We start from the raw sequence: 72,089 nt of genomic DNA on the forward strand, positions 1-72,089 counted from the left end.
TGGCCTAGCGGCACTGCGTAAGGAGGCGTGGTCTAGAAGCACCGCGTGGGGCGTGGCCTAGCGGCATAGTGCGGAGGCGTGGCCTAGCGGCATAGTGTGAGGGGCGTGGCCTAGCGGCATAGTGTGAGGGGGCGTGGCCTAGCGGTACCGCGTAAGGGGCGTAGCCTAGCGACACCACATGAGGGGGCATGGCCTAGCGGCACCGCGTGAGGGGCATGGCCTAGCAGCACAGCATGAGGGGGCGTGGCCTAGTGGCACCGCGTGCGGGGGCGTGGCCTGGCCAAACGGCCAATCCATGCGGGGGGCGGGGCCAGGCCGAGCCCAGCGGCCAATCCGTGTGGGGGGGCGGGGCCAGGTCGAGCCCAGCGGCCAGTCCAACGGTTGTCACTGTAAGGACACAATTTTGGAGCAAGACGGACAGACAGACAGACAGAATAAGGCAATTATATATATTAGACGGTGGCCCGATTCTACGCATCGGGTATTCTAGAATTTACGTATTGTGTAGATCATGTATGATTTTTGTTATATATATATATATATATATATATATATATATATATAGATGTTGTTGTGTGTAGTTACCAAGTGTTTGTGTAGGGAGCTGTACATGTTCTGGGTGTTGTCTGGGTGTGGCGGGGGGTGAGAGCGGTGTTGTATGTGTGTTGCGTGTGTTGTGTTGTTTGTGGAGCGCTGTGTGTCTGTAGCGTTGTGTGTGTGTGTTGCGCGGTTTGTGAGTGTGTGGTGTGTTTTGGGGGGAGGTATGTTTTGTGCAATGTGTGTGTTGTGCGGTATGTGCGTATATTTGTGTGTGCCGCGGTGTTTGTGTGTTGGGTGTTGTGTGTGTGCAGCGTTGTCTGTGTGTGTGGGTGTCTGTGTAGGGCAGTTGTTTATGGTTCCCAGTGTGTGTGTGTGGTGTGTTGTGCAGTGCGCGCGCGTGTGTGTGTGTTGGGGGGAGGTGTGCACTTCCCATCGTGCTCCATCCCCCATGCAGCGCACTCCCCATCGTGCTCCATCCCCTATGCTGCGCAGCCCCCATCGTGCTCCATCTCCTATGCTGCGCACTCCCAAACGTGCTCCATCCGCCATGCTGCGCACTCCCAAACGTGCTCCATCCACCATGCTGCGCACTCCCAAACGTGCTCCATCCGCCATACTCCGCACTCCCCATCGTGCTCCATCCCCCATGCAGCGCACTCCCCATCGTGCTCCATCCCCTATGCTGCGCACCCCCCATCGTGCTCCATCTCCCATGCTGCGCACTCCCAAACGTGCTCCATCCGCCATCCTGCGCACTCCCAAACGTGCTCCATCCGCCATACTGCGCACTCCCAAACGTGGTCCATCCGCCATGCTGCGCACTCCCAAACGTGCTCCATCCGCCATACTCCGCACTCCCCATCGTGCTGCATCCCCCATGCTGCGCACTCCCAAACGTGCTCCATCCGCCATGCTGCGCACTCCCAAACGTGCTCCATCCGCCATGCTGCGCACTCCCAAACGTGCTCCATCCGCCATGCTGCGCACTCCCAAACGTGCTCCATCCGCCATGCTGCGCACTCCCAAACGTGCTCCATCCGCCATGCTGCGCACTCCCAAACGTGGTCCATCCGCCATGCTGCGCACTCCCAAACGTGGTCCATCCGCCATGCTGCGCACTCCCAAACATGCTCCATCCGCTATGCTGCGCACTCCCAAACGTGCTCCATCCGCCATGCTGCACACTCCCAAACGTGCTCCATCCGCCATGCTGCGCACTCCCAAACGTGCTCCATCCGCCATGCTGCGCACTCCCAAACGTGCTCCATCCGCCATGCTGCGCACTCCCAAACGTGCTCCATCCCCCATGCTGCGCACTCCCAAACGTGGTCCATCTGCCATGCTGCGCACTCCCAAATGTGCTCCATCCACCATGCTGCGCACTCCCAAACGTGCTCCATCCCCCATGCTGCGCACTCCCAAACGTGCTTCATCCCCCATGCTGCGCACCCCCCATCGTGCTCCATCCCCCATGCTGCACCAGCATCAGCCTCTCTACCCACAGCATCAGCCTCTCTGCCCGCAGCATCAGCCTCTCTGCCCGCAGCATCAGCCTCTCTACCCGCAGCATCAGCCTCTCTGCCCGCAGCATCAGCCTCTCTCCTCCCAGCATCAGCCTCTCTACCCGCAGCATCAGCCTCTCTCCTCCCAGCATCAGCCTCTCTGTCCCCAGCATCAGCCTCTCTCCTCCCAGCATCAGCCTCTCTCCTCCCAGCATCAGCCTCTCTCCTCCCAGCCTACCCCAGCCTCAGCCTCCCCCAACATCAGCCTCTCTCCTCCCAGCATCAGCCTCTCTCCTCCCAGCATCAGCCTCTCTCCTCCCAGCATCAGCCTTTTCTGTCCCCAGCATCAGCCTCTCTCCTCCCAGCCTACCCCAGCCTCAGCCTCCCCCAGCATCAGCCTCCCCAGCATCAGCCTCTCTCCTCCCAGCATCAGCCTCTCTCCTCCCAGCATCAGCCTCTCTCTTCCCAGCATCAGCCTCTCTCCTCCCAGCCTACCCCAGCATCAGCCTCTCTCCTCCCAGCATCAGCCTCTCTCCTCCCAGCATCAGCCTCTCTCCTCCCAGCCTACCCCAGCCTCAGCCTCCCCCAGCATCAGCCTCTCTCCTCCCAGCATCAGCCTTTTCGGTCCCCAGCATCAGCCTCTCTCCTCCCAGCCTACCCCAGCCTCAGCCTCCCCCAGCATCAGCCTCTCTCCTCCCAGCATCAGCCTCTCTCCTCCCAGCATCAGCCTTTTCGGTCCCCAGCATCAGCCTCTCTCCTCCCAGCCTACCCCAGCCTCAGCCTCCCCCAGCATCAGCCTCTCTTCTCTCAGCCTCCCCATCCCAGCCTTCCCCAGAGTCAGCCTCTCTCCTCCCAGCCTCCTCCAGCACGCCGTGCTCCTCTGCCGACACTCACAGATCCGATCGCATACACTCACACACACACCCGATCGCATACACTTGTAAGGGGTGGACGGACCCCTTACACGGAGGTGCAGTTTTCCCCCTGAAGACACCCCACGTTGGGATAGCTAAAGATGTTAATATTAATGTTAATTGTGTTTTATGGTAGTAACGGGTTTTCTCTAGATGTCAGGGTGGGACGGCTGTCCCCATAGGAACAGTGCAGGAGAGAGGAGGAGCTGGACAGTCTAGGGGGAGGGTGATAGGTTAGTGTTCAGTTTCTGCTGGGACGGGGGAGAAGGAGCAACGGGGGCAGAGTGTGGGAGCTATGGTGGCAGATAACAAAAGAAAGAAAAAGGAAAGTGTCCTGATCGGGAACCAGCAGTGTACAGGTGGGACCCGAAGAGGCCTAGTCGGTGAAGCAAAATTGTGTGGGTCAAGTCTGCAGTAGCCGGAGTGGGAGCCTAGGTGAAGAAAACTAGAGTAGCCGGGCAAGGCCCCTGAAAAGAGAAGACAGGAACAGTTTTCCCCGGCAGGAATTGTGATTTGACGCTACAAGATTTGTGCATTGAGCCTGTTGTGAAGATACGTGTAATAAAATGCCTTTTGGTTCAACTGATGCCTGCCTGCGGAATTTTCCTGAGTATGTCAGCGTGCTCCCTTCATCCACACTCTGCCCCACAAAACATTCCCCTGTCCCAATAGTGACGGCTGTGCCGGGGGTTAGCCTGATACATGAAGCGGCCATCACAGCGACTCCAGAGGTGCCCCCGGCACCCCGTTACACACTCACACACACCCAATCGCATACACTCACACACACCCGATCGCATACACTCACGCACACACACATTGACGATATTGCACATACGCGCTCACACTCACAACATCCGGAGATACCACATGCTTCTGGCCATGTGATCCTCCGGCAGGTCCTGGAAGCTCACAGCACAGTATCGCCGCCGAGAAGCAAGCGATATCCCAGGATGTTGTGAGTGTGTGGATGCGATGTGATGTGTGTGTGAGGTGTGTGTGAGAGTGAGCGTGATCTGATGTGTGTGTGTGTATGTGTGTGTGTGTGTGTGTGCTGTTATGTGTGTGCATGTGTGTATGTTCCGCCGCTGCAGGACCTTGATGTGTGGATGCGATGTGATGTGTGTGTGAGGTGTGTGTGAGATTGAGTGTGATCTGATGTGTATGTATGTGTGTGTGTGTGTATGTGTGTGTGTGTGCTGTTATGTGTGTGCGTGTGTGTATGTTCCGCCGCTGCAGGACCTTGATGCGCTGGTAACTATGCTACCATGGTTACCAGCATATCTCGTCCCCCGCTCGCACGGGAGCCCACACCAGCATACGCCGGCCAGCCCCAGCAATGCGAGGGTATGTGTCGGCTGGTTTGGCGGCGTACGCTGATGTGGGCTCCCGGGGGTACAGTACTCACCTGGGAGTCGTGACCGTGTCGGTTCGGGGAATGCGTGGAAGGGGCGGGGCCAGAGCTAGCGTGCATTGCGTGAGGGGGCGGGGCGTGGCCGAGTTGCCAATGCCTGCAGGGTGCCGCGGTGAGAGGCCAATCTGTGGGGGGGCGGAGCCTGGGCGAGCGGCCGGCCAATCCGTGTGGGGGCGCAGCCTGGGCGAGCGGCCAATCCGTGCGGGGAGGCGGGGCAATGGCGAGCACAGCGGCCAATCAGCTTTGTGTCACCGTAAGGACACAATTTTGGAGCAAGACAGACAGACAGACAGACAGACAGAATACGGCAATTATATATATATATATATATATATATATATATGGGAAAGTATTATTTGACATACAGCAGGTGGATGAAGTATTAAACAGAACACCAATTTTCTAAGTAAATATGTGTCTAAAGGTGTTATTGACATGAATTTCTCACCAGATGTTGGTAACAATCCATCCGATCCACACATGCAAAAAAAAATCAAACCATAGATATAAATAAAATTACATACATAAAATTAGTGATATGTAGTGATGAGAAATGACACAAGGTAAAAAAGTAAAAGTATTGAACATACTTAACCCCTTCAGCCCCGGGGCACTTTCCGTTTTTGCGTTTTTTGTTTTTTGCTCCCCTTCTTCCGAGAGCCGTAACTTTTTTATTTTTCCATCAATCTTGCCATATGAGGGCTTGTTTTTTGCGGGACAAGTTGTACTTTTAAACAAAACCATAAGTTTTACCATATGGGGTACTGAAAAGCAGCAAAAAAATTCCAAGTGTGGAAAAATTGCAAAAAAAGTGTGATGGCACAATAGTTTTTGGGATGTTTTATTCACGGTGTTCACTATATAGTAAAACTGATGTGTAGGTATGATGCCTGAGGTTGGTGCGAGTTTGTAGACACCAAACATGTATAGATTTACTTGTATCTAAGGGGTTAAAAAAAATTCACAAGTTTGTCCAATAAAAGTGGCGCACGTTTTGCGCCATTTTCCGAAACACGTAGCGTTCTTATTTTTTGGGATCTATAGCTCAGTGATGGCTTATTTTTTGCGTCTCGAGCTGATGTTTCTAATGGTAGCATTTTTGCGCAGATGCTCCGTTTTGATCGCCTGTTATTGCATTTTGCGTAAAACTTGCGGCAACCAAAAAACGTAATTTTGGCGTTTGGAATTTTTTTGCCACTACGCCGTTTACCAATCAGATTAATTGATTTTATATTTTGATAGATCGGGCACTTCTGAACGCGGCGATACCAAATATGTGTATATTTATTTTTTTTAACCCTTTTATTTTCAATGGGGGGAAAGGGGGGTGATTTGAACTTTTAGGTTTTTTGTTTTTTTTTTAATTTTTTAAAACTTTTTTTTACTTTTTTTATTTTATTTTACTAGTCCTGAATTACAGCAAAGTTCTCTAAATTCATCAAGAGAAACCAGCAAACCCTGTGAAGTTGCAAACACACCTTAGTAACTATTGGTGTTGACAAACATACATTTAAGCAATCAACCAAGATGGACTGTTTTAACAACACAACTGCTTATTCGTACCCTGTTTATATCAACAGCAGCAGTGTTATACACCAAATGATAACCCCCAGTTATTAATAACAGGAGGTTCCTGAGAGACCTTAGTTAACAGCAAAATATTAGGTCATTTCACATCTGGTTGAAACTGAAAAACAATATCCAGGGATGCAATATTCACTTTGTTAACCTGATACTATTTGTCAGGGAACAATCTCACCCAAATCCTGGTGTCTTGTTTCCCAGAAGGTCAGTGTGTCCTCATATTCGGCGTAGTCCAGAAGACCCTCATCAAACAGGTCTAGGACCCCTTATGAATGGACCCACTTTCCTCTCCCAGATTCTCCTTCTCCCGACGCGTTTCCTGTATACCATTCATCAGGGGAGCATTGAGGAGTAAACCTATACTGGGTTAATCTATAAACACATGGGAAAAAAAAATAGGGTCTCAGTTTCAGCCCCCAAACATGAACCTCACTCCATATAGAGGAGACAGAAGAAATCAGAGCGACTTACCAGGCGGTGACAGCGTTAATCTCGTATGCTGTACACCGCCGTTCAGTGACAATACCTCTTTAAATGATCGCCACTCTGCCGCCGGCGTCTGACGTCACTTCCGTCACCGCGCCCACCACTTCCGCCCGGTGGAGCGCATCTGTGGAACGCATTCGCGTCCCACAGGAAGCGGTCATCAGAATACTTCCGGCGCGCTCCCTGTGCAACCATAGTTACACAGGACTTGGGCGTAAAAACGCCCAGCGGCCCGCCCCCTCATTTGGTCGGAAAAGCGCAGCCGATGCCTTACTACCGCGCATGCGCTAAGTCCGTAATCGGACTAATCCAACCCCAGGAGAAATATTATAATAAAACATCAACATATCACTATATATTGGTAAAAACCAACGATACTTGAAACAGGCACAACCGCTAAAGGATACCAGATGACATGGCCATGTTCTCACGATTAGGCAAATTAAACATTGAGATGGATATCAGGGCAGAGATAGAACAAAAAGGGAAAAACTCCAGACCAAAGAAAAAAGAAGAAAGAAGAAAAAACAGATATTAGGACATTAGACAATGTAACTATTAGGGTCCATTGTTGATTTATAGTAAATAGTTACATTGTCTAATGTCCTAATATCTGTTTTTTCTTCGGCTGCGCTTTTCCGACCAAATGAGGGGGCGGGCCGCTGGGCGTTTTTACTACTCCTATGGTTGCACAGGGAGCGCGCCGGAAGTATTCTGAGGACCGCTTCCTGTGGGACGCGAATGCGTTCCACAGATGCACTCCACCGGGCGGAAGTGGTGGGCGCGGTGACGGAAGTGACGTCAGACGCTGGCGGCAGAGTGGCGATCATTTAAAAAGGTATTGTCACTGAACGGCGGTGTACAGCATACGAGATTAACGCTGTCACCGCCTGGTAAGTCGCTCTGTTTTCTTATGTCTCCTCTATATGGAGTGAGGTTCATGTTTGGGGGCTGAAACTGAGACCCTATTTTTTTTCCCATGTGTTTATAGATTAACCCAGTATAGGTTTACTCCTCAATGCTCCCCTGATGAATGGTATACAGGAAACGCGTCGGGAGAAGGAGAATCTGGGAGAGGAAAGTGGGTCCATTCATAAGGGGTCCTAGACCTGTTTGATGAGGGTCTTCTGGACTACGCCGAATATGAGGACACACTGACCTTCTGGGAAACAAGACACCAGGATTTGGGTGAGATTGTTCCCTGACAGATAGTATCAGGTTAACAAAGTGAATATTGCATCCCTGGATATTGTTTTTCAGTTTCAACCAGATGTGAAATGACCTAATATTTTGCTGTTAACTAAGGTCTCTCAGGAACCTCCTGTTATTAATAACTGGGGGTTATCATTTGGTGTATAACACTGCTGCTGTTGATATAAACAGGGTACGAATAAGCAGTTGTGTTGTTAAAACAGTCCATCTTGGTTGATTGCTTAAATGTATGTTTGTCAACACCAATAGTTACTAAGGTGTGTTTGCAACTTCACAGGGTTTGCTGGTTTCTCTTGATGAATTTAGAGAACTTTAGCAGTTGATTTACTCCCTGAATTGATTTTTATGCATAGGCAAGGTGATCCTTCCCTATTTTTAGAGGAACTATTAAAAGTTATATTTTAGATATTTTTGCTATATTTCAGGTCTTATATTAATATACCATACCAGTGGCTGCATTATATATTTTACTAGTCCCCCTAGGGGGCTATAGCGATCAGCAATCCGATTGCTGATCGCTATCTGCTGATCACAGCTATACCGCTGTAAACAGCAGAAATAGTCACTTTCTTTTTTCCTCTGCTCCGTGCCGAGGAAGAATGAAAGTGAAACTTCATAGCAGCAGGCGTCATCACATGACCCTGTGCTACGATGGCAACCACCGAACGTCACGTGATGACTCACGTGATGTCCGGAGGGGGCGGCCGTAAGTAAAAAACATGGCCGCGCGCATATAGATCTCGCTGCCAGACTTTGGCAGCGAGATCTAAGGGGTTAATGTTCCGGGTGGAATGCGATTCGACTCGTAACATGTAGGCACACGTGTCAGCTGTTGAAAACAGCTGATATGTGTGCCGATCCACGCCGCCTGCCCGCGGCAGGGGGCGGGGCTTACCGGGACACGATCTATGATGGAAAGATCCGTCCATGGTCGTGAAGGGGTTAAAGGAAACCTGTTACCAGATATGGTGACTATAAGCTGTGGCCACCACCACTGGGCTCTTATATACAGCATTCTAACATGCTGTATATAAGAGCCCACGCCGCTGTGTAGAACATAAAAATGACTTTATAATACTTACCTAAACGGTTGGTGCAGTGCAGACCGTGCCGGCATTGAGATTCTGTGCAGGCGCACTTTGATCTGCCCTGGACAGGGCAGATCAAAGTATTGTAGTGCGCCTGCGCAGGACATCCATTCCGGCGCGTGTGCATGATGTAGGATGCGTCATACACTCATGTTTCAGAAGGAGGATAAAAATGGCCGAAAAGGGAGGCGTTGCACCCAGAGAATGGAGCCACCCATCTGACCCGTCTGCATTGTACTGACCATTTAGGTGAGTATTATAAAGTCATTTTTACGTTCTACACAGAGGCCTGGGCTCTTATATACAGCATGTTAGAATGCTGTATATAAGAGCCCACTGGTGGTGGCCGCAGCTTATAGTCACCAAATCTGGTGACAGGATTTTCCATCTAATCTGAGAGCAACATGATAAAGGAAAAGAGACCCTGGTCCCTGCAATGTGTCACTTACTGGGCTACGTAGTGTAGGTCTTATTAAACTTTATTACTGTTAAATTAGCAGGAGATTACCATTAGAAGACTAGTTGGTGTGCTGCCAGATAGTCCAGCAGCTGCTTGATCTTGTTATAACCCTGTTCTACATTCAAATAACTGCTAGATTTGGAGCAGGAAAAATATTGATTTGATCAAAATGACAGCAAACAGCTCAGTAAATGACACATTCTTGAAATCAGAGTCTCTGTCTCTACATTATGCTCCTCTCAGATGGGGTAGCAAAAAGCTGCTGACAGAGCCCCTTTTATGAAAGTTATTTCATCCTTTGTATAAAAGCTATAGTTGGTAATAAGAGCTTCAAGACACCTCCTGTATGGAAAAACTAATTGCACGCATTGCTCAAGTTTGATTTTGGTCCATTCTTCCACACAAACTCTTTACATCCTCAAAATTTGTTAGCTTCTTTGAACTCTGAGCTTTAGTTCCTTCCATAAATTTTCTATTGAATTCAGGTCAGGTGATTAGTTTGGACATTCTATCCAGCTTTATTTTCTTTCTCTGAAACCAATTGAGAGTTTCCTTGGCTGTGTGTTTTGGATCATTGTCTTACTGAATTGTCCACCCTTATTTCACCTTCATCATCCTGGTAGATGGCAGCAGAGTTTTATCAAGACTGCCTTGGTACATTTGTCCACTCATCCTTCCTTCATTAATGGGAAGTTTGCCAGTGCCACATGCTGAAAAATAGCCCCACAAGATGTTGTTTCAACCTCCAAATTTTACTGCTGGTATGGTGTTTTGGGGATGATATGCAGCGCCTTTCTGCCTCCAAACAGGGTGTGTATTATAGCATCCAAAGAGTTCAGTTTTATTCTCAATTTATCAGATTATGTGCTCCCAGTATGGTGGAAAAAGTGTTTGTTCCACTTTCAGATTATAGCCTAATAGTGTTCTCAGGCACCATTAGTAGTTTTAGAATTCTTCTGTAACCAATGCCATCAATATGTTTTGTAACAATAAAGTTGAAAAGGTCTTGAGACAGCTCAATGTTTTTACCCTTCATGAGATGTTTCTTGTGTGGCACCCAAGTAATGAGACACATTTATATAAGCCATCATTTGAATCAGTTGATATTATTTTCACTAAGTGGCTGGGTTGCTTTCTAATTACTGATACATTTCTTCTGGCGAATTACTTTCCATGGCTTTTTTCACCTCTATTTCTTCATTTGTTCATTACATTTTCCCTGTGTCATTTCCCATTATTACACATTGCTTAATTTATGAACATCTATGGTTTGATTTGTTTGCCTGTGTGGATTGGATGGGTTGTCACTAGTAATGAGCGAGCATGCTTGTAACTACTCGGTACTCGCACGAGTATCGCTGTACTCGGGCTGCTCGGCGGGGACCGAGTAATCTCGCGATACTCGTGCTGTACTCGTGGTCTTCATTTCTGCATGTTGGCGCTCTTTTGAGAGCCAGCCCTCATGCAGGGATTGGCTGGCAGACCACTGCAATGCCACAGCCCTGTTAGTTGTGGAATTGCAGTGATTGGCCGGCCTGCACAGCGTGACCGAGCCTTTATACCGGCCGGCGCGCTGTGCTCTGCTCACAGCTATCCAGACAGTGAGTGCAGGGAGAGTGTCGCTGATTCAGGGAAAGCTTTGCGGCCCTTTATAGCTTTTTCAGTTGCAGGGCTGCAAACAGTGTGACCAAAAGTCCTTCTCAGGACTATTCTAGTTGTATACAGGCAGGCAGGGTATAGCCAGGTCGGAGTACAGTAGCAGAGTCCTTCTCAGGACTATTGTTGCTATATACAGGCAGGGTATAGCCAGGTCGGAATACAGGCTAGTGACCAGAAGAGTCCTTGTCAGGACTATTGTAGCAGTATACAGGCAGGCAGGCAGGCAGGGTATATAGCCATTCCTAGTGGTGACCGTATACCAGCCTTCATCATATCTGGGGCTGGTGTACACAGTGTAAAACAGTCCAGATAGTGTCAGACTTCTCAGTAATTGTCGCTCCTAAAAACCAGTTAGGTTCTTATTGCGTCCGTGCTTGCATTTAAAAACAGCACGTGTGTGTCTGTCGGTGGCAGCGTACAGGTGCGCGTTTTGCACAAACAATTATATAACGCACAAGTCTAGTGTATAATACACGTCAGTCAGCAGTGTCTGATAGTGTCAGACTTCTCAGTAATTGTCGCTCCTAAAAACCAGTTAGGTTCTTATTGCGTCCGTGCTTGCATTTAAAAACAGCACGTGTGTGTCTGTCGGTGGCAGCGTACAGGTGCGCGTTTTGCACAAACTATTATATAACGCACAAGTCTAGTGTATAATACACGTCAGTCAGCAGTGTCTGATAGTGTCAGACTTCTCAGTAATTGTCGCTCCTAAAAATCAGTTAGGTTCTTATTGCGTCCGTGCTTGCATTTAAAAACAGCACGTGTGTGTCTGTCGGTGGCAGCGTACAGGTGCGCGTTTTGCACAAACTATTATATAACGCACAAGTCTAGTGTATAATACACGTCAGTCAGCAGTGTCTGATAGTGTCAGACTTCTCAGTAATTGTCGCTCCTAAAAACCAGTTAGGTTCTTATTGCGTCCGTGCTTGCATTTAAAAACAGCACGTGTGTGTCTGTCGGTGGCAGCGTACAGGTGCGCGTTTTGCACAAACAATTATATAACGCACAAGTCTAGTGTATAATACACGTCAGTCAGCAGTGTCTGATAGTGTCAGACTTCTCAGTAATTGTCGCTCCTAAAAACCAGTTAGGTTCTTATTGCGTCCGTGCTTGCATTTAAAAACAGCATGTGTGTGTCTGTCGGTGGCAGCGTACAGGTGCGCGTTTTGCACAAACAATTATATAACGCACAAGTCTAGTGTATAATACACGTCAGTCAGCAGTGTCTGATAGTGTCAGACTTCTCAGTAATTGTCGCTCCTAAAAACCAGTTAGGTTCTTATTGCGTCCGTGCTTGCATTTAAAAACAGCACGTGTGTGTCTGTCGGTGGCAGCGTACAGGTGCGCGTTTTGCACAAACTATTATATAACGCACAAGTCTAGTGTATAATACACGTCAGTCAGCAGTGTCTGATAGTGTCAGACTTCTCAGTAATTGTCGCTCCTAAAAACCAGTTAGGTTCTTATTGCGTCCGTGCTTGCATTTAAAAACAGCACGTGTGTGTCTGTCGGTGGCAGCGTACAGGTGCGCGTTTTGCACAAACTATTATATAACGCACAAGTCTAGTGTATAATACACGTCAGTCAGCAGTGTCTGATAGTGTCAGACTTCTCAGTAATTGTCGCTCCTAAAAACCAGTTAGGTTCTTATTGCGTCCGTGCTTGCATTTAAAAACAGCACGTGTGTGTCTTTCGGTGGCAGCGTACAGGTGCGCGTTTTGCACAAACAATTATATAACGCACAAGTCTAGTGTATAATACACGTCAGTCAGCAGTGTCTGATAGTGTCAGACTTCTCAGTAATTGTCGCTCCTAAAAACCAGTTAGGTTCTTATTGCGTCCGTGCTTGCATTTAAAAACAGCACGTGTGTGTCTGTCGGTGGCAGCGTACAGGTGCGCGTTTTGCACAAACTATTATATAACGCACAAGTCTAGTGTATAATACACGTCAGTCAGCAGTGTCTGATAGTGTCAGACTTCTCAGTAATTGTCGCTCCTAAAAACCAGTTAGGTTCTTATTGCGTCCGTGCTTGCATTTAAAAACAGCACGTGTGTGTCTGTCGGTGGCAGCGTACAGGTGCGCGTTTTGCACAAACAATTATATAACGCACAAGTCTAGTGTATAATACACGTCAGTCAGCAGTGTCTGATAGTGTCAGACTTCTCAGTAATTGTCGCTCCTAAAAACCAGTTAGGTTCTTATTGCGTCCGTGCTTGCATTTAAAAACAGCACGTGTGTGTCTGTCGGTGGCAGCGTACAGGTGCGCGTTTTGCACAAACAATTATATAACGCACAAGTCTAGTGTATAATACACGTCAGTCAGCAGTGTCTGATAGTGTCAGACTTCTCAGTAATTGTCGCTCCTAAAAACCAGTTAGGTTCTTATTGCGTCCGTGCTTGCATTTAAAAACAGCATGTGTGTGGCAGTCGGTGGCAGCGTCAGGCTCCATATTGTCCCTGGATAGAGACGTGCATGATGGCCTGTAAACATGAAGTGCCCATTGTAAGGAAGTGGGTCTATTGTAGTATAGCCCTTAGGCAGGGCAGCCAAAAATTGGGAGGCTCCACATTGTCCCTGGATAGAGATGTGCATGAGGGCCTCAAAACATTGTTCCCATTGCAAAGGAGCGGGTCTCCTGTCGTTGTAATGCCCATTCAGAAAGAATGGGCGAAAAAATTTACCACTGGGGGTATACCTGAAACAACGGCTTAACTATTGTAACGGTCACCATGATGGCGCATGAGGAGAAGGAGGAGCAGTCCAGCGATTAGCCAAAGTCCAGAAGTGTGTTACCATGGGTGAGTGGAGGTACATGGCAAATTCCCGTTACAAACTTTAAATTCCGCTGTAATTTGCTGTTGGTGTGTGTGGTGAAGTCTGGCCAAATCCAACCCTTGTTCATCTTGATCAGAGTCAGCCTGTCAGCATTTACAGTTGACAGGCGGGTGCGTTTATCTGTAATGATTCCACCTGCGGCACTAAAAACACGCTCTGACAAAACGCTAGCGGCAGGGCAGGCCAGGACGTCCAAGGCGTAGAGAGCCAATTCATGCCACGTGTCCAGCTTGGATACACATTAATTGTAAGGCACAGAGGAATGTCGGAGTACAGTTGTTTGATCTGCAAGGTACTCCTTGAGCATCTGGCCAAACGTAGGATTTCTTGTGTCACTACCCCTCACCTCAGGGGCTGTGGTATGTGAGGGGCTGAGAAAACTGTCCCACATCTTAAAGACTGTTCCCCTACCTCTGGCGGATTGGACTTGTGCCCCTCTCGGCTGTACGCCTTGGTTGTCCAGTGATTCCTGACCTATGCCGCTAGCGTTTTGTGAGGGGAATGCTTTGCCTACTTCCGTGACTATGGCCTTCTGGAACTGCTGCATTTTGCCTGACCTCTCCGCCTCGGGAATAAGAGACATAAAGTTCTCCTTTTAGCGTGGGTCTAACAGTGTTACCAACCAGTAATGATTGTCGGCCAAGATGTTCTTAACGCGAGGGTCACGAGACAGGCAGCTTACCATAAAGTCAGCCATGTGTGCCAGACTCTTAACAGCCATCACTTCAGTATCCTGACCAACACGATGACTGAACATGCTGTCCTCCTCCTCCTCCTCCTCATCATCTACCCTGTCCTCTGGCCAGCCACGCTGAACCGAGGATATGACTGCATGTCATATCCTCAATTTGGCCAGAGAGTTGCTCCATGTCTTCATCCTCCTCCTCGTCATAGTCCTCCACTGCACGTTGTGATGAGACGAGGCTGGGCTGTGTGTTATCATCACCCACACCCACTACTGTTTCTTGCTCAAACTCATCGCGCTCCGCCTGCAATGCATCATGGTTGTTTTTTGAGCAGAGACCATTTTAGAAGGCAGAGAAGCGGTATGGTGACGCTAATAATGTCGTCATCGCCGCTCACCATCTTGGTGGAGTCCTCAAAGTTTTGGCGGATGGTGCATAGGTCGGACATCCATCTCCACTCCTCAGGTGTTATGTGTGGAGTTTGACCCATTTCCCGACGGCTTAGGTGATGCAGGTACTCAACAACTGCCCTCTTCTGCTCACATATCCTGACCAACTTGTGCAGAGTTGAATTCCAACGCGTGGGGACATCACACACCAGTCTGTGTGCCGGAAGATGCAAACGGCGTCTTAAGCCGGCAAGGCCGGCTGAAGCAGTAGGTGACTTTCGAAAATGTGCAGACAGGCGGCGAACTTTTACCAGCAGATCAGACAGCTCTGAGTATGACTTTAGAAACCGCTGAACCACGAGGTTGAGCACATGGGCCACGCATGGAACATGTGTCAGCTGGCCTCGCCTCAAAGCCGCCACCAGGTTCCGGCCATTGTCACACACGACCTTTCCTGGCTTTAGGTTCAGAGTTGTGAGCCAGTGATCTGCCTGCTGTTTCAGAGCTGTCCACACCTCTTCTGCATTGTGGGGTTTGTCACCTATGCAGATTAGCTTCAGCACTGCCTGTTGCCGCTTCGCCGAGGCAGTGCTGCAGTGCTTCTGTGTCGCCCTGGACAAGCCAGGGGCCACAGAGCACAACTCTTAAACACCACACACTCCCTGCAGGCATATCATAGTCAAAACACAAAATCCTTGTTGCCTTCCCCAGGGGCTGTTGTCCACACCAGGGTGTGGAGCCAGGTGGTTGGTCTCCACCCACCGAGGAGGAGGGAAAACACAGGCAGTGAGAGTTAAGCTAAGGAAGTGGAAGGAGGAAAGTAGTAGAGAGGAGAAAAGTGACAGCAAAGAGCCTGAAGTTGGTCCGGGTGTGTGGCCCGGACAGGACAGCAAGGTTGGCAGGATGTGGTGACCGTCTGCAGTGGAGGCCGATTGGAGTCTGCCGTAAGGACCGTGGACGGGTGGTGACCCGGCCGTACCGGACCGGTATACAAAGAGAAGCCAGCACCATTGGCAGAGGACTTTCGGATCCCGGCAAGGCTTGGTGTCGCCGTGAATTTGCCAAATCCGTTAGTGAAGGGAACCTCAGGGTTTCCAAACAGCCAAGTCCAGATAGAAGGCAACCGTACAACCGTGAAGGGGAGACACCGCCACCGCTAAGGGCAACCGTCTCCCAGGGCCAGCGCCTGTGGGCAAAAGGGGCTCCTCCGGCCCATATCCAGGTCGGAGAGCGGGTTACCGTTGGGAAACCATCACTACCAACACTTAACTTAGGTGCAGGGAGAGACAGTCATCACTAACCTGCAGGGAGGAACAACCGCAGCCGTCCGAGTGACCCGTCCATCCAGCCACTTGTTTTACCGTGAACTGTGTCATCATCATTGGGCTGAGTGAGTACCTCCGTGCCGTGCGGCACAGCGCTGCCCCTGCGACCCTGCACCTCATCAGGCCCCGCAACCCGCCTGTCATCCATCTCTACCCCATCACCAGGCCCCGGGACAACCAACCCCCCTACCCACGGAGGGGAGAAATAACAACAAAGCTGCTCCCTGTCACAGGCTCCCGGGATCCCCGTCCAGAGCAGCGGTGGTGTCCACACAATCACCATAACCGTGGGTGGCGTCACGGACAATATCCCCAAAACCCAAACCACCCCTTTTCACTCACGGGCGAGTAGCGCCGCTCGAGTCCCCGGGATCCGGCCATCGCTCGAGCCAACGAGCAGCAGCAGCCGTAGAGCAGCGTCAGCCGGACCCGAGCAGTGGGAGAGCGCACCGTCCCCTCCTCCGCCCGCGACACTTCCAGCTTGGGACTGGTGTGGAGGGTAAAGTGGATCAGGATGCGCAGGAGGAGGAGGAGGCTGAGGAGCATGACATTCCGGAGCTGTAGAGTGTGTGTGAAACCCTGACTGAGGTAGGGCCTGCAAAACTTGGTGTGTGAAGGACGTGTTCCGTCCCTCGCTCAGACTGGGTCCCAGCTTGCACAATATTAACCCAGTGTGACGTCAACGAGATGTAGCGGCCTTGCCCGAATGCACTTGTCCACGTGTCTGTGGTTAGGTGGACTTTGGCTGAAACAGCGTTGTTCAGGGCACGTGTGATGTTTTGTGACACGTGGTTATGCAATGCGGGGACGGCACACCGGGAGAAATAGTGGCGACTGTGGACCGAGTAACGTGGGACAGCTGCCACCATCATGTCGCGGAATGCTTCTGTCTCAACCAGCCTAAAAGGCAACATTTCCAGCGCAAGCAGTCGCGAAATGTTAGCATTTAGAACTGTGGCATGTGGGGTGTTGGCAGTGTATTTGCGCCTGCGTTCAAAGGTTTGCTGAATGGATAACTGAACGCTGCGCTGGGACAAGGACGTGCTTGATGATGGTGTTCTTTCTGCGTAGGCAACGGCAGGTGCAGGAGTGGAGGAGGCTTGTTCGCAGGCAGCATGGACAGGGGATTGGCTCGCATGCACAACCAGCGAAGACGTAGCAGTGACATCAGCAAGCACTGCTCCTCGACTCTGTTGTACTTCCCACAAAGTCGGGTGCTTGGCTGACATGTGCCTGATCATGCTGGTGGTGGTCAGGCTGCTAGTTTTGGTACCCCTGCTGATGCTGGCATGGCAGGTGTTGCAAATGGCCTTTTTAGAATCATCTGGAGCCAACTTAAAAAACTGCCAGTGTCAGAGTTCCGGGTTTTCCAGTTTTCTTTTGAAAGAGCTTGCCCTTTGTTAACATGGAGTTTTCTGTTCTGTTGCCCTACTTCCTGTCCATCTGTTTAAAAGCCGCCCCTAAAGCTTAGTCCAGTGCCTGAGTATACTGCTTCCTGTGTGCTCCTGCCCTGCTGCTTTTGGTTCCTGATTGTTATTCGGATCCTCTTGGAAAACAACCGACACCGACTCTGGACTTCATCTGGTATCATCTAGCTGTGCCCGGACTCCGTTTGCCGTCTTTGGTCGGCACTTCTGCCCGGTTCCTTCCGTTTAATACCACTCTGGACTCACATCACGTACGGACATTTTTGGACTTACCTATTGCCCTTTTGTGTCCCGGCTGCTGCGCATTTAGGGCTTCTGGGGTGATTGCCAGACAGTCCCTGTATAGGGGTTCGCTCTTGGTGGTCTCCCTGGGGGAGTCCGGTGCGCGGTCCCGGGAATTCCCTTTCGCTCCGTCCCTGGAAGGTATTTCCTGTATTTATGTTCTACTGTGTTTTTGTTCCGTTTATACACATATTTGCTGGTTGCATATTATAAACGTCTTGCACCAAGAACTCGTCTCTGGTTGTCATTGCCCTAACGCAATCGAAATCCTCAATACATACAATAGTATTACAGCCAGACTCGGGAAGACCTAACATTTGTACAGGCACCTTGTGTCGTGTTGTTCCGGGGAACAGTTGCCTGACGTCTGCCTGGGGCCACCACTCTGCTTCTTACTGCCTGTTGGGATGCTACGCCTCCCTCCCCCTGTGCACTGCTGTCCTCGCTCTGCATATCCTCCTGCCAGGTTGGGTCAGTTACTGGATCATCCACCACGTCGTCTTCCTCTTCCGCACCCTGCTCCTCCTCCTGACTTCCTGACAATTGTGTCTCATCATCGTCCACCCCTTGTTGAGACACGTTGCCAACTTCGTGAGAACGTGGCTGCTCAAATATTTGGGCATCTGTACATACGATCTCGTCATGGCCCACTTCAACAGGAGCTGGCGAGAGGCCAGAATTTGTGAATGGAAACGTGAACGAACAGCTCTTCCGAGTGTCCAAGTGTGGGATCAGTAATGTCCGTGGACGTGTACTCGGCCTGGTGGTAGGAAGGAGGATCAGGTTCTGAAATGTGCGGTGCAGTATCACGGCTACTGACACTTGACCGTGTGGAAGACAGAGTGTTTGTGGTGGTGCCAATCTGACTGGAAGCATTATCCGCTATCCAACTAACAATCTGTTGACACTGGTCTTGGTTCAAGAGCGGTGTACTGCTGTGGTCCCCAAGAATTTGGGACAGGACGTGCGAGCGACTAGATGTGGCCCTTTGTTGTGGCGAAATTAGAGCTTGCACACAACCTCTGTCTCTGCCTGCACCACCATCACGTCCACTTCCTTGTTCGTTGACAACGCCCTTGCGCATTTTGGAATGCTGTGCTGATGTGTATTCACTAGACTTGTGCGTTATATCCAAGTTTTTGCAAAACTCACACAAATGCAGCGGAAAGCTGCCACCAACAGGCACACACGTGCGGTTTTTAAATGCAAGCACGGAGGCACTAAGAACCTAACAGGTCTCTATCCAGGGACAACGTGGAGACTCCCAATTTTTGGCTGCCCTGCCTAAGGGCTATACTACAATAGACCCACTTCCTTCCAATGAGCACTTCAGGTTTACAGGCCCTCATGCACGTCTCTATCCAGGGACAACGTGGAGCCTCCCAATTTTTGGCTGCCCTGCCTAAGGGCTATACTACAATAGACCCACTTCCTTCCAATGGGCACTTCAGGTTTACAGGCCCTCATGCACGTCTCTATCCAGGGACAACGTGGAGCCTCCCAATTTTTGGCTGCCCTGCCTAAGGGCTATACTACAATAGACCCACTTCCTTCCAATGGGAACTTCAGGTTTACAGGCCATCATGCACGTCTCTATCCAGGGACAACGTGGAGCCTCCCAATTTTTGGCTGCCCTGCCTAAGGGCTATACTACAATAGACCCACTTCCTTCCAATGGGCACTTCAGGTTTACAGGCCATCATGCACGTCTCTATCCAGGGACAACGTGGAGCCTCCCAATTTTTGGCTGCCCTGCCTAAGGGCTATACTACAATAGACCCACTTCCTTCCAATGGGCACTTCAGGTTTACAGGCCCTCATGCACGTCTCTATCCAGGGACAACGTGGAGCCTCCCAATTTTTGGCTGCCCTGCCTAAGGGCTATACTACAATAGACCCACTTCCTTCCAATGGGCACTTCAGGTTTACAGGCCATCATGCACGTCTCTATCCAGGGACAACGTGGAGCCTCCCAATTTTTGGCTGCCCTGCCTAAGGGCTATACTACAATAGACCCACTTCCTTCCAATGGGCACTTCAGGTTTACAGGCCATCATGCACGTCTCTATCCAGGGACAACGTGGAGCCTCCCAATTTTTGGCTGCCCTGCCTAAGGGCTATACTACAATAGACCCACTTCCTTCCAATGGGCACTTCAGGTTTACAGGCCCTCATGCACGTCTCTATCCAGGGACAATGTGGAGCCTCCCAATTTTTGGCTGCCCTGCCTAAGGGCTATACTATAATACACCCACTTCCTGACAATGGACACTTAATGTTTTGAAGCCCTCATGCACGTCTCTACCCAGGGACAACGTGGAGCCTCCCAATTTTTGGCTGCCCTGCCTAAGGGCTATACTACAATAGACCCACTTCCTTCCAATGGGCACTTCAGGTTTACAGGCCATCATGCACGTCTCTATCCAAGGACAACGTGGAGCCTCCCAATTTTTGGCTGCCCTGCCTAAGGGCTATACTACAATAGACCCACTTCCTTCCAATGGGCACTTCAGGTTTACAGGCCCTCATGCACGTCTCTATCCAGGGACAATGTGGAGCCTCCCAATTTTTGGCTGCCCTGCCTAAGGGCTATACTATAATACACCCACTTCCTGACAATGGACACTTAATGTTTTGAGGCCCTCATGCACGTCTCTACCCAGGGACAACGTGGAGCCTCCCAATTTTTGGCTGCCCTGCCTAAGGGCTATACTACAATAGACCCACTTCCTTCCAATGGGCACTTCAGGTTTACAGGCCCTCATGCACGTCTCTACCCAGGGACAACGTGGAGCCTCCCAATTTTTGGCTGCCCTGCCTAAGGGCTATACTATAATACACCCACTTCCTGACAATGGACACTTAATGTTTTGAGGCCCTCATGCACGTCTCTACCCAGGGACAACGTGGAGCCTCCCAATTTTTGGCTGCCCTGCCTAAGGGCTATACTACAATAGACCCACTTCCTTACAATGGGCACTTCAGGTTTACAGGCCATCATGCACGTCTGTATGCAGGGGCATTGGTGAACCTCACAATTTTGGACTGCCCTGGCAAAGGAAAATACTACAAAGACTCACTTCCTCAAAATGGGCACATTAGACTCAAGAGGCCTTCATGTACGTCTCTTCTCAGGGACATCGGAGTGCCACACAATGTTTTCACGTAAAATCTTTCATGTATTAATCTCAAAAAGTAACATACACCAGCTCTATCTCACTATTGGGTATGTGCCCTTAACATTTCCGCCATGAAAAATCATTTTGGGGTCATTTTGGAAGGTTTTCTGGTGAGTCCGTAAAAATGGCGTAAAACGCGGACAAAATTGTTCACAGCTGTGACTTTTCAGTGATAAATGCTTCAAGGGGTCTTCCCCATGCTGTTGCCATGTCATTTGAGCACTCTTCTGAGACTTTTGTGACATTTTTAGGGTTTCTCCATGCTGCCGGGGGGCCATTTCACAAAAATACTCGGGTCTCCCATAGGATAACATTGGGCTCGTTGCTCGGGCCGAGTACACGAGTATCTTGGGAGGCTCGGCCCGAGCTTCGAGCACCCGAGCTTTTTAGTACTCGCTCATCACTAGTTGTCACCAAAATCTGGTGAAAAATTTATATCAATCACACCATTAGACTTATATTTACCGTACTTAGAAAATTGGTGACATGTTCAATACTTATTTCAATCGTTGTACGTTGTCACAGAGGCGGATATACCATTGATGCATCATGTGCAGCTGCACAGAGGCTCAAGAGCTAAGGAAGCTTTTGTTAACATCAAAGTAGGTGAAACCATGCATTACGATTAACTATTGTCACAATGACTTTTTGGATAACAGGGAACTGGGGCTTCTTAGCTGTCTCTCAAGCTAGGGGGCCCTATGCTATCCCTATTCTCAGGGATACTCCTAATAGTGGAGAGGCCTGAGTCTCTTTCCTGGCACTGTTCCTGACCAGTCCTGATCTAATTCCCCTTCCTCCAGGGAGGGATGGGACAAGAGTGTGTAGAAACCACAGAAAAAGACAGACAAGAGAAAACCCAAAACTCGTTCACACAGCACGCACACACAAATTATAAGACAATAAGAGATTCAGGAGAAAAACCAGAGCAGGAAGGAAGAAGAAAACAACAGGAGTACACTCTACAATCAACCAAGCAACAAGCACCACTAAACACAACTTTCACCAGAGAGAGTCTGGGACAACACACCTCACAGACCAGAATAAATGCTGACATGCATATAAGGATTCCAACAGTATAAATAGGGAGGGGGGGGCAGATGTGATAGGTTTACCTATAGCATGTGATTAAAAGAGCAAGCGGATTTATCAGAGATTAACTTTTGCTAGCCTGCCAATGAATCAGCACGTGCCCGAGTCTGCCTGTGTTAATCCCGGACCAGAGAGACCACTGGGTGGAGTGTCAGAATCTGCAATATGAACATAGTCCAATGCCGCCATGACAAATGGCGAAGTTTGTGCAAAACTCTGTGTGACCGCTATTGGACTGTAAAGTTCACATCTATTGTTCTTGCACAAGGTCTCTCCAATCTTTGTGTCCACTCCTGTAATGTTATATTTTCTAAAATGCAATTGAAATAAAAATGAGAGAAGTGACATAGTCACAACCTTTGAAACTCCCTTTAAACACTTAGGGGTACTTTACACGCTGCAATATTGCTAAAGATTTATCGGGCCACGTCACGTGTTTGTGACGCACATCCGGCGTCGTTAGTGGCATCGCAGCGTGTAACTCGTACGAGCGACCTTAAATGATCGCAAAAGAGACAAAAATCGTTGGTTTTGGAGAGGTCATCCAAACACCAAAAATCGTTGTCTCGTACGTAGCGATGTTATTTGTCATTCCTGCGGCAGCACACATCGCTATGTGTGACACCGCGGGAGCGACGAACATCTCCTTACTTGTGTCCACCGGCAATGCGGAAGGTAGGAGGTGGGCGGGATGTTACATCCCGCTCATCTCCGCCCCTCCCCTTCTATTGGCCGGCCGCTTAGTGACGCCGCAGTGACGTTGCTATGACGCCGAACGCACCTCCCCTTGAGGGAGGGATTGTTCGGTGGTCACAGCAACGTCGCTGACAAGGTATGTGTGTGTGACGCTGCCGTAGTGATAATGTTGGCTACGGCAGCGATCACCACATATTGCTGGAACGACGGGGGCGGGTGCCATCGCGCTTGACATCGCTAGCAATCGCTAGCGATGTTGCAGCGTGTAAAGTACCCCTTAATGAATGCAAATTTGCCTTTTAAAGTGGTCTTTTAAGGGGTTGTTTTATCATGCTTAATGGGTATTACGAGCAGCTTGTAAAAACAAGTAATTTTGCAATTTTACTGCATTTTAAAAATCATTTCTATTCTCATGAATTGAGGGATTTTGAATTCCATAGTGTATAGCTCGTTGCCTGGGTTACCAGTCACCCTGCTGTCTCAGAGTGGCCAGTTTCCTAGGCAAAGAATTGTGCACTGCCTGAAGGCACTTTGTTTCAGAGACTGTAAGGGGTACTTTGCACGTTGCGACATCACTACTGCGATATCGTCCGGGTCAAATCGAAAGTGACGCACATCTGTAGTCGGTAACGACGTCGTAACGTGTAAAGCCTAGATGTGCCGATAAACAATCGTAAAAGCGTTGTAAATCAGCGATCTGTGTATCGTCGGTCATTTTCATAATGTCGCACCAATAGGAGATAGGATGTTGTTCCTCGTTCCTGCGGCAGCACACATCGCTGTGTGAGAAGCAAGAGGAGCGAGGAACATCTCATTACCTGCGTCCACCGGCTATGCGGAAGAAAGGAGGTGGGCGGGATGTTTACGTCCTGCTCATATCTGCCCCTTCGCTTCTATTGGCCGCCTGCCGTGTGACGTCGCTGTGACGCCGCACGACCCGCCCCCTTAGGAAGGAGGCGGGTTGCCGGCTAGAGCGACATCGCAGGGCAGGTAAGTACGTGTGAAGCTGCCGTAATGATAATGTTCGCTACGGCAGCTATCACAAGATATCGCATGTGCGACGGGGGCGGGTACTGTCGCGCTAGGCATCGCTAGCATCGGCTAGTGATGTCGCAGCGTGCAAAGTACCCCTAAGTGTCACTCTGAAGATGGTTAGATCACTAGGTCCAGACCAGCTTTAGTCTAACCGCACCCCTCCCATGCTAGCAGCAAAGCAGAGAGCGCAGTTAAAAGCACTGTTATGACCATGCTGCTGGTCCAAGCTATTAGGGTATGTGCGCACGTTGCTTTTTACCTGCTTTTTACCTGCTTTTTTGCTGCTTTTTCTTCTGCGCTGTTTAATGCCAAAATGGATGTGTTCTTCTATTCAAGCAAAGTCTATGGGAATTTGGGTTTCTTGTTCACACTATGTTGTTCAAAATGCTGCCTTTTTGTGGCAGAACTTTGCTCAAAAACTCAGCTTTGCAGTGCAAAACCCAAATGGCAAAAACAATTGACATGTTGCTTCTTTGAAAAGCTGAGTTTTTGACCAAAGTTCTGCCTCAAAAAGGCAGCATTTTGAACAACATAGTGTGAACAAGAAACCCAAATTCCCATAGACTTTGCTTGAATAGAAGAACACATCCATTTTGGCATTAAACAGCGCAGAAGAAAAAGCAGCAAAAAAGCAGGTAAAAAGCAGGTAAAAAGCAACGTGCGCACATACCCTTAATCTTCATGAGCACATTGCCTTTTGCCTGATAGGCAGGAGAGCAGTGCACTCCTGAAGACATAAGCTGAAATGACCATTTTGAAAGTCATTATTTTTCAGCACTGCCTTTAAAGGAATCTGTCAGCAGGATTTCACTCCCCAAGTTATACATATGTGCATGTAGCTCTTTCAAAGGCAAGACAATAACCCAAAAAATGTAGCCAATGTCATGAGGAACTATCTTAAGCATCATAAAAGGATGGAGATACACTGACGAGCAAAAGAGTAACACTGTTTTGAACTTTATGATTTCAGGCTCCATATCTCACCATCCACTAGAGCTTTGAGCATGAGACTACCTTTGTTTATATACAATCAATCATCTTGGCTATGTCATAAATAAATTTGACTTGCAACTCTTTAACATATGATTAGTTATGCAGATTGTTACTTCATTGCTACTGTTTTGCTTCTGGTGGTGGAAAAATCTTTTTCATCCTGTGTATTACAAATTACAATCTGTTCTCACATTCCCTAATAGCTTAGTGTGGAAAGGTGATTCCCAAGTGAAAAGTCACTCGTTTGAATTGAGGAGCAGCTGTGATTTTCCAAGAAAAGAGAAACCGCATCATCCAGCTCATTGATAGCAGTTTCTCAGCCAAGAAAATTGCCAAACTGCATTGTGCAAGTGCCATGACAGTTGAAAGAATATGATATTAAGTCCATCCACCCAGCCAAGAGGTGGACGTCCATGCAAAATATTAAAGTCAACAAGTCAGCTGCTCACAAGGTCTATAAGTTTTGGTGCAACTGTGTCGCCGAGAGATAGGGGGTACTCAGATCCGGGCCAAGGGGTCACTTCTGAAGGTATCACGGTGGCGTGACCCGGTCTGTGATCCCAGGCACCACAACAAAAGGGGCATTATATACAGGGGAGATTTGGTAGTCTATGTTCCGTGACGCCACCCGTGGTATGAGGTGAGGTAATGGAGCACCGCCGCTGCCGGTCACAGGATCCCGGGGATGGTAATGGGCAGCAAGATGGTGATTTTCCCTCCACGGGTAGGGTGTTGAAGTCCCGGAACCCCGGTGTGATGGATTGGGGAGTAACGGGTGCAGTCCACGGCTTGGACCGGGTGGTGCAGGAGTACTCACAGTATAAGGCAATAACTGACCCGAGTCCAAGAATTAACCAAGTTGCTGGTAACTGGTGCCCACGGCTGCTGTGAGGATGGGTCCCACACCCGTGTGTGTAAGGCTAGTTTCACACTTGCGTTGGCAGGACTCCGTCAAAACAGTAGGTGCGTTAAAACAATGCATCCGTCAAACAATGGATGCCCAACGGACCATTTGGCGCGTTATTTTACTGGAATCCGTTAATGGATTCCCGTAAAATAACGGATCAGTTATGTTCGTTACATCCGTTATGCTTCCGTTAACGGACAAAAAAAACGGATTCCGTCAGAATCCGTTTCTTTGGAAATTGGATAATTAGTGGGCGTTCCTCATGAAATTCACGTTTTCAAGTGTATATATATATGAGAGGAGGCACAATCTATCTCAGACAGGCTAGAAAACTAGAGAAATGGACGTCATAACGGGGAAGACCGCTGAAGCCTATATCGAATATTCCTACCAGGCAAATGTCTTGGCGTATCGATTTTCAGAAGCTCAACGGCAACGTCGTCGTCAACAGAGAAGGCGTCGCTACTGGGTTCACCCCATTAATGAAACCAGGATTTTCCGTGGTGTCTTTTACACTCTTTACCTTGAATTGAGAAGGCACCCTGAAAAATTTATCAACTATGTGCGCATGCCTGAGGACACTTTTAATCGTCTATTGGAGCGGGTGGATCCTTTTATCAAGCGGAAAGATACTTTTTTCTGTAAGGCTATTAGTCCTGCCGAGCGTCTACTCATTACTTTGAGGTAAGCATGTGGTACACAAAATGTAATCTAATTTTTGCCAAGTATGATTGATTATTAATTTTTCTTTTGATCTTTTACAGATTTCTTGCTACTGGTGAATCTTACTCATCCTTACACTTTCAATTCCGAGTGGGGATTTCTACAATTTCTGGAATTGTCTGATCCACATGCCAGGCTTTGTGGGAATGTTTAAAAGACGAATATATTCCTCACCCCACCGAGCAGCAATGGATGGATGCAGCTGAAAAATTCTACCAAATATGCAACTTCCCTAATTGCTGCGGTGCCGTGGACGGCAAGCATGTCAGGATTCTTAAGCCACAAAACACTGGATCTGAATACTACAACTATAAAAAAAAAATTTCTGTTGTGCTAATGGCAATTGCCGATGCACAGTATAAGTTTTTGGCCGTGGACATTGGGGCATTTGGCCGAGCAAATGATTCCCAAGTTTTAAAGATTTCGGCAATTGGAAGAAATCTTTACGGAGGACATTTTGCTTTCCCGCAACCAAAACCGCTTCCACAAAGTGATGGACCACCACTCCCCTTTGTATGTTTGGGGGATGAGGCCTTTCAATTGTCCCAAAACTTATTAAAACCATACTCAAGTCGTGGGCTAACACATGAGAAAAAAATATTTAATTATCGGCTAAGCCTTGCAAGGCGCATGGTCGAATGTGCTTTCGGGATTTTAACTGCTCGCTGGAGGATCTTGACAACGGCAAAATATGTGAAAATAGAGACTGTTGACGAAATAATCAAAGCCTGTGTCATATTACATAACTTTTTGTTGTCAAATGGCGTTCCTCCACTGGAAGAAGAAATGACAAACTGTACCCTAACACAATACAGCAACGTATCCTTCCGTACCACCACTGAAGTATTGCGTATTCGTGACGAGTTTGCGTCATATTTTGTGTCGGATATTGGTCGTTTGGAGTGGCAGGATACAATGGTTTGATGTACTTATATAGTAATCCGTGTCTGATAATGTACACTTTGTGATTTTGTGTAACATTTAAATCCATGTTTCATAATTATTTTCTGTGTTTATAGTCTAAATTTTACAAAACATTCTTAAAAATGATAATCAATTTGAATTGTACAATTGAAAATTGTTTTTTTATTTTTTTCAAAAGTTTGTTTATAAAAAACAAAGTTGGTTTAATTTTTTTTTGCATTATTAGTGAAACCAAACCCAGTTGAACTTCAGCCAAGTTCAGACAGTGAAATTGTGACACCCTGGCAAACATGGTTGTCTGATGACTGTCCCCCCTTTACAGGAATCGCCTTCCTCCTTGTCAATTGACAACACACAACATCTGCCACAAATGTCGTTATGCTATACTGTCCCCGGGTCACCACAAATCCCCCTGAACTATACCTCCTCTACCCGTGTAGTGGCATGCATCTTGGCACCAGCTACTGTATGTGTACCATTATCCCATTTTTAATATTTAATTCCAATAACTAAGTACAAATAAAAACAAACACAATGTTCAAGAAAAAATAACAATTTATTATACATAAATTTAAAATTACATTAATAAAAAAAAAAACTATAAATTTTGGTAATGTGGGGTGGAGACATCGCTGGATCCGCTCGCAGAATTGTTCCCTCCAACAGTTGGGGTATTAAGTGTGGATTGGGTAGGTGAAGGTTGGGTAAGAGGTAATAGTGAGGGTGTAGAAAAAGAAAGAGAAGTGGTGGGCAGAAAAGGGCTTGAAAGACAAGATAGTTGAGGGCTGGTAGATGGGCGAGAGCTTGTAGAAGGGTGAGGTATTGGAGTAGGTTGAGGGTTGGTATAAGGCAGAGTGTTAGAAAATGGAAAGGTGGAGGTTGGATAAGATGTTGTGGTTCGGAAGGAGGAAGAAGACTGATGTAACCGGTTAGGAATTGCAGGAGACAGTGCGGTTGGGGATGGAGTTGTGGAAGTGTTGTCGTGTGGGCTGGAAAATGGAGATGGGGAAAAAAGGGATGTTTGGACAGATCTTGTAGTGTGCATAGGGTTTCTGTAATGTGTGGGTATTGTAGATTGTGAGTATTGGTGAGTCTGTGTCGGAGGCTGTAAGTGGACTGGGGGTGGCATCTGAGGGGCTGTGGATAGATGTGGTGCAGTGGTGGGAGGGGGATGTTGATGTAGTTGCTGGATGGCATTCTGGAAAGCCCTCATTACATGGATTTGCTGGTCAGACGGTAGGCTTTCCAGATCACCGATAACAGAATGAAAAAAATGTTGACTAGGTGTTTGCCTTACAGCTGAAAGCACCTCATCCATCTTGCTGGTCAACACTTGTAAACTATGGTTTACAAGGTTGAAGCCAGCGATTATTTGGTCCGATAAAACTTTGATGAAGCTATGGATCGATGCGTTCAGGTGTAAGAACTCGGGGCTGCCCCTATTCTGACCACTGTGACGCTGACGACCCGAACCTAACGCGGTTCGAGTTTCGTGAGCATCAGAGTGGTCAGATAAGGGAACACCTACTCTCTGACCAGCCTCATGTAATGAGGTTTGCCAGTATGCCGATGGGCAGGTTGGGTAAGAGGGGAAAGAAGGGAAGGTTAGATAGTGAGGGCTTAGAGGGATTGGTGGAAGGGAGAGAGGGCTGTGAAGTTGAGGTAGAAGGGAGGGAGGGTTCAGAAGAAGAGGTAGAAGGAAGGGAGGGATCAGAAGTGGAGGGCCTGTTGGAGGGTTCACCGGTGACGTTCTGTTCAGCAATCGCTCCAAGAGGGTTCATTTGTGATGCAGGCTCCACGGTGCTACAGACGGTTCTGTGTAATGAGAAAAAAACCCAAAATTAACATATAGTATTAACATTTGACGTAGCATGTGATCGATTACAAAGGATACATACATTCAAAGATGCTTAAATTAAACACCCAAAAAATATATACATACCTTCTTGGAAGCATGCTGCCTCTTAGGAACGCAAGGGCACGCCCATACCGGTATTGGGTGCCCTTGCGTGCCGCCGAACCACTTGGAGCCTGCATCTCCTTGTTTAGGTCCCTCTTGAAGCGATCACGGAGTGAATGCCATCGGGTCGTCAGACGGGTAACTGAAAAGAGAAAAAAAAAAAAATTAAATTCATCTTTTAATATGGTGAGTTTTGCAAAACATGTTTGGAATACTTACTTCCTCTTTTACGGTTCCTCGTGTCAAGGTCCTCCCACCCATCTATGAGTTCTGCTGCTACTTCATCCCAGAGCCGCCGGGTGATGAGAGAATTGGCATGGCGGGGGTCTCTCATGTCCCACAGCGGCTCTCGAGCATGGACGAGGTCGATGAGGAGTTCGACATCGATGCCACCTCCCTCCCCATCAGAATCCTTGTCCTGCCTCCGCCGTGAGACCTGTCAACAAAACAAAATTAATTAGAAATAAAGTAAAAAAAAAAATCTTTAACATTTTGAAGCCATGGAAGGCATCCGAAAAAAAAAACAAAAAAAATTACTCACATGGCTGCGACCACGGCCATGCCGACGACGACTCTGGGAGCAGCGAGGAGGACCTCTAATGTTCGGAACATCGACCTTAGAGAAAAAAAAAAGGAATAAAATCCAGTTAATATTTGTACGTAGTTCGTTATGGTACCTCCATAGCTAACATAGCTATGTAACCTACGTATTTAAGCATAATACGCGTCAATATGTGTGGAGGTAGGGTAGCTATGTGTGTAGGTAGGGTAGTTATGTGTCATTAAGGTAGGTAGTTATGTTCGGTATGTAGATAGGGTAGGTATGTGTCGGTAGGTATAGTATGTATGTATGTATAAAGCTATGTGAGGTATGCATGTATGTTGGTTAATAGATATGTCGCGTTATTTGTGATGTCAATGAAGTGGATATACTTACATCCTGCGAGCTCTCTCCATGCATATCTCCACCCCTTTCTTGAATGTTTCCAACATGTAGCCTTTCGTGTTCCGCCGCTGCTGCCGCCGCATTCTGTGTTGGATTTTCATCCTAATAAAATAAAAAAAAAAAAATTAATAAAACAAACTTTGAATAAGAAAATAATAAAAAAAAAAAAATATTACCTGGAATAGGTCAGGGCTAGGGCTGGAATCTCCAGACATTCTGAAATATATCTATTTTTTGGGAAATTAAAAATTAGCAAACAATGCAATACTGTAGAAGAGCATAGATTAAAACACAAAAAGTAAACTTACATTTTTTGACAAATTCTAAATTTGAAGTGAAGACTGCTTTGATGTAACCTATAGTTTGTAAAAAAAAAAAAAAAAAAAAAAAAAAAAAAATGAATAAAAAAAAGGAAAATTAAGGTGGTGGGCTAGGGGGGGGTTAGTTGTTTTGGTGGGGTTGGTTGGATGGGGAAGTTGTGTTTACAATATCAAAATTAAAAAAAAAAAAAAAAAAAAAAAAAAAGTTTAAAAAAAATTATATAAAAAAAAAAAATTTAACCAGTGACAATTGCATATGCTACCTTCAAAAAAAAAAAACAAAAAAACCTATGTTTAGTTAGATTGATGTTACACCACCAAATACATTTAAATTGCACCTCTTAACCTAAACCAATAACCATAGGCTAAAATTACGTGAAATAATGCAACAAACACTGCTTTTGCAAAATTTTATTTGTATTTTTTTTTTTTTAAAATGTAAAAAATCTTTATTGATCACAAGAAAAAACAATACAAAGAGGTGCTGGCCCTGAGGGTGGTGGCGGGTTGGTGGTGCATTGCTGGGGATGAGGGTGGGGATGAGGGTGGTGGGGGGTGGACTGGGGCTGGTGGGGGTTCAGGAAGGTTGTCCTTTCTCACCAATGGAATCTCAGGGCTCCAGTCAGGGCTCCAGTCAGGGCTCCAGTCAGGGCTCCAGTCAGGGCTCCAGTCAGGGCTCCAGTCAGGGCTCCAGTCAGGGCTCTAGGCAGGGCTCCAGTCAAGGCTTCAGGCAGGGATCCAGTCAGGGATCCAGTCAGGGCTTCAGGAGTGATGAACTGGACACCTTCTCTGATGAGATGTATTTATACCCCATCATTAATTGGGAGCAAACAAGATAATTGCTACAGCAAACTAATCATGCAGGATTCCGTTAATGGATTCCGCCTCTTAACGCTTAGCGCAGGAATCCGCTAACATAGGACACCATTATACACCTTGACGCATTCTAACGGAATCCGTCAAGGTGCGCTATTTTAACGATACAAAAAACGTTACATGCTGCGTTCAATCCGCTAGACGCAGCGTCAAAATAACGCCGCTGCGTCGTCTAGCGGATGCAACGCAGACACTTGCGTTACAGTGCGTCGTCCATACAACTCTGTTAATGGACTGCGCTATTCTCCATAGTCACGGAATGCGCTGAACGCAAGTGTGAAACTAGCCTAATTCGGGTGTTTTTCTCCTGCCTGGTGTCTGTGTCTGCTCCGTACACAGGGAGCGGCTGGCCTATTCCTGAGGCCCTCACTGCCACTTCTCCTAGCCCCGCACAGGGGCTGCTTCCAGCCCTCTCTCCTCCTGAAGACTGACTGAAACTACACTCTGCTCTCACCAAGCTCCTCTCTCCCCCCTCCCATTTTCCTGAGGAGGGGGTGACTGGGGCCTGATTGGCTGGTGTGTGTTTGTGTGGGAAAACTCCCCAAGGGAGAGTGAGATCTGCACCAAAACATGGATGCAGACCTCTGTGACAACCTGGTTTTGCCAGGGCAGCACACAACAAACACGTCAGTAGTGGTGGCTTGTATGTTTCATAATAGTGAGATTGCAGACGTCCATGCACGCACTGGGGCTCACACGTTACACAAGTCCAAAATGGTGGCCTGAAAAAAGATGATGAAACCTTGACTTCAATATCGTCATAAGAAGCGTCAGCTTGAGTTTTCAAAAAAATATGAAAAGTAAATGTGTCGCCCAGGGTTATGGGGTCCTCAGTCCTGGGCAGTGTATATCTGGGGAAGGTTACTTTGGTGGCCGTTGCTTGATTCCATGCCCTGGGCCCTTTTTGAAAAGGGAAAATATTTACAGGGAATTAGAATAGTGTTCACACGTGACGCCACTTGCGGTGTTGCGGCTATGTGATTGGAGCCGCTGCTGCCCAATGTCCACTACTGGGACTATTGTTAATGGCAGCCTGGATGTTAGACCCTCCGCAAGCAGGGCCGGGCCCCAGAGGGTAGGTGAAATGACGGGTGTTGGAAGAACGTAGTCCACACAAGGGGTTTAGTGCAACTGGTTCTTTACTCCCTTTTTTCTAGTGGTAACTGGTTACCCGAGGCTTTCTGGCACCTTTAGGTCCCTTTCATCCCAGTGCCAGTTTAGTAATCTGGTACCTTCTTCCTTTGCACCTTTCTCTTGTTGGTGGGTCCCCGTGGCATAGAGCAACTAGGGATCCCCTTCCGGTAGTTTTCCACTGCAGCCCGTGTGGCGGTAACGTTAACCCTGTGGGGTTGGAGTCTCTGCTCCTGTCCCTGTGCAACTGAGTCTCGGATTTTTAAAGTCAGCAAGGTTCTTGATGGTCCCCTCACTGTGCAGGTGTGAAAAGGCCTCACTGGAGCTTCTGCCTGTACTAGGGTCCTGTACCCCATTGGTGCATAGTTCCAGGAGTACTCCACCGTACTCCATCGGCAACTACCCTCCTGGGCACCAGGTTACTGGTCACTCCTAGTCAGTGCGTCTGCTCACTTCCTCTGTCACTGTCTTTCTCACTGTCCACAGTCTGCCCCTCCCACCTGGTCAACTAGTGAACTGGACTGGCTCCACCTCTAGGCGGCCATCCATTGGTCCGAGCCTAGCTGTGTACCATTTTATGGGGGATTGTTGGCGAAAAACTGGGATTTTGTGAAGTGTTTGTGTGTGACCGGTGTACCGCCCTGTGCTCGGCCACCGAACTGCTCAGATCTGGACCTTCAGTGGGTGGCACGAGGGTCTACGGACCCGGGGGTCCTGCGGTCACTCCAATTAAAAGAGGGTTTGTAGTTTGGGGACGTAGGTGTACGGCCGGAGCCGTGTTAAGTTTGTGATGCCACCCACGGGATGTGGTGAAGGTGGACACCACCGCTGCAGTTACGGGGCACCCGGGGGAGATGTTTGGCAGCAAGTTGTTAACCCCTCCGTGGGCAGAGATGGTGGCCCCGGGACCCGTTGGGGGCGTGCTTGGCGGTGCAGGGAGATGGGTGGCCGGAGGGCACTGATGTCCTCACTATTAGTAAACACACGAGTCTCTGGTAAACCAAGGTGATGGTGGTTAGTGCCCGCAGCCGGGTGCAGTCTGGTCCTCCACCCGGCTGGTGGTCTCTGTCTTTCTCCCGCACCTGTTTGTGTTGGTGGACTACCAGCGCTTGCAACTTCAGGAGTCCACACCCAGCTTGTGGTCCCATAAGGAGCCCTTTGCCTGCAGACGCTGGCCCGTGGTATCTCTGAGCCGTGGCGGTGGCTTTCTATCCCCCTCGTTGGGCTGTTGCCTTCAGTCGGGACTTTGGGTGGGACAGGACCTCTAGTCCTGGCCGCAATTAGTTAATTAGCTAGCCCCCAGTAGCTTCTGGACCTATCTTCAGGGTCTGAGTACCCCCCCTTTGTGCTCCGGTTTCCGAGTCGGTTCCACGGGTCGGTACCAGCGGGCCACTACCCTGTCCCGTTCCACCTATGTTCTACCAAGCCGTCTTCATGGCTCCTGCAGACAGAGGCCTCCGTCTGCCTGCTAGCCAGAGGTACCAGGGCTCCTACCCCGGCACCTGCTCAAATTGGTTTCTCTCCTCTGCTGGAGCTGCACATAGCTCCAACCCACACACCTTTCCAATTTGAACTCTTCAACTGAACTGCTACTTTCCCGCCCTAGGCTGTCTGAACTCCTCGGTGGGCATCTTCCAACCGCCTGGTTCTGCCCCCTGGTGTGTCCATCAAGCTTTGAAAGGGGTGACTAGGGTTTGATGTGTTTTGACAGTGTGTTAACTATGAGGGACAGGTGTAATGTGAGGCCCTATCTGTGACTACCTGGCTGGCCAGGGCGTCACACCGGCACTGGTCTTCCGGGGCCCTAGGAGGTAGGCCCTGCATCCTAGTGAGGATGCAGGACCTTGTAGCTCCCAGATGGCTTCAGGGGTGCTACATAAACAGTAAAAGATTATAAATGGGTGATCTGCAGCGATGAGATGAAAGTCAATAGACTAGGCTATGACCGGTGCAAATGGATCTACAAACAAGGGAAAAAGGATCAAATGGATTGAGAAATTGATCGATCAATTCCTTCTCCTCATCTTCAAATGGTTAAGTAATTGATGGGAAATGAGCGCTGCAACTGCCACTCACTGTTTGTTGATTACTCCTATGTCCAAAGGCGGGAAGAGAGGAGCCAGCACTGATTAGTAGTGGGCTCACGTGTCATAACAATGTTACTTTGGAATGGGAACGTGAGTTCTGTCATCGCTGGAACCACGCTAGCCCTAGAGGAGAGTATAAGCTTCTTTCTCAGTAAATAGCATTGCAGCCTTGCAGCACTGGGGCTTGGATTCAAATCCCAGCAAGGACAACATCTGCATGAAGTTTGTATATTTTCCCTGTGTTTGCGTGGGTTTCCTCTGGTTTCTCTGGTTTCCTCACACACTCCAAAGACATTCTAATAAAGAATTTAGATTGTGAGCCCCAATGGGGACAGTGGTTCTATTGTATGTAAAGCGCTGTGCAATTAATGGCGCTAGATAAGTGAATATATATTATTATATTATTATTCTTTATTTTTATAGGGGCAAATATGAGGAAGAAGAAGTGGTTGTCCATGTAGTGGACAACCTCTTTACATTTTTGGCTCGGCCAATGATGCACTGGATGTCAAGTTTAAATAGTCATTCTGTGTTTACTAGTTCCTTTTAAAATCCTAAGTAGTGATGGGCGATCCCAATCTGTAAAGATCAGGGATCATACCGATCACATAGTGATCGTTTACACAATCCCGATCACGAGCTTTCCTGGAAAGCTCATGTTACAGATTGGGTCCAGATCGGGTCCAGGGGCGGTAAAAAACACAACACATTATTAATAAATATTATGATCATACTTACACGTCACTGGCCACTTCTGCTTCCGCATCTGATAATTGCTGTGCCCTCCCGGTAACAACCGCTGACTAAAAGGATCTTCCGTGACATCATAACCATGTGGCCAGTCAGGTGTGAATGTTGTATTACCTCACTGGCTACAGACTGATCACGTGGTTATGACGTTTTCAAAGGTCCTGTTACCTGAACTTGGATTGTCACTGTGCGACACGGGGCACAATCTCCCGACAGGAACGGGTCAGTTGCATGTGTTTCCATGCAGCTCATGCGCTCCTGTCCGGAAAGTGTCAGGTGCGGGGTGATGCGATGCGACACTGGACGAGTCAAACCCTCACTGTCAGCCTGCTTGATGTAGCACAGTAGACTGTGTCTGTACAGGGTGATGAAGCAGACCTGACATTGCTGTCCCTCTGGATTACTTCGGACTAAGGATTTTTTATAATAAAGATGGAGTCTCTAAATGTTTTTTTTTTTGTTTTATTTCTAATTAAAAAAAAATTCCCTGTGTTGTGTTTTTTTTTTTTACTGTTTACTAGAAATTCATGATGGCCATGTCTAATTTGGCGTGACACCATGAATTTCGGGCTTAGTACCATCTGATAATACAAAGCTGGTATTAACCTTTTTATTACCCAGCGTGCCACCCGATAGCAGGGCAACTTGAAAAGTTGGATACAGCGCTTGAAGATGGCGCTTCTATGAAAATGGCATTTTCTTGGGTGACTGCGGACTGCAATTTGCAGTGTGGGGCCCAAAAAGCTTGGGGCACCCTGCCGAGAAGATTCCAATCCCCAGCTGCCTAGTTGTACCTGGCTGGACACAAAAATTGAGCGAAGCCCACGTTGTTGTTTTTTTTTAGTTATTTGATTAAATTAATGAAATAATTAAAAAAGGGCTTCCCTATGATTTTGGTTCCCAGCCGGGTACAAATAAGCAGCTGAGGCTTGATCATTGCTGTACCGCCGGTAACCAGCACTGACACTACAGGACCTTGCATGACATCATAGCTATGTGGCCAGTCCGTAATCAACGAGGTAAAACAAAATTGATACCTGACTGGTCATATAGTTATGATGTCATTGAAGGTCCTGTAAGTCAGTGCTGGTTACCGGCGACAAAGCAATGGTCAAGCCAAAGCGGCGGGAGACGGAGTCAGCAGGACTTTTAGCATGTTCATTTGGAACCAAAAACAAATAAATATGTGTGTATGTATGTGTGTATATATATACACCGTATTTTTCGCTTTATAAGACGCACCTGATTATAAGACGCACCTAGTTTTAGAGGAGGAAATTAAAAAAAAAAAATTGAGCCAAATAGTGTGCTAAAACATTTTAATAAAATTAAAAAAAAACATTATTTTAACAATTTAGACTCAACAGGAGGGTCTGTTATGGAGGGATCTGTGGATGATGCACTGCTGTGGGGGACCTGTGGATAACGCACTGCTATGGGGGACCTGTGGATGACACTGCTATGGGGGACCTGTGGATGACACTGCTATGGGGGACCTGTGGATGACACTGCTATGGGGGACCTGTGGATGACACTGCTATGGGGAACCTGTGGATGGCGCACTGTTATGGGGGACCTGAGGATGATGCATTATTATGGGGGACCTGTGGATGACACTGCTGTGGGGGATCTCTGGATAACGCACTGGTATGGGGGACTTGTGGATGATGCACTGCTATGGGGGACCTGTGGATGACGCACTATTATGGGGGAAATGTGGATGACGCATTGTTATGGGGGACCTGTGGATGACGCACTATTATGGGGACCTGTGGATGATGCACTGTTATGGGGATCTGGGACTACCACCCCCCTCATCCTTAGGAATACACCCATGTACTGTATACCATACATGGCTGTATTCTGAAAGATGAGGGGGGTGGTAGTCACATTTAGACTTTGGCCACTACATTAGTCCCTCCCTGGAGTGTTTACACTAAAGGACTACAGCCCCCATCATCCTTCAGAATACACCGATTGATACAGTATATTCTGAAGGCTGATGATGGGGCTTGTGTTCCCCATTGTTCCCCCATGTTCCTGACATTTGTCAGGCTCAGATCACTGATTGGTGGAGGCAGCTCTGCAGAAGTTGTCTCCACCAATCAGCATCCAGCCCTAGCGAGGAGAGGGAGAATCGTTCTTCTCTCTCTCCTCTTTCTTATGATAGATCTAAAATGGAGCCCGCGCATGCGCAGATCGCGATCTTTGAGAGCCGCGATCTCTATCTGCGCCTGCGTAGCCTCCGACGCGATGGACTTCAGGAAAATGGCTACGGAAGGCAGCGCATGCGCAGATGGAGATCTCGCTTCTCTGAGATCTCCATCTGCGCCTGCGTCACCTCCGCCATTTTCCGGAAGTCGCGTTGGAGGCAGCGCAGGCGCAGATAAAGATTTCGGCTATGGTGACCGCCACCGCAGCCGATTGCCGCGGGATCCATGGCGGCCGCCACCGCAGCCGATTGCCGCGGGATCCATGGCGGCCGCCACCACAGAAATTGCCGGGGGATCCATGGCGGCCGCCACCGCAGCCGATGCCGGGGGATCCATGGCGGCCGCCACCGCAGCCGATTGCCGCGGGATCCATGGCAGCTGCCTCCGCTCCAGCGGCAGCACCAGCACCAGCCTCCTGTGACTCACTCCACCGCCGCATTACTGCCTGGTAAGTTATATTCACTTTGTAAGACGCACCCATATTTTCCCCACAATTTTGGGGTAAAAAAAGTGCGTCTTATAAAGCGAAAAATACGGTATATATATATATATATATATATATATATATATATACACTGTATATGATATATATATGTGTGTCCACCCATATCCTGTCCACCGCCATTAACTTGAGAATGGAGACAGCTATAGGAATAGAAGTGGTATCTAGGTATAGTAAAGTACCCATGCGCTACGCTATGAAACCACCTATAGCGCCACCTGGTGGAAAACAACGGAGTTAGCATTTTTATCTTGAAAACGGAACGAGATAGAGAAAAAAAAGTGAATTACAAAGTTGTAGGGCATCATCAATTCAATACGAATCGACACCTTGCATATAGAAATGCTATGATATTAGACCCATAACCCCACCAAAACATTGAATGCTGGTCACGCCTATAGCGCGGATTTAACTTTGATGCTTAAAGTGGCCACCATCAGCTACAATGCACATCTGTACTCTGGACAGCATACTGTATCCTGTTGCACGTTGTGCAATATGGTAGGTGACATGTTTGCACAAGCATCTGTGATACGTTGTCGTAGGTCCTGCAATGTTGGTGGAGGGGTCGCATACTCCTGCTGTTTGATGTGACCTAATAGAAGTTCAATGGGGTCAGGTCAGGTGAGCGTGAAGGCCACTCCACGCAGCCACCATACCCAATGACTTGTAGGAAGGTCTCCATGAGGTATCGCTTCACGTCCACTGCCTTGTGAGTTTTACACGTTCTAATCATAGCATTTCTGTATGCAAGGTGTCGATTCGTATTGAATTGATGATGTCTGAAAACTTTGTAATTCACTTTTTTTCTCTATCTCGTTCCGTTTTCGAGATAAAAATGCTAACTTCGTTGTTTTCTACCAGGTGGCACTATAGGTGGTTTCATTCCGTAGCGAATGGCTACTTTACTATACCCAGACACCACTTCTATTCCTATAGCTGCCGCCGTTCTCAAGTTAATGGCAGTGGACAGGATATGGGTGAACACACTATATATCCTGATGTATGTAAAGCGCTGCAGAATATGTTAGCGCTATATAAAAATAAAGATTTATTTATATATATATATATATATATACAGTTAGGTCCAGAAATATTTGGACAGTGACACAATTTTCGCGAGTTGGGCTCTGCATGCCACCACATTGGATTTGAAATGAAATCTCTACAACAGAATTCAAGTGCAGATTGTAACGTTTAATTTGAAGGTTTGAACAAAAATATCTGATAGAAATTGTAGGAATTGTACACATTTCTTTACAAACACTCCACATTTTAGGAGTTCAAAAGTAATTGGACAAATAAACCAAACCCAAACAAAATATTTTTATTTTCAATATTTTGTTGCGAATCCTTTGGAGGCAATCACTGCCTTAAGTCTGGAACCCATGGACATCACCAAACGCTGGGTTTCCTCCTTCTTAATGCTTTGCCAGGCCTTTACAGCCACAGCCTTCAGGTCTTGCTTGTTTGTGGGTCTTTCCGTCTTAAGTCTGGATTTGAGCAAGTGAAATGCATGCTCAATTGGGTTAAGATCTGGTGATTGACTTGGCCATTGCAGAATGTTCCACTTTTTTGCACTCATAAACTCCTGGGTAGCTTTGGCTGTATGCTTGGGGTCATTGTCCATCTGTACTATGAAGCGCCGTCCGATCAACTTTGCGGCATTTGGCTGAATCTGGGCTGAAAGTATATCCCGGTACACTTCAGAATTCATCCGGCTACTCTTGTCTGCTGTTATGTCATCAATAAACACAAGTGACCCAGTGCCATTGAAAGCCATGCATGCCCATGCCATCACGTTGCCTCCACCATGTTTTACAGAGGATGTGGTGTGCCTTGGATCATGTGCCGTTCCCTTTCTTCTCCAAACTTTTTTCTTCCCATCATTCTGGTACAGGTTGATCTTTGTCTCATCTGTCCATAGAATACTTTTCCAGAACTGAGCTGGCTTCATGAGGTGTTTTTCAGCAAATTTAACTCTGGCCTGTCTATTTTTGGAATTGATGAATGGTTTGCATCTAGATGTGAACCCTTTGTATTTACTTTCATGGAGTCTTCTCTTTACTGTTGACTTAGAGACAGATACACCTACTTCACTGAGAGTGTTCTGGACTTCAGTTGATGTTGTGAACGGGTTCTTCTTCACCAAAGAAAGTATGCGGCGATCATCCACCACTGTTGTCATCCGTGGACGCCCAGGCCTTTTTGAGTTACCAAGCTCACCAGTCAATTCCTTTTTTCTCAGAATGTACCCGACTGTTGATTTTGCTACTCCAAGCATGTCTGCTATCTCTCTGATGGATTTTTTCTTTTTTTTTTAGCCTCAGGATGTTCTGCTTCACCTCAATTGAGAGTTCCTTAGACCGCATGTTGTCTGGTGACAGCAACAACTTCCAAATGCAAAACCACACACCTGTAATCAACCCCAGACCTTTTAACTACTTCATTGATTACAGGTTAACGAGGGAGACGCCTTCAGAGTTAATTGCAACCCTTAGAGTCCCTTGTCCAATTACTTTTGGTCCCTTGAAAAAGAGGAGGCTATGCATTACAGAGCTATGATTCCTAAACCCTTTCTCCGATTTGGATGTGAAAACTCTCATATTGCAGCTGGGAGTGTGCACTTTCAGCCCATATTATATATATAATTGTATTTCTGAACATGTTTTTGTAAACAGCTAAAATAACAAAACTTGTGTCACTGTCCAAATATTTCTGGACCTAACTGTATATATATATATATACATACACACTGTGTGCAGAATTATTAGTATTTTGATCACATGATAATTTTTATACATGTTGTCCTACTCCAAGCTGTATAGGCTTGAGAGCCAACTACCAATTAAGTAAATCAGGTGATGTGCATCTCTGTAATGAGGAGGGGTGGGGTGTAATGATATCAACACCCTATATAAGGTGTGTTTATTTATTAGGCAACTTCGTTTCTTTTGGCAAAATGGGTCAGAAGAGAGATTTGACGGGCTCTGAAAAGTCCAAAATTGTGAGATGTCTTGCAGAGGGATGCACCAGTCTTGAAATTGCCAAAATTTTCAAGCGTGGTCACCGAACAATCAAGCGTTTCATGGCAAATAGCCAACAGGGTCACAAGAAGTGTGTTGGGCAAAAAAGGCGCAAAATAACTGCCCATGAATTAAGGAAAATCAAGCGTGAAGCTGCCAAGATGACATTTGCCACCAGTTTGGCCATATTTCGGAGCTGCAACGTTACTTTAGTATCAAAAAGCACAAGGTGTGTCATACTCAGGGACATGGCCAAGGTAAGGAAGGCTGAAAAACGACCACCTTTGAATAAGAAACATAAGATAAAATATCAAGACTAGGCCAAGAAATATCTTAAGACTGATTTTTCAAAGGTTTTATGGACTGGTGAAATGAGAGTGACTCTTGATGGGCCAGATGGATGGACCAGAGGCTGGATCAGTAAAGGGCAGAGAGCTCCACTCCAATTCAGATGCCAGCAAGGTGGAAGTGGGGTACTGGTATGGGCTGGTATCATCAAAGATCAACTTGTGGGACCTTTTCGGGTTGAGGATGGAGTGAAGCTCAACTCCCAGGCCTACTGCCAGTTTTTGGAAGACAACTTCTTCAAGCAGTGGTACAGGAAGAAGTAGGTATCGTTCAAGAAAAACATGATTTCCATGCAGGACAATGCTCCATCACATGCATCCAACTACTCCACAGCGTGGCTGGACATTAAAGGTCTAAAAGATGAAAAAATAACGACATGGCCCCCTTGTTCACCTGATCTGAACCCCATAGAGAACCTGTGGCCTCATAAAATGTAAGATCTACAGGGAGGGAAAACAATACACCTTTTGGAACAGTGTCTGGTAGGCTGTGGTGGCTGCTGCACGCAATGTTGATCGTAAACAGATCAAGCAACTGACAATCTATGGATGGTAGGCTGTTGAGTGCCATGATAAAGAAGGGTGGCTATATTGGTTACTAATTTTTTGGGTTTTGTTTTTTTGCATGTTAGAAATGTTTATTTCTAAATTTTGTGCAGTTATATTGGTTTACCTGGTGAAAATAAACAAGTAAGATGGGAATATATTTTGGTTTTTATTAAGTTGCCTAATAATTCTGCACAGTAATAGTTACCTGCGCAAACAGATATCCTCCTAAGATAGCCAAATCTAAAAAAAAACACTCCAACTTCCAAAAATATTAAGCTTTGATATTTATAAGTCTTTTGGGTTGATTGAGAACATAGTTGTTGATCAATAATAAAAAAAATCCTCTAAAATGTAACTTGCCTAATAATTCTGCACTCGGTGTATATATAATCACCCAGTCATTAAAAGTTAATCATTATCATCATGAGAAAAATAAACCATTCCACTATGCCTTATGATCAGCCATGCAGTAACACTGTATATACAGTATTACATTCTAGTAATGGGTGCTGTTTACTCTATTGGAGATACAGAAACAGCAGATTCTGTAGATTGTGATATGGTTCTGTGTAAGGTTTCTTATAATACAGCCAAAGGACTTATAGAAACTCCAGTTCTCTGACATTAATGCTTTGTGCATACTGTTCTACGAGAGTATGTGAAGCTGATTTCTCCTTTTTTTTTTTTATCTTTATCAAATTGAATGTACTGAGGAATGGTAGAGCAGAGAATTATTTTCATTGTCTATAGGTGACATTTCTGTGAAATGGAAACCGACCGTCATTCATTGCGCACAACACCCAGCAGCATTCAATATTATCATGCAAATGAGAAAATAAGTAGAAGTAAAATACTCCTTTTTCCAATAGTTTCTATTCATCGTTATTGAATGCACTGAATAACTCATTTCTCTATATTATCATTAACTTTGGAGTAGATGGCTATATGAAATACAGAACTTTTTTCTACCTTTTATTATTCTTTACTGTACTTTTTCTGTTTGGATAATGAAGAGGAGGATTCAGGGCCGGTCTAGGACTAAAATTCAGCCCTGGCATTTGGGGGTACACGGGCACTTTTTTCGAGTGGTGAATGTATAATATCTTTGTGCACTTGTAGATTGTATAACACGACCATATAACATGCAGTCACGGCTGCGTCCAGTATTACAGCTCAGGCCTATTTATTGCTTAGTAGCAGGACCTGGTGAAGCCGCTATTTTCCCTACAGAGCTGGGTCTCACAGATAATGAAGAGGATGCTGCTCTCCATATAATGCTGCGGTCATATAGCTGATGGGCAGGGATGCAAATCAGATCTCCCCAGAACTAATATTGATGACCTATTCTACATGTAGGTGATCAGGGAAGCTGTAGTTTTCACTGGTGGTAATTTTGGGTGAATACCACGTAGGGAATGGGCAATTACATTTTTTGGGGCAAATCCCACCATGGATACCGCTATGAAAAATATTCAAAATTAATGACCATATGCATCTACTCGCTGTGCACAGGTTCAGGCTTTTGAGCATTTTTTTTAACCACTTCAGGTTTCTCCAACCACCAAGAGGTTAAAAGAAGTAACCACCCTATTTTTCTAGTGTTTTGGAAAACACAAAAGAACCCAAAGATGGTCAAAATCATAGAAAAAATACCCAGGAAATTACAGTAAAACTATACAGATAGGTTAGGGGGAAAAAAGCGCCATGGTTTTCACCATCTTCTGCTTGAAAAAAAATGGCAGTTTTGCTTGAGTTTAAAATACCTTGTGTGAACATACTTAGGTTTTCCAGTTTTAGAAACCCATTCCCTGCATTGTTTGTTTGTTTAATTTACTCTCTCCAGGTCTGCTATTGTCAGCAGCGCTGATGTCACGTCACAATGGCAGCGCTGCAATCAATCAAGGAGCTCAGCATCTAACTGATTGGCTACAGTGCTGCTGATATGATGTCAGAGCAGTGGTACAGGAAAAAGTTGGTATCGTTCAAGAAAAACATGATTTTCACGCAGGACAATGCTGTTCCATCACATGCATCCAACTACTCCACAGCGTGGCTGGCCAGTAAAGGTCTAAAAGATGAAAAAATAATGACATGGCCCCCTTGTTCACCTGATCTGAACCCCATAGAGAACCTGTAGTCCCTCATAAAATGGGAGACCTACAGGGAGGGAAAACAGTACACCCCTCAGAAGAGTGTCTGGGTGGCTGTGGTGGCTGCTGCACACAATGTTGATCGTAAACAGATCAAGCAACTGACAGAATCTATGGATGGTAGGCTGTTGAGTGTCATCATAAAGAAAGGTGGTTATATTGGTCACTAATTTTTTGGGGTTTTGTTTATGCATGTCAGAAATGTTTATTTCTAAATTTTGTGCAGTTATATTGGTTTACCTGGTGAAAATAAACAAGTGAGATGGGAATATATTTGGTTTTTCTTAAGTTGCCTAATAATTCTGCACAGTATTAGTTACCTGCAAAACAGATATCCTCCTAAGATAGCCAAATCTAATAAACCCCACTCCAACTTCCAAAAATATTAAGCTTTGATATTGATGAGTCTTTTGGGTTGATTGAGAACATAGTTGTTTATCAATAATAAAAAAATCCTCTAAAATACAGCTTGCCTAATAATTTTGCATACGGTGTATACTGCTTCTGACAACAAGGGCTCCAGCAGCTCCTTCCTCATCAAGGCTAAGTTTCAGAATGAAGATTCAGTATAATTGCCACCATCTGGTGATTCACAACACTATTTAAATGTGCATGGACATAACGGGAGGCACATGAGGAGAGGTAATCACAACCTGCAAGGAAAACAGACATTAACTTTTGGTGCACCAAAGAAAGGAAAACACATTTATTCTCGAGTCTCACAAGGCTAAGTGAGACTCAGGGCTAAAACCTGTCACAAGTCTTCTAATGATAGGAGACATCCGTGACACCTTGACTTTAATATCGTCATAAGAAGCGTCAGCTCTAGTTTGCAAAAAAGTATGGATATTGGATAACAGAAAATTGGAAGCAAGGGATTTAGATTTAGAGCAATTTATAGACTAGGCTTGGTGGGTGAAATTAAGTCTGGAAGAAACACGGTAAAAAGGGGCTAAAGCCTATGGAAATTAGGTTTCTTGCCAGCCAAATGTGTTGGATACTTAACCAAAATCAATGGTGGTCTCAATGCCTAGCTTATGTGAGTATCCTACAAGATGAGTGACTTTGTACACTCGAGTATTATGGGTCTAAAAAGGATAACATAGTGTTCCAGCAGGATAATGAAACATATGTCAAGATTGGCGAAGAACTGGTTCAATGACAATGAAGTAGAGGTGCTGGATTGGTCCCCATATTCCCCAGACCTCAACTCAATCAAACACTTGTGGGTTGAGTTGAAGACAAAGTTGTATACATATCCAAATAAATCAACCAGTATGCTCAAATATTGGAAACATGTAGAAGAAACTGAGATCATAATTTGGTCAAAACATGCTTGAATCTGATTGAGAGCATGCCCAGGATTCAGCAATGTTGAAAGCCAAAGGCAAATTAACAAGATACTAACTAAATAATACAAATTTAAATTTTAGATTTTTAGGAGCAAAATAGTAACAATGCAGTCACATGACCAGAATCTGCACAATTAATCAAATTCTAAATAGTTGCAAGTCTGATTTATGCATGAGATAGCCAAGATGATTGTTTATAAAATGATGGTAAAAAAAAAATCAAAACGCAAGAATTCCGTATTTTGGGTCTCTGCAACATTGCAATAAAATTCAATAAGATACGATTAAAACATTCAATCTACCCAAAAGGGTATAATTAAAAACATCATCTCAAGTAGCAAAAAATAACCCATCACAAAGCCCCAGATCCTCAAAAATTAGAACAATATGGGTCTCAGGAAATGGCAAAAAAGCATAATGTTTTATAACAAATTTCGGAATTTTTTTTCACCACTTAAATAAAAATAAAACTATACATATTTGGTATCTACAAACTTGTACTGACCTGGGGAATTATACTGCCAGAATAAATTTACCATATAGTAAAGATGGTAAATAAGTAACTCAAAAAACATTTCTGGAATTGCACTTTTTTTGCAATTTCTCCGCACTTGTATTTTTTTTAATTATTATTATTATTTATTATTATTATTAGTAGAAGGTGGCCCGATTCAAACGCATTGGGTATTCTAGAATTTATTGTGTAGTTAATGTATGATTTTCGTAATATCTATAGATGTTGTTGTGTGTAGTTGCCAAGTGTTTGTGTAGGGCGCTGTAAATGTTCTGGGCGTTGTCTGGGTGTGGGGGGTGTGTGAGAGCGGTGTTGTTTGTGTGTTGCGTTGTGTGTGTTGCGTTGTTTGTGGAGTGCTGTGTGTCTGCAGCGTTGTGTGTGTGTGTGTGGTGCTGTGTGTGTTGCGTGGTTTGTGTGGGTGTGTGTGTGTGTGGTGCGTGTGTGTGTTTTGGTGGGAGGTATATTTTGTGCAGTGTGTGTGTGTTGCGCGGTGTGTGCGTATATTTGTGTGTGCGGCATTGTCTGTGTGTGTGTGGGTGTCTGTGAAGGGCGGTGTTTGTGGTTCCCAGTGTGTGTGGTGTGTTGTGTGGTGCGTGTGTGGCAGTGTGTGTGTGTGTTATAGGGGGAGGTGTGCACCCCCATCGTGCTCCATCCCCCATGCTGCGCACTACCCATCGTGCTCCATCCCCCATGCTGCGCACCCCCCATCGTGCTCCATCCCCCATGCTGCTCACCCCCATTGTGATCCATCCCCCATGCTGCGCACCCCCATCATGCTCCATTCTCCATGCTGTGCACCCCCATCGTGATCCATCCTCCATGCTGCGCACCCCCATCATGCTCCATCCCTCATGCTGCACACCCCTATCGTGCTTCATCCCCCCATGCTGCGCACCCCCCATCGTGCTTCATCCCCCCATGCTGCGCACCCCCCATCGTGCTTCATTCCCCCATGCTGCGCACCCCCCATCGTGCTCCATCCCCCATGCTGCGCACCCCTCAGAGAGGAGTATAATAGGAGGACTATAATAGGAGGAGTATAATAGGAGGAGTAGTCCTGGGGGGAGAGGAGTATAATAGGAGGAGTAGTCCTGGAGGTGAGGAGTGTAATAGGAGGAGTAGTCCTGGAGGTGAGGAGTATAATAGGAGGCGTAGTCCTGGGGAGAGAGGAGTATAATAGGAGGAGTAGTCCTGGGGAGAGAGGAGTATAATAGGAGGAGTAGTCCTGGGGGGAGAGGAGGATAATAGGAGGAGTAGTCCTGGGGGGAGAGGAGTATAATAGGAGGAGTAGTCCTGGAGGTGAGGAGTATAATAGGAGGAGTAGTCCTGGAGGGGAGGTGTATAATAGGAGTAGTAGTCCTGGAGGTGAGGTGTATAATAGGAGGAGTAGTCCTGGGGGGTGAGGGTATAATAGGAGGAGTAGTCCTGGGGACAGAGGAGTATAATAGGAGGAGTAGTCCTGGGGGAGAGGAGTATAATAGGAGGAGTAGTCCTGGGGAGAGAGAAGTATAATAGGAGGCGTAGTCCTGGGGAGAGAGGAGTATAATAGGAGGAGTAGTCCTGGGGGGTGAGGAGTATAATAGGAGGAGTAGTCCTGGGGGGATAGGAGTCTAATAGGAGTAGTTGTCCTGGGGGGAGAGGAGTCTAATAGAAGGAGTAGTCCTAGGGGGAGAGGAGTCTAATAGGAGTATTCCTGGGGGGAGCTGTCTAATAGGTGGAGCATTCCTGGGGGGAGGTGTCTAATAGGTGGAGTAGTCCTTGGGGGAGGTGTATAACGTGGCTTTTCACAGTAAGGCTATGTGCACACCTTGCTGTCTGCATGCGTCCTGCGTCCCCAGCACAATCCCTCTCTCCTTTCTACTCACCGATCACGGGCGCCTCGCTGCACGGCTGTCACAAATCTGCGGCATCTTTTCCTCTTTTGAGAATGGCTGCCGCTTCATTATTCAATCAGTTATTCTGTGCTTTCCCCGCACACCGGCACCCATGATTGGTTGCAGTCAGACACGCCCCCACGATAAGTGACAGCTGTCTTACTGCAACCAATCACAGCCGCCGGCGGGCGGGTCTATATCGTGCAGTAAAATAAATAAATTAATAATAAAAAGAAAAATGCGGTTCCTCCCATATTTGATAACAGCCAGGATAAAGCCACATGGTTGGAGGCTGGTATTGTCAGGATAGGGAGCCCACCACCCTAACAATATCAGCAGGCAGCCTCCCGGAATTCATTAGATGCGAGAGTCCCGGGACTCCACCCAGCTCATCCCGAATTGCCCTGCTGTGGTGGCAATCAGGGTAATAATGAGTTAATCATGCCAGGCGTCTCCCCAAGACACCTTCCATGATCAACCTGAAGTGAAAGTAAAGAAACACACACAGTGAAAAGTCCTTTATTTGGAATAAAAGACAAAAAAAAATCCTCTTTCACCATTTTATTAAAATCCTCAATTAGCCCTCCAGGTCCGAAGTAATCCACTCAACACTGTCAGCTCTGCTACAGAACACGAGTGCTCTGTGTCCGCTCCACGTAGCACATGAAGAGAATCGTGCTGTCACCTCAGACTTCAGTCTGCATTGCAGACCTCAAGACTACGAAATCTGCCTATATTCCTCATTGGAGCCAGTGGCTGAATGGATAGAGCGGTTGCCTAAGAAGCATAACTTCACGAGTTCAAGTCCTGGCTGTGTCTGTAAAGAATTTTTTTTATTTTCAATTTTAAATTAATTATTATTTTTTATTTATAATTGTATTTTAATTATACACAGAGCGGAGTAGCTGGACATCAGCTGTGAGCCGGTTCGCGGAATGAAGCTGCATTCATTCATTCTCTCTCTCTCTCTCTTTCTCTCTTTCTCTCTTTCTCACTTTCTCTCTTCCTCTCTTTCTGTCTTTTTTTCTTTCTTTCTTTCTTTTTTTTATTGCACTGATGCATCAGTTGATTGTATAAAAGCCATTTATACAATCAGCTGCTGTGTCGGGTGATTCAGGCCCTTGAACCTGACACATCATCTCATCGCTTTGCCTTCCAGCAAACCGATCAGATGATATTGGATCTGGATTGGACTGCGCGGGACCCTTGATCCAGGATTACTGCGGAAGGGGGGTTCATTATTTCAATAAAGATGGAGTCACTAATTGTATTGTGTTTTATTTCTAATAAAAATATTTTTCTGTGTGTTGTTTTTTTTTTTTATCTGTACTAGAAATTCATGGTGGCCATATCTAATATTGACGTGACACCATGAATTTTCGGGCTTAGGGCCAGTTGATAATATACAGCTAGTCCTAACCCCATTATTACCCAGCGAGCTACCCGTCACCAGGGCAGCTGGAAGAGTTGGATACAGTGCCAGAAGATGGCGCTTCTATGAAAGCGCCATTTTCTGGGGGGGCTGCGGACTGCAATTCGCAGCAGGGCTGCCCACAAAGCTTGGGCACCCTGAGTTGCGGATTCCAATCTCCAGCTGCCTAGTTGTACCTGGCTGGACACAAAAATTGGGCGAAGCCCATGTCATTTTTTTAAAAATATTTCATGAAATTCATGAAATAATTAAAAAAAAAAAGGGCTTCCCTATATTTTTGGTTCCCAGCCGGGTACAAATAGGCAGCTGGGTGTTGGGGAGAGCCCGTAGCTGCCTGCTGTACCTGGCTAGCATACAAAAACATGGCGGAGCCACATCATTTTTTTGGGGGGCAAAAAACTCCTGTATACAGTCCTGAATGGAGTATGTTGAGCCTTGTAGTTCTGCAGCTGCTGTCTGTTTGTATGGAGGAGAGCAGACAGCAGCTGCAGAACGACAAGGCTCAGCATGCTCCATTCACTAGTGTATGCAGGAGAGCAGACAGCAGCTGCAGAACTACAAGGCTCAGCATACTCCATCCAGGACTGTATGCAGGAGTTTTTTGCCCACCAAAAAATGACGTGGGCTTCGCCATATTTTTGTATGCTAGCCAGGTACAGCAGGCAGGTACAGCTGCCCCCAACCACCAGCTGCCTCTTTGTACCCAGCTGGGAACAAAAAAAATAGGGAAGCCCTTTTTTTAATTATTTCTTAAATTTCATGAAATAATTAAAAAAAAAATCGACATGAGCTTCGCCACATTTTTGTGTCCAGCCAGGTACAACTAGGCAGCTGGGGATTGGAATCCGCAGCACAGGTTGGCCTGAGCTTTTTGGGCCCTTCTGCTGCTAATTGCAGTCCGCAGCCACCCCAGAAAATGGCGCTTTCATAGAAGCGCCATCATCTGGTGCTGTATCAACTCTTCCAGCAGCCCTGAAGCCGGGTGGCTTGCTGGGTAATCATAAGTTAATACTAGCTTTGTTTTACTAGCTAGTATTAAGCCAGAGATTCCTAATGTCAGGCAAGTTTGACCCAGCCATTAAGAATCTCCAATAAAGGGTTAAAAAAAACCCCACAGAGAAAAAATACTTTAATAGAAATAATTACACAGACACACTTAGAGACTCCATGTTTATTACTCCCTGTCAGCACTCCATGATCCATGATCTTCTGTCTTCTTTCTCCTTCAACCCATGCAGCTCTGCTACATCAGACCGTGCTGCATGGGAGGAAGACGCTGCTGCTCCCCGTGCAGTCTACTCACTCAGTGAGTGAGCGAGCAGAGACTGCAGACTTTAAGCGGTGACGTCACCGCTGACAGGCGGGTTGCTATAGCAACGGTGATCTCCGATATTGACCGGCTGTTGCAGCCGGTGAATAACGGAACAGGGAAGCAGAACGGGGAAACCGACCATGTGCCAGAGCATTTTGCCGGTATACGGAGATGCTGGAACGATCATCGCGTACCGGAGAGATGCAATGACAGGACGTAGCATGACGTCATAGCCATGTGACCAGTCTGTAGCCAATGAGATAATAGACACGTGACTGGTCACATGCTTTTTTTGACGTCATGGAAGGTCCTATCATCAGTGCTGGTTACCGGGAGGACGCAGCAATTATCGGAAGGAAAAGTGGTGGGAGACAGAGTGCAGGATGCGTCGCGGGGACCTGTAAGTGTAATGGCAATGTTTATTAACTGTATGTGTACATTTATAATGTGTTTTTATGTGTTTGTGTTTGCCTCCCATTGTTTTCAATGGGGCAAAGAAAAAGGAGACTGAGTTTTATATGGCCATACATAATTAGGAGAAAATTGTACGATGCACCCAGAAATATATATAAATATTTTATTATCACAATATCATACAAAATAGGGGCACTGTCACAAAAATGGATTATTAAAATTATAACAGTGGCTGGAGTGTATAGAAAACAGAGATATCCCATACAAGAACCTTCTTCTGATATGCTGGATGTTTACTTGTTGTACAGTGTGGGGTGATTCTGTGCCTTTGGCATTTTGCCCTCGCCCTGATTTGACATAGGATTGATATATTTGCTTTATAGCTATTATTATAACCATCTATTATATGGTATGTATTATGAGGACTTTAAGATAAATTACCCTTTGGGGTGTTTGAACCTATAACAGCGGTCCGTGGTTTCAAATCCTATGTTTATAATCATGGTGAGTGCATGCTGCTCCCTGGATATCTACATCCCCATAGTGTTTCGTGATATAGTATGGCAATTTTGTCCCTGTTTCTGTGTGCTGAAACACTGTGGGCAAACCTCTTTCACTTACCGATGTGTTTGCCAGCATCCAAGATGGCCGCACGTGTCTCGCATGCCCTGTGCTGCTTGCGATCTCGCGCGCAATGAGGAGCTCCGTCCGACGTTCGGTGACGTCCCCCTTGTGGACATCACTTCCGCCGGGAGACCCGGAAGTGACGCCCGGGACGCAGGTATCGTCACAGCGCATGCGGCGCTTAAACGGCGGCAATTATGAAAGATTCCCCACTAGTATATATACATGGGGATCTCTACGAAGGGTCACACTTCCCCCGAGGAAGCACTTCTGCGAAACGCGTCGGGACTTCCCCTCTCTTCCTACTGGTCCCATGACACGGCGTTTGCACTGGCACTTTAATATGGGTAAGCGATTGTTCCAACCTTTGCATAGGATATGAATGACTGTTCTGATGTATGTCCTGCGGGACTATTTTCATTAATAACTTTGTACTATGTAATATCCTTGTAATCTTGGGACTGCTCTATTATTATATGATGCTTGAGGTTCTTGTATGGGATATCTCTGTTTTCTATACACTCCAGCCACTGTTATAATTTTAATAATCCATTTTTGTGACAGTGCCCCTATTTTGTATGATATTGTGATAATAAAATATTTATATATATTTCTGGGTGCATCGTACAATTTTCTCCTAATTATGTATGGTCATATAAAACTGAGTCTCCTTTTTCTTTGCATTATTATATTGAGTGGCCCTTTACATATTTATGAAATTCCATCTGTTGCTCTTTTTTCTTCATTAATTGTTTTCAATGGGGTTCGAGAGGTTCGTCGAACGGTACGTCGAACCGAACTCGAACGGGGCCTCCGTTCGACGAACCGAACCGAACTCGAGCCTTCAGAGGCTCGCTCATCTCTAGTAAGGAGATGTTCATCGCTCCCGCAGTGTCACACATAGCAATGTGTGCTGCCACAGGAACGACGAACAACATCGTACCGGTGGCAGCAGCGATATTAAGGAAATGAACGACGTGTCAACAATCACCGTTTTGGAACGATTTTGCGATCGTTGATCGTCGCTCATTAGTGTTACACGCAGCGATGTCGCTACCGGCGCCGGATGTCCGGCACTAATGACGGCACCCCGACGATATATCGGTAGCGATGTCGCAGCATGTAAAGTACCCCTTAGTAGTCTGTTTACCATATGGACACCAGAACTTTAGTTCCCCCACATACTCCTTTCAATTATTATATGTCTAAAGAGATTCAAAGAATTTGGAATTTGCCTTCCGAAATGTAATGGACATAGTTGTGTTATGTGCTTTTTATTATGCTTTTTCTTCCAGGCTTCCAGTCGTGTTGTCCAGATACCATTCATGCATAAGGACATGCATATTTCTAGGATGGGCGAATATGTAGCACCCTACAGCACAGTACAGCAGAATTGTCACTGTTTTCTTTTAACAAAAATGTCTTATACTGGTATGTAACACAGACTCATGTTTATACTAATATGTTTAGGATAATTCAGGGTTAACAATGTGTTAATTCATCCTCGGTAATAGCCCTAGATGATTATCTGTGCTCAATGGAGGTTTGTCTTATTGCCCTGTAGCCAAACACAGATTATTTTCATGTCGAGATTTCTCTTACCCATGTGGCACACGTTTAAATACAGGGAAAACAGAGGATAGCTGATGTAGGCACTAAACATGAGAACTTCCCTAAAAAATTTGATGATAGGGTTAAAGATCACTATATCCATGTTGGTGGTGGTATTATCCAAAAAGTGGACTCAAGAAAAATTAAAAATGTATACATATAAAACATATAATATATGACGCCCTGATGAAGAAGGCCTGAGCATTGGACGTCACTTGCTCTCTTGCTCTGTGTGTGTCTGCCATCAAGGGACCCCTTCTGTCGAGGCCTGAGGATACCTGTGCTTAGAACTCCGTCAAAACTGTTGGAAGACCATTTCCTGTGACTACCTCTTGAAGCTCATCAAGAGAATGCAAAGAGTGTGCAAAGTAGTAATCAAAGCAAAAGGTGGCTTCTTTGAAGATCCTAGAATATAAGACATATTTTCAGTTGTTTCACACTTTTTTGTTAAGTATTTCATTCCACATGTGTTAATTCATAGTTTTGATGCCTTCAATGTGAATCTACAATTTTCAAAGTCATGAAAATAAAGAAAACTCTTTGAATGAGAAGGTGTGTCCAAACTTTTTGGTCGGTACTGTATGTACTGAATACAGGTCACCCCTTCATCTTAAATGTATGAAACAAAATAATGTTTAGGTATTTAAGTCTTCATATTTATGCAATTGTACTTAATCTTATTGTATTTTTGGTAAATGAATCGAATCATACATATTTGTTATTTATATATATATGTACTTCAGCATTTTACATTGATTGCTCCACTGCAGATAAATTTAACCATGTGATCATTTGATCAATTTTCATTGGATATAGAATAGTATGTCAGGTGACGGTAGCTTTGAAAAAATACTTACGTTCAAAACGTGTTGCTTTTATTGTACTATGTACTATTTAAGTGTTTTTTTCCAATAAATTTTGAAATTTAATGGATCTGAATTTTTTACTTTTTCTGGCACTTGCCACGTAATCTCACGTGAGCGGTTTACCATGTCCTAGAGAGGTATCATTGATTATGAAGGCAAACCTCTGGGCCTTAAATGTAAGAATAAGCAGCCAGCTACATTGTCCTATAAGAGCATTGAAGCATATATTAATATGCTTTCAAGGTATATCATGGTGGAGAGTCACAAGACACACCCCCCCAGTTAGACCAAACATCAAGAAGACAGAAATTTGTGCACTGAATAAGGCTAGGTTCACACACTGCGTTTTTTTGACACTGCGTTTGTGTGCATTTTTTGCGGCAAAAACCGCACAAAAACGCACCCGCGTCAAAAAAACGCGGCCAAAAACGCACGCGTTTTGCTGCGTTTTTGCTCACTGCGTCTTTATGCGTTTTTTTTCAGTGATAAAAAAAAAAAGGTCTGATGTCATTTCCTTTTTCAATATGTTCTTCATTCTCCACTAGTGTATGCAGGAGAGCAGACAGCTGCAGAACTACAAGGCTCAGCATACTCCATCCAATAGTGCATGCACGAGAGCAGACAGCAGCTGCAGAACTACAAGGCTCAGCATGCTCCATCCAGGACTGTATGCTGGAGGGAGAGTCAGGGGGAGCAGACCTACAAGGCTCAGCATCCTCCATCCAATAGTGTATGCAGGAGAGCAGACAGCAGCTGTCGAACTACAAGGCTCAGCATCCTCCTTCCAGGACTGTATGCAGGATTTCTTTGCCCCACCAAACAAAAAAAATGACGTGGGCTTCGCCATATTTTTGTATGCTAGCCGGGTACAGCAGGAAGGTACGGGCTGCCCCCCACCCCCAGCTGCCTATTTGTACCTGGCTGGGAACCAAAAATATAGGGAAGCCCTTTTTTTTTAATTATTTCATGAAATAATTAAAAAAAAAAATGACGTGAGCTTCGCCTAATTTTTGTGTCCAGCCGGGTACAACTAGGCAGCTGGGGATTGGAATCCACAGTGCAGGGTGCCCATGCTTTCTGGGCACCCCGCCTGCGAATTGCAGTCCGCAGCCACCCCAGAAAATGTCGCTTTCATAGAAGCGCCATCTTCTGGCGCTGTATCCAACTCTTCCAGCTGCCCTGATGCCGGGTGGCTCACTGGGTAATAATGGGGTTAGGGCTAGCTGTATATTATCAGCTGGCCCTAAGCCCGAAATTCATGGTGTCACACCAATATTAGACATGGCCACCATGAATTTCTAGTAAAGATAAAAAAACCACAACACACAGAAAAATATTTTTATTAGAAATAAAACACAACACAATTAGTGACTCCATCTTTATTGAAATAAAGAACCCCCCCTCCGCAGTAATCCTGGGTCAGGGTCCCGCGCCATCCAATCCGGATCCAATATCATCTGATCGGTTTGCTGGAAGGCAAAGCGATCAGATGATGTGTCAGGATCAAGGCCTGAATCACATCACACATCAGCTGATTGTATAAAAGCCGTTTATACAATCAGCAGATGCATCGGTGCAAAAAAAAAAATACTCACTTATGTGCTGATTACCGACAGCTCCTAGAGCCAGTCTGATCCCGTCCGATCGCTGCAGCAGCTGCCGGTAATCAGGGATGAAGTCTCCTGACGCATCCGCTGATAGGTAAACCGGCCGGCCGCCCGAGACTTACGATCAGCTTATGCGTCAGGTGACTGCATCAGGTGATCCATCGCCAGGTCCTGCATCCTGCAGGCATACGTACCTGGGGAGACTGCACACACCCGGAGCGGCGGTACCGGGAGCGGACATGGCACCGGGACCCTGCAGACAGGTGAGTATGATTTTTTTTTTTTTCTACTGTTCACTTTTGATTTAGCAGCCGCTTCCACCTCCTGCCCATACATGGCGCCGCACGGCAGCATACATGCACAGGACGGGAGGTGGAAGCGGCGGTGACGGTACCGGGAGGATTCACGCTTCTGTATTTACTGACACAAGGAATCCTCTTCCTGTACATGTCACTTTACTACCCACCTCCTGCGTTTATAGCTGCGCTTTTGGTCTTAGAAACAAAGCAAAACGCACCAAAACGCAGCTATAATTACAATTTGCGTTTCTCATTGCGTCTTTCAACATCCCATTGCACTCAATGGATGAAAAGCACAGTGAAAAACGCAGGAATAATTGACATGCTGCGTTTTTGTGGCACCACAAAAACGCAGCTGAAAAAAAACGCTGTTTGCAGACAGCAAAAATGAAAACTCATAGACTTTGCTGGGGAAGCAAAGTCATGCAGTTTTCTGAGCAAAAACGCACCCGAAAACTGCGCAAAAATGCCGCGAAAAACGCACTGTGTGAACTTACCCTAAAAAGCTACCTCTATTATCTCTAAGACGGCTGATAAAAGTGGGGCTTTAGTTCCTCAGGATCGAGAAGCATATGTTGATGAAATATCTTAACAGTTAGCAGATGAAGAGGTATATGTGCACCTTGATGGTGATCCTAAGCCTAAAATCCAAATTGAAATTCTGGATGCTGTTGCTGAGGCTAGATCCACAGCATTGATCAATGATTACTTTAAAGCATTTCTGCTCATACAGGACAATCCTTTAGCTCCCTTCCTTTTAAACATTGCCTAAAATCCATAAAGGGCTGAGAAATACACCTGGTCAGCCCATTGTGGCCACAAAAATTCAGTTTTCAGCCCATTATCTATTTTTTAGATTGTGTTTTTCACAAATATGCGCTTATCATTCCATTATTTTTCCTTGACACCCAAGATTCTTAAAATAAATTGAATATAGTTCATATTCCTGAAAATGCTTATCTTGTATTTTTTGTTTGTACACATCGATAGATAGACCATAGTAGTAGTATAGATGATATTTCTAGTGTATTTAAAAGTCATAATGTATCTGAATCGAAGAGTAACTTTATCTTGGCATTACTGAAAATTGTCATAGTTATTTTTATTCTCAGCATCAGTTTTTTGGTCAGTGACAGGGTACAGTCATGGGGTCAATATTGCCCCCACATATGCTAACCGCTTCATTACAGAATTTAAAGCTTCGTTCATATACTAAAGCCAACTTTTCACATATTTTTGTATTTCGTGGCTTTTGTAAATAGATGATATTTTTGTAATTTGAATGGAGGATGTTGAAATATTAAAGCAATTTTAAACTATCTTAATGGGCAACATCTGTCATTAAGGGTTGATGTGGTCTATAATAATAAAGAATTTAGATTTTTGGATACCATAACACATTTTGAAAGGGATACATTGTACACTGACCTCTTTACAAAACCAACGGATAGCAATACATTGCTGCACTATAAGGCTATGTGCCCACAGGACAATATACCGGTGGATTTTTCCGCAGGTTTTCCGCAGCAGCTCCCCGGAATCTGCTGCTATCCATTGCTGCGGGATTCCAGCGAAATATCTGCGGTAAACCTGCGAACATTCGTGCAACTTACCTGCGGAAGTCCCGGCCTCTATCTCCATAGTGGAAGGGCAGGAATTCCGCAGATATTTCCACATGAATAATTAACATGCAGTTACGTGCGGGTGCGGGACATCCGCAGCATATTCCGCAGCCGCACATACTGCACCATTGATACAGACACTCCCCAAGTCCCATAGAATAACATGGAAAGTGTCTGTACTCGCTAAAACCTGCGGATTTATCTAGAAAATCCAGATAAATCCACAGGTTTTCCGCAGCAAAATCCATGGGTACATTGTCCCGTAGGCACATAGCCTAACAGTTTTCGTCCTAAAATAATTTACTTTATTTTCCCAAGAGTCAATTGCAGCAGATTGACAGAATAGTACCTGACTCGATAAAAAGGAGGGACATAAGAAGGATATAGTAAAAAAAATTCCTTAATCATGGATACCCCAGGAAGTGTTGGATCAATCATTGAGGGAACCTGCAGGTACTGATCCTACAACTACAAGGGTATATGAGCATGATGATTTTTTTATCACATTTTTGACTCTGCATATTTTTGTTGAGTCAAAAACGCAGTGTTTTACAAGCAAAGTGGATGTGATTCATAGAAATCTACTGTTTAGAGATGGGAAAAATCTGGTGCAGACATTTCAGCACCAAATTTGCACCTCCTGGAAGAAAACTGCACCAAAATGGCGTCAACAGCATTTTGGTGCATTTTTTTTTGCCAAGAGATGCTGATTTGGTGCTGAAATTTTTATACCGTATTCCTGCAACCAATCTACACCTCCTGGCAAAAAAAATGTCATCTCTACAACATTATACCTGGTGTATTTTTTTTTCCAGGAGGTGTAGATTGGATGCTGGAATATGGCATAAAAAGTTCACCACAAAATCTGCATCTCTTGGCTAAAAAATGGTTTTCTGCCAGGAGATGCAGGTCTGTGAACTCAATAAGAATTAATTGAGGTCACCTGCAGCGATGGGAGCGGCCTGCTCACCGGCCTACACCAACCTCTTCCTAGGATACTGGGAGAGGTTGGTGTTTGGCGACGGTTACCCGCGGGCTAGCGCCCATGCGCAGTGCTGGCTGCGTTACATTGACGATATTTTTATTTTGTGGCAGGGTTCTGCTGAGCAACTCGAGTCATACATGTGTGGCCTGAACCGGAATTACCTTAACATCAAATTGACTTATAGATATAGTCGGTCCAATTTGGACTTTCTAGATATTGGAATGTCGGTGGATTCCCGGGGGGGCATTCAGACGGACGTTTTCCGAAAGGACACGTCCGTCAATGCCCTCCTCTTGGCATCCTCAGGCCACACCCCTTCCACCATACGTGCCATCCCGACCAGACAGTTTCTGAGGATGAGGCGGGTTTGCTCCACCACCTCTAACTTTGAATCCCAGTCGTCCGATCTCCGATGCAGGTTTAGAGAGCGGGGATACAGCAACAGATGCATAAAAAGAGGTTATCTTCATGCTAAAAATACCCCGAGGGACCAGTTGCTTTGTTACCGACCACGTCGGCCGACCATGGACAATCACATCAGGTTTATTGGTACTTTTAACCATCAGTGGGACGCAATGAGGGGGATCCTCGGCAGACATTGGCCGGTCCTTCTCACGGACCCGATTTTGACTGATGTCTTGCCGGAGAGACCCCTCATGACAGCCAGGAGGGCGAGGAACCTTGGAGATCTTCTCGTCAATAGTCATTACATCCCTCCCCGCCTCAATCCATTCGGCTCTGGTGGTCCAATTCATGGTTGCTTTCCATGCGGTCATTGCATGGCCTGTCCCAACATTCTACGTACTACATATTTTGTTTGCTCTAAGGGGAAGAGGACTTTCTCCATTGACCGGCGTATCACGTGTGCAACTACACACGTGGTATACTATGCGACCTGTCCGTGCTCCCTGATTTACATTGGTCTAACTTCACGCGAATTACGCGTACGAGTCAGGGAGCACGTCAGGGATATAACCGCCGCCATGTCCGTGGAGGATGTTTCCCTTTTAAAAACTCTTCCCCGTCACTTCCGTAAATTTCACGGATGTGATGCGAGGTCTTTAAGTGTACGTGGTATAGACGTGATCCACGCGGGTGTTCGGGGAGGCAACCTACGTAAGACTCTCGCTTAGCGGGAGTCGAAGTGGATTGTCTCCCTCAACACTTTGGTCCCCCATGGTCTAAATGAGACAGTCAGCTATTCCCCATTTTTGTAGGTCCGTTGGTGTCTTTAACCATTACTTTTTGTCATGTGCATTTGGACTTTGCTCTGATGGTCCCTGTTTTATAGATCCTTCCCCCCCCCCATTATTGGCCTACTTAGTGACGTGGACCATATTCTTTGTTTCTTGGCCCACGCCACTGGGTTTTTGGGGGTATAATTTTGCTATGAACACAATTGTTTGTCTTTTTTTGTATCATTGTTTTTAATCCTATTTTGTTTGTACTAAAATTTCCTTTCTTGTGTATGATTTTTATATAGGTATTAGGTCGCCGTGGATTTGCATCCTTCTTATTCTATCTACATTCTCCTTTCATTGGTGGACAACTCGGATAGCGCAGAACACCTGGACTGAAATATATTGGGAACTTGTATTTTTTTCATGCACTTTTATGTGCGCTATTTATCAATGTCTCTGTGCTATCTATCTGTTATACACTTCACTTCCTTTTCTCTTTTTCTGCTTTATGCATATTCATGTGCCTTATTCAATAATGGTTTTTTGTGCCACTACATTTGTCATTTACCTCATTCTCCTTTCTTTACACTTGGTGTCCGTGCGCGTCTGCCGGTTTGCCGACTGCTGGGGGGGCGTTGCTTGGCCGTGTCCGCCTAGTGCGCATGCGCGGGAATTATGGAGACGTCCGTTCTCCCGCGCATGCGCGCTGTGCATGGTGGTCTCGGCCCGCTCCGCCCACTGGCCTCGGCTTCCAGCGCATGCGCAGCTATGGACACTGTTTACTCTTGATTAGAAACAAATGTGCTGACCCTTTATATAGCGGTCAGCACTACTTGACATCATACTTCCCTCGAAAAAGCGTCCAGGCGAAACGGCTGTTGGGACCGTCTATCCGCCACCACGTTCTACTACCCCACCAGGTATACTTGTACTCCTACTTAGATGTGCCAGCAACGCATTATACAGCGTTGTACTTTCTTTGGCTGGCATACTCACTGTTTTTCCTCCTTCCTCTCTGTCTGTTCACTTCTCCCAGTCTAGGGGCTGCGCTGCACTCTGCCCTCATTTCCTTAAGACCTGGCCGCAATTGTGCCATCAGGTTATGGCACCTCTTGGCCCCACGACTACACTTGATAACTTTATCTAACATTAGAGTCTCCTCTCTTTGCTCCACGACTAGTCCAGGAACTGTGCTGCACTCTGTCCTTATTTTCTTATGTTGGGGGAGACCTCCCGGTCTCTCAGGGTTACGGAGGTGGATTTCAAATCAGAACCGCGCAGATGTATATGAATCAGGAAAATGACCACACAGAGAAATGTGTCTCTATTTGGGAGAAGTGGATGCCTTCTGCCAGTGTATTCAAAAGCATAACATTTTATACAGCTTTTTGGACAGTCCTGTAAAACAACATTCCTTTAAGGCATTCAGGTGTGTCTGGGAAGAGAGGAAAGTCTATTCAAGAATATTGCTTAATCATGAGTCTAACCGGTTTTCCAAGACTGGAAGAAGACATTGAAGAATGTCACTTTACTTATTTATGAGACTGCAAACTCATTACTTAGCCCTAAGCATAGTTAGTTTACGTTTACAATCCTTGCAACATTTCATTCAGGTATATGTAAAAAGCAATACATAAAACATAGAAAATACAGATTAATCTTATTATAATATAATATCATACTGGACAAATGATTCATAGCCTAGGCCTTCACAGTCCCCCCTTAATAAGATTATCTGCCTACTTACTCCGTGAGGGCTACCCAGAGACTACAGTGTCTTATAGATATGGTATATAAGTGCGTGCTATCACGCTCTATCCTAGCATCTTCACCTCAGTTCCCACAGAGGGGATCCGGGCCCCATGGTGCCCTTCTATAACAACCTGCTAAGTTTGACTTTGGGTTGTTGAGCTTTGATGGTAACCATTGTGTCAGATTTGGAGGGGGCTACTGGTGTATGTAATACTGAAGAGAAGGTTGCCATGGCTATAGCCTCGTTTGTCCCCTTATTACAAATCTTCATACAGCAAGGCAAAATACAGTAAACAATAATTATAGCAAAAAACAACACTAGAAGGGTTATAATCCCTATATGAATTAGTATCCCTTTCAGAGAGGTCATCCAACTAAACCAGTCACCCCAAGGATTGGTTACCCCTGAATTTTCTTTCAATTCTTTAGATAGGGAATTTAATTGTTTCAGGGCCTGGGTAACCTTACCATTTGGGCCTGTTTCATCTGGGACATAAGTACAACAGGCCTCTCCTATCATTGCACAGACACCTCCTTTTTCTGCTAATAGCATATCCAGAGCCATCCGGTTCTGGTTGGCCAGCAGAGTAGTCTGACCCAACTGAGTAGCTAACCCAGTTAAGGAGTTCCTGAAGTAATTAACAAATCTCTGTTGATTATAATAGAGATAATTGATCCATGCAACATTTTTATTCACAGTAATAATGGGAAGTAAGGACTTAAATCCTGCTGCTACTTCATCTCTGGCCTTATTCTCATCTGGGACCCCCCTTGGGACTCCAATTGCATCAATATATACATGGGGGTCTTCCAATAGGTCATTGTTTGACACAGTTCTACGGGGCCTGGTTCTACCTTGGTTACTTGTTCTTATCTGCTCAAGGGTAACTTCATGATTTACAGGGCTTATTAGGATCGGCATTAACACTTTCATTAGGGCACATTATCCTGACCAAGGAAGTTTGAGTCTAGATCTTATCTTGAGGTTAGCACATAACAAAACAACATTTGCTACACGTTGTCTGTGGTCTTTTCCAGATGTTAAATGAGAAGGAGGATACTTGGTTGGTGCTAGTCCTGTCCAGGGCCGACTCGTGAACCTTGGTGATCTGCTCTTGATAAAGATCCAAAGCGTGATGAGGCTTCATGTGAACAGTTTGAGGCGTTGACTCAGAGAAGCCTTCTGAGATAATGGGTGGAATGGCAGCCGCTCTCTGCTTCAGTTGTTTTAGGTCCATTGGTTTCTGAGGCGAAGATGTTAACTCGCGTGTTACTGCCAGTGCTCAGCAGACTAGGCCGGGGAGACATCAGCCTGGTGGGATGGGCTCTCCCAAAACGTTTCCCAGGATTAGAGGGTTAACAGCTGGCATTTTGTATTAAGGCAAATCAACAAATATATTTATATATGTGTTAGAAGAAAACAAAAGCATTCATAAATATGTATATTAGGCTACATCGACTAAACTACGTATAGGGGTCTGTGAAATGGCTGAATTAAGTATTTCAGGTTACTCAATTCTTATGGTGCCAGTCCCCCCTAAAGACTTATTTCTGCCATTTCCGAATACGAAGGGTACTGTGTTCCCTTAGGAAGAGAGGGAAAGAGATCTGTTGGGAAAACCTGCCTGACTGAACGTTGAGGCATGGGCGGAGAGGGGAAAGGGTTTTCTTCACTGGTTTGAGACTAAAGACTCCTAGACGAGTCCTCACCCTTTGTAGTTGGACTTTCCCATGTCTCAAGGTTCTCTAAGTCCTCTCTTCTACGTATTTTGGCAATGATGGTCTGACACTGTACAGGTCTTTTAAAAAGGATAAATACAAGCAAGACGCTCAGTGTAGCTTCGGTGGGCCGACCCTTCTGCAATGCGACGTGTGAATCCATGTTGCCCTGCCGTCGTGCTTATTGACATGTCTGTGGCTGGATGGCTCATTCTCGCTTGTCCTTTTAGGATCAATCAGTCCTCTGACTGAAGACCACGTGCTCCTGACACTGATTTAAAATCTGGAATTGGAGAATACACCTGTTTATCACACTATTTAGTCAATCATATAAAAAAAAATTGTACATGCCTGAGATAAACCAAAAAATATCTTACAAATAGACCTGTTTATCACGAAAAGAAGTTTCCACCTTTCTATAAAAATATACACTTTCTTTACTTCTGTAAACCCATTTTTTACATACCACCTCCATCATGTGCTTTTCAGCAATAACGTCGCTTTCTGCACTGGAATGCCTCTGACCAAACCTGGAAAGAAATTTACACAACACGCACAAACTCACATAAACCTACTCATGGTAGATGTATATGACTAATCTGCAATCACCGGAGCAGTAGAGCGGATGAGGGGAGTGTTTCTACGAGGTCTTTTTAGTTTCTCTACTTTGTATTAAGCACAGGTCTTACAAGACTTGGTGTGTCTGGCCACCTGGGTACTGAGCACTGGTGCTGCCCATATCTTGTCCACCACCACACTTATAATGATCTTTGTCACATGTGTTCATGGGTTACCTGGGCCATTATTGAGTAGAGCACTCATGGCAGAGAAAGCTTACCGCCCTTTATCCACAGACCTTCCTCAGTCAGCTGGCTCCCTGCGTCTCATACTCCGTTCCTTGCTGAATCACTTGTTTCTGTAGGGATTTAAAAACACAAGTAGTGACCAATGTCACGGACGTGACAGGAGCCACCAAGGTACTGGTCTGCATTGGTAAAGGACTCTCAACTCTAGGCCCATTCACTGCTTCTTTGCTGTCTGCACCTGTGCGAGAGCCTCCACCTGGGCTCATATGCACTCTATGGTCTTTATAGGGTTTTCACGTCACACTAGAAAAGATCTGCTGCCTATAGCCACATTTGACTATCTTACCCCTTTCCGCTCTACGAACCACAGCAATCGCAAATCTTCATCTCGTTCTCCTATTCCGATGGGAGAGGAGTGGTTCGATTTTTATTACCTCATGTTGTGTAACCTCAGCATATCCAGTGCAAAATCAACCAGCATCTTGGTATCTGGATCCATCTACGAAAAAACTTAAAATCTGCATTAGCAATGGGCTCATCTGAGACATGTTCAAAATCTGACAATTCTTGTTACAGCAGAGCAATCATGAGATATATGTCTGTCTGCTGTATCCTCCATTACAGATAAAAATATAAAGAAAACTTAATAGACAAACTCAATTGATTAACAAATTAAAAACTTAAAAATAGGTCTTTCCCCCCTTTTTGAATCCATTATCCAAAGCATAATTAGATTCAAAAAGTGTGTGTCACCGGAGCTCTACATTTAGGCACAAAAGTCACATTGTATAGATCATACCTAACCGGGAACACCATAAATATGTTATGTGTAGCCTTATAATGGAAAACGATTTCAATGACTTTTCAACCTTTGCTTGAAACACAGAAATCTGCATTACAATCTTTCTATAAAAAGAAAACAGATTATTCAATACATTATATATCAAACACAGAATGCCATAAATCATCTACCGTAAACCAAATTATTATAATTATTAATAAATTAGATTATTAATAAAGATTATAATAATTAACTAATTGTACACAGCCTGACCTCTATGCTCCAATATCTGCCAATAAATCTAAACATGTCCACAATTCAATTTATTCTTTTTAGATAGAATCAGTAAAATAAAACACTATTGTCAATTACTTTTTCCAATATAATTTACAATGCATTGCTAAAGTAGAGAAAAGTCTCCTTTTTTTATAGCAAACAATAGGACTACCCCCCCCTGTAAGTTGAAACTTTAGTTGTTTGACCCACAAACTGGAAATACCTGTATTTTGGGTCCACACCCTGAAGCCAATAGCAAACAGGGCTTGTCTTCCCCTTGTTGGGTTAAAAATCTATCTACTCCTTTATTTATTTCTTTGAAAAAAAAAAAAAAAAAAAAAAAATAACCATGCAACTCTCAAAATTCACCCATCCCATCCACAACTGGAATACATTATTGCTTACTAATTAATAAGGCATTCCCCCTATGACTGTGCTGACTCAATCCAACCTGCACACTGGATATATCGTAAATGTCTTCCACAGCCATCTCCAGCACAACCACTCATTCATTCATTCATTCATTCATTCATTCATATTAAATCTTTCAGTATTATAAACTTTTACTAACAGCTTTAATTTAATATTTTCAATATAGCAATGGATGTTAACATTTTGATCCCTGAGGCTCACATTGCAAATACTCATTAAATCCAATTTCCTACTAACCTGACACTCTCTTTATGACTGACCCAAGTCCCAAATATTACTTTATATATATTTAACCATGATCTTAGTCTAATTATAGATAAAACACCTTTTTTTCTGTCTGAGTATGTAGTAGTCCACCCAATCTGTTGTTTAAACATTTACACATTACATGGTCTTCTTTACACATCCCCATCTCACTTCTTTTGTAATAACCATGCCTCGACCACCATGTGCTTCATCCACCATTTTTAGATCTGACCTAAAATAGCACATGGTTTATCATAGTATTGCAGCCTAGAGTCTCCACATCCACAACAAAGTTCACTCTCATCCGGATTTTTCCAGTGACAGCTAGAACAGGCCCATACCACACCATCGCCATTTTTGGTCGCTCACAAGGTACATTTTTATTATATACATAACTCAAAATTCTGTCTTTCTTTTCCCTTTCCCCTTCTACCCAATTCTCTCTATATAGACACTATATAGACTTTTAGAAACCCTTCCGCATGCATTGTTTTTCAAAACACCTTTTTTTTTTTTTTTTTTTTTTTTTATTTTTTAGTGTACTAATCTAGCAAAGTTCTCTGCAACAATATACATTGCTGGGGAATTTTGAGACCTTACAATAGATAACACAGTTCATATATACTGTACACTAATATCCATGAAAGAAAGGAAAATCAAAATATTAATGAAATACTGGCAGTCTGTATCTCAAGAAATCTAATTCTCCATAATACACGTCTCTGTTGGATCTATTTTTTCTAAATGGATATAATACCTTCCAACATTATTGGGGTAAGTCTTTATGAATTTTTAGATTAGCTAACACGGTGCAAAAATATGTATTTACCTGCCCCTATTCTATTCTATTCTCACCAGGCTATCCAACATATTCCTCTGATTCTTCCTGAATCGTCTGACCACCTTGTAAAACCATTTGCTGGGCAACTTCCCCCAGCATGATGTAAATTTGAATTAGCTGGGTTAACATACACCCCTGTCTCCTGCACCTTCTTCTTCTATTTCAACCTATCCTTCTGACTGCAACATCTGCGCTACACTTTACCAAACACCTGTGCATCTTCCCACAATCCTTTATCTTTCAACTTCACTTTCTTTCCCTTCAGCGCCGCATTCCATGTGACGGCTATAGCCATCCACTCCTAGGCAAACCTAACACCTTAGAAATCTCTGAGGCATGGCGCACAACTTTCTTTTCCTCTCTGTCTGTCACTAGTTCTATAACATTCTGCAAACCTTCTCAACTTTCTTTTTCTCCACCTAAGCATTGTTGCTGTCTTGACGGCAGTTGGATTACACTAATTCAAGACTATATGGTGCACGCTACAGTCCGGCCGGCACTGGGGCGTTCCACCCTTACTCTAGCTCCCTCAGCTAAGTAAAAACAAAGGTGTCCCGTGAAAGGAGGAGGACGTACAAAAATGTCACATACAAGAATGTCCCGCCCTCCGGACTTGGTCAGCTGTACCAATTTATTGTCCTAATCCCTATCTTCGATCACGGGTATCCCCCCCGTATCCTCAAACTACGGATCGGGTCAGTCTATCCAGCTATATCCAACTGCTGCCGTCTTACTCCCTACAATCCATCCTCCGGATCCCTTGTGACAATTGAAATCCACACCACAGGGTAGGATTCGAGCTACTGGGCCCCCAGCGGGCATCACCACCGAGTCACTATCGGTTACCTTTAACTCCGATGGGGACACAAGGCCTGTCACCCCCTCCTCTCCAAAAACAACCTTGTCGGCAGTGAATACACAGTATGTAACACTTACTGGGGCTGTTGGTTGATCAGGCCTGTTGGAGCAGAGGGAGGTCCTGGTCCGTGACATCCAAGGTATCGGGGTGTCTAGGTATTGGGGTGCTCCTTATGGGGGCCTTATGTTGGGCGCCAAACTGTTGGGGGAGACCTCCCGGTCTCTCAGGGTCACGGAGGTGGATTTCAAATCAGAACTGCGCAGATGTATATGAATCAGGAAAATGACCACACAGAGAAACGTGTCTCTATTTGGGAGAAGTGGATGCCTTCTGCCAGTGTATTCAAAAGCATAACATTTTATACAGCTTTTTGGACAGTCCTGTAAAACAACATTCCTTTAAGGCATTCAGGTGTGTCTGGGAAGAGAGGAAAGTCTATTCAAGAATATTGCTTAATCATGAGTCTAACCGGTTTTCCAAGACTGGAAGAAGACATTGAAGAATGTCACTTTACTTATTTATGAGACTGCAAACTCATTACTTAGCCCTAAGCATAGTTGGTTTACGTTTACAATCCTTGCAACATTTCATTCAGGTATATGTAAAAAGCAATACATAAAACATAGAAAATACAGATTAATCTTATTATAATATAATATCATACTGGACAAATGATTCATAGCCTAGGCCTTCACAGTCCCCCCTTAATAAGATTATCTGCCTACTTACTCCGTGAGGGCTACCCAGAGACTACAGTGTCTTATAGATATGGTATATAAGTGCGTGCTATCACGCTCTATCCTAGCATCTTCACCTCAGTTCCCACAGAGGGGATCCGGGCCCCATGGTGCCCTTCTATAACAACCTGCTAAGTTTGACTTTGGGTTGTTGAGCTTTGATGGTAACCATTGTGTCAGATTTGGAGGGGGCTACTGGTGTATGTAATACTGAAGAGAAGGTTGCCATGGCTATAGCCTCGTTTGTCCCCTTATTACAAATCTTCATACAGCAAGGCAAAATACAGTAAACAATAATTATAGCAAAAAACAACACTAGAAGGGTTATAATCCCTATATGAATTAGTATCCCTTTCAGAGAGGTCATCCAACTAAACCAGTCACCCCAAGGATTGGTTACCCCTGAATTTTCTTTCAATTCTTTAGATAGGGAATTTAATTGTTTCAGGGCCTGGGTAACCTTACCATTTGGGCCTGTTTCATCTGGGACATAAGTACAACAGGCCTCTCCTATCATTGCACAGACACCTCCTTTTTCTGCTAATAGCATATCCAGAGCCATCCGGTTCTGGTTGGCCAGCAGAGTAGTCTGACCCAACTGAGTAGCTAACCCAGTTAAGGAGTTCCTGAAGTAATTAACAAATCTCTGTTGATTATAATAGAGATAATTGATCCATGCAACATTTTTATTCACAGTAATAATGGGAAGTAAGGACTTAAATCCTGCTGCTACTTCATCTCTGGCCTTATTCTCATCTGGGACCCCCCTTGGGACTCCAATTACATCAATATATACATGGGGGTCTTCCAATAGGTCATTGTTTGACACAGTTCTACGGGGCCTGGTTCTACCTTGGTTACTTGTTCTTATCTGCTCAAGGGTAACTTCATGATTTACAGGGCTTATTAGGATCGGCATTAACACTTTCATTAGGGCACATTATCCTGACCAAGGAAGTTTGAGTCTAGATCTTATCTTGAGGTTAGCACATAACAAAACAACATTTGCTACACGTTGTCTGTGGTCTTTTCCAGATGTTAAATGAGAAGGAGGATACTTGGTTGGTGCTAGTCCTGTCCAGGGCCGACTCGTGAACCTTGGGGATCTGCTCTTGATAAAGATCCAAAGCGTGATGAGGCTTCATGTGAACAGTTTGAGGCGTTGACTCAGAGAAGCCTTCTGAGATAATGGGTGGAATGGCAGCCGCTCTCTGCTTCAGTTGTTTTAGGTCCATTGGTTTCTGAGGCGAAGATGTTAACTCGCGTGTTACTGCCAGTGCTCAGCAGACTAGGCCGGGGAGACATCAGCCTGGTGGGATGGGCTCTCCCAAAACTTTTCCCAGGATTAGAGGGTTAACAGCTGGCATTTTGTATTAAGGCAAATCAACAAATATATTTATATATGTATTAGAAGAAAACAAAAGCATTCATAAATATGTATATTAGGCTACATCGACTAAACTACGTATAGGGGTCTGTGAAATGGCTGAATTAAGTATTTCAGGTTACTCAATTCTTATGGTGCCAGTCCCCCCTAAAGACTTATTTCTGCCATTTCCGAATACGAAGGGTACTGTGTTCCCTTAGGAAGAGAGGGAAAGAGATCTGTTGGGAAAACCTGCCTGACTGAACGTTGAGGCATGGGCGGAGAGGGGAAAGGGTTTTCTTCACTGGTTTGAGACTAAAGACTCCTAGACGAGTCCTCACCCTTTGTAGTTGGACTTTCCCATGTCTCAAGGTTCTCTAAGTCCTCTCTTCTACGTATTTTGGCAATGATGGTCTGACACTGTACAGGTCTTTTAAAAAGGATAAATACAAGCAAGACGCTCAGTGTAGCTTCGGTGGGCCGACCCTTCTGCAATGCGACGTGTGAATCCATGTTGCCCTGCCGTCGTGCTTATTGACATGTCTGTGGCTGGATGGCTCATTCTCGCTTGTCCTTTTAGGATCAATCAGTCCTCTGACTGAAGACCACGTGCTCCTGACACTGATTTAAAATCTGGAATTGGAGAATACACCTGTTTATCACACTATTTAGTCAATCATATAAAAAAAAAATTGTACATGCCTGAGATAAACCAAAAAATATCTTACAAATAGACCTGTTTATCACGAAAAGAAGTTTCCACCTTTCTATAAAAATATACACTTTCTTTACTTCTGTAAACCCATTTTTTACATACCACCTCCATCATGTGCTTTTCAGCAATAACGTCGCTTTCTGCACTGGAATGCCTCTGACCAAACCTGGAAAGAAATTTACACAACACGCACAAACTCACATAAACCTACTCATGGTAGATGTATATGACTAATCTGCAATCACCGGAGCAGTAGAGCGGATGAGGGGAGTGTTTCTACGAGGTCTTTTTAGTTTCTCTACTTTGTATTAAGCACAGGTCTTACAAGACTTGGTGTGTCTGGCCACCTGGGTACTGAGCACTGGTGCCGCCCATATCTTGTCCACCACCACACTTATAATGATCTTTGTCACATGTGTTCATGGGTTACCTGGGCCATTATTGAGTAGAGCACTCATGGCAGAGAAAGCTTACCGCCCTTTATCCACAGACCTTCCTCAGTCAGCTGGCTCCCTGCGTCTCACACTCCGTTCCTTGCTGAATCACTTGTTTCTGTAGGGATTTAAAAACACAAGTAGTGACCAATGTCACGGACGTGACAGGAGCCACCAAGGTACTGGTCTGCATTGGTAAAGGACTCTCAACTCTAGGCCCATTCACTGCTTCTTTGCTGTCTGCACCTGTGCGAGAGCCTCCACCTGGGCTCATATGCACTTTATGGTCTTTATAGGGTTTTCACGTCACACTAGAAAAGATCTGCTGCCTATAGCCACATTTGACTATCTTACCCCTTTCCGCTCTACGAACCACAGCAATCGCAAATCTTCATCTCGTTCTCCTATTCCGATGGGAGAGGAGTGGTTCGATTTTTATTACCTCATGTTGTGTAACCTCAGCATATCCAGTGCAAAATCAACCAGCATCTTGGTATCTGGATCCATCTACGAAAAAACTTAAAATCTGCATTAGCAATGGGCTCATCTGAGACATGTTCAAAATCTGACAATTCTTGTTACAGCAGAGCAATCATGAGATATATGTCTGTCTGCTGTATCCTCCATTACAGATAAAAATATAAAGAAAACTTAATAGACAAACTCAATTGATTAACAAATTAAAAACTTAAAAATAGGTCTTTCCCCCCTTTTTGAATCCATTATCCAAAGCATAATTAGATTCAAAAAGTGTGTGTCACCGGAGCTCTACATTTAGGCACAAAAGTCACATTGTATAGATCATACCTAACCGGGAACACCATAAATATGTTATGTGTAGCCTTATAATGGAAAATGATTTCAATGACTTTTCAACCTTTGCTTGAAACACAGAAATCTGCATTACAATCTTTCTATAAAAAGAAAACAGATTATTCAATACATTATATATCAAACACAGAATGCCATAAATCATCTACCGTAAACCAAATTATTATAATTATTAATAAATTAGATTATTAATAAAGATTATAATAATTAACTAATTGTACACAGCCTGACCTCTATGCTCCAATATCTGCCAATAAATCTAAACATGTCCACAATTCAATTTATTCTGTTTAGATAGAATCAGTAAAATAAAACACTATTGTCAATTACTTTTTCCAATATAATTTACAATGCATTGCTAAAGTAGAGAAAAGTCTCCTTTTTTTATAG

The sequence above is a fragment of the Anomaloglossus baeobatrachus genome, chromosome 3 (genome assembly GCF_048569485.1).
Source record: "Anomaloglossus baeobatrachus isolate aAnoBae1 chromosome 3, aAnoBae1.hap1, whole genome shotgun sequence".
In the NCBI taxonomy this organism is placed as follows: Eukaryota; Metazoa; Chordata; class Amphibia; order Anura; family Aromobatidae; genus Anomaloglossus; species Anomaloglossus baeobatrachus.